The sequence below is a fragment of the Poecile atricapillus genome, chromosome 15 (assembly GCF_030490865.1).
Source record: "Poecile atricapillus isolate bPoeAtr1 chromosome 15, bPoeAtr1.hap1, whole genome shotgun sequence".
Classification (NCBI taxonomy): Eukaryota; Metazoa; Chordata; class Aves; order Passeriformes; family Paridae; genus Poecile; species Poecile atricapillus.
The window spans coordinates 1,502,320-1,573,785 of record NC_081263.1 but is presented as its reverse complement, the minus strand read 5'-3'; the positions used below and the strand labels follow the sequence as shown (position 1 = coordinate 1,573,785).

General features: G+C 46.0%; 1 protein-coding gene across 1 annotated transcript; it reads left to right on the top strand.

The window, feature by feature from the left end:
- The first annotated feature begins 15,691 nt into the window (after nucleotides 1–15,691).
- Nucleotides 15,692–24,570, top strand: ZFP64 (ZFP64 zinc finger protein). Its single transcript, XM_058850899.1, has 6 exons — nucleotides 15,692–15,851; nucleotides 17,268–17,507; nucleotides 19,313–19,483; nucleotides 19,801–19,863; nucleotides 20,346–20,597; nucleotides 22,622–24,570. Exons 1-6 carry the CDS (start codon nucleotides 15,800–15,802, stop codon nucleotides 23,902–23,904), a joined length of 2,061 nt encoding a protein of 686 aa, XP_058706882.1. The 5' UTR covers nucleotides 15,692–15,799; the 3' UTR covers nucleotides 23,905–24,570.
- Nucleotides 24,571–71,466: the final 46,896 nt, after the last annotated feature.

The following is a 71,466-nucleotide window of genomic DNA, read 5'->3' as shown; positions in this document are numbered from 1 at the left end:
ATAATTTGGGCTTTTCAAAATAGTGACACAATAACAAAGCAAAATTGAGACACGCATGTAATTTGAATACTGATTTGGTTTTATCTTTTCCTGGTGCTGGCACTTTTGATGCTGCTCTTTTCCACTCCATCTTCCCTCTGTTCTTATTCCCAATGAATGGAATTAGTTGGGAGGGCATCTGTGGCTTCTACCAACCCAAACCAAAGCCTGCTCTGTGACCTTGCTGAGAGTTTTGGAGAGTTTCTGCTAGCTCTGGGTTTCCTATCAGCTCCTTGGAGCTCCTGCTCCTCCTGTCAAACAGGGAAACCTCTGGCAGAAGCTTCTGGCCCTGTTTTGTGCAGTTCCAAACCACATTTCTGTTCATTTCTGCATTCTGAGGATGCTGCCAAGGACCTTTGCTGGTTGTTTGGGGTCCAGCACCCTCAGAGCTGCTGGTGTCCCCTGCAGGACAGGATTCCCAGCCAGGTGAGGAGCACAGGAGCCAGGGCTGTGGCTGCTCTGCTGCTGGGCCATCTCCCAAGCTCTGAGAACCACAAATGCTGCAGCTCTGACCTGTCTCCTCACCCTTTTTTGAGGTTTCTGAGGCAGACCCCCAGCCCTGTCACACCTGAAGAGCAGCACAGAGGCCCCTCAGACAGATCTGAGCAGTTCTGTGTCGTGGAGAGTCTGATCCTCAAAATTATTCATTAAAAATACCCGCTTAATAATTTCAAAGAGAAAGCTGAAAGATGCTCAGGGGCAATCTGTGAACAGAAAAAGGGGGTTAAATTCACCTAATAAATTATTTGCAGACTGAATAATTCATGGGAAATCCAGGGCACATTTAGAGGGGTTTGACTGGGGCTGTCAGCTCCTCTGGAATGGGAAGATACCCCAGAACTTGGCATTTTCTAAGGCAGAATTCCCACCTGGAACCAGATGTGTGGGTGAAGTTTCCTGAAGACTCCAGCCAGTGCCTGGTGTTAGAGGGAAAGCCATAAAAACCCCTTACAGCTGGTTTATCCTGTCCCTGTGTGACACTGGAGGCTCCCAGCAGAAATGGGGATGAAGGTTTTGGGATAACCAGGACAACCTGGCAGCCACAGCCACGGGTTTGAACCTTATGAGATTAAAGTGCAGCAGATGAGGGAGTGAGAGGGCAGGTGTGGATCATGCTCTGCTCACCTCAGGAACTGCTGTGTCACAGACAGCTTGAAATTATCAGATAGAAACAGAAATGAAGATCTAAGAGCTTTCTGGAGGCTGTAAACACTGGGCTTCATCTCGTGGCAAAGGGTTAAACTCAGCACTAGCTCTGGGTTTATTTTAACTTGGGATAAAGTTTCCAAGAGGTCCATGAAAATAAGCTGAGGTTTGTCCAAATGCAATGGAAAACCTGGAATTTTACTACATGAAGCAGGTAACGAAAGGAGCACACAAAACTTTGTAAACAGAGGTGTTAAAACAAATTTAATAATAGACTTTTTAAACTCCCAGATCACTGTCAGAGTATATATGTGTTAAAAGACCTATAAATATATTTTAAAACAATCTTATTTTCCTTTCACTTAGCTGCCAAGATCTCCATTAGGAGGTTTGTGTTTCCTTCCAACATTAAAGAATCTCTCTAACATCTGTAGCGATGAGCAGTGAAGAGTGTCAGTTCTGCTTCTGAAACAAGCAGTGCCACCATTTGAAGGAGGAAAAACGTGAAATAATGAATATGCTTCCGCAGATCAGGCTGCTGTGTGTAACAGGAGATGTGCAAAGCCTCGTGCCAGGTTTGATCTCCCGAGTTTTTCCTCTCCACCTCTAAGGAGTGCAGTTATTTGTGCAAAACTTGGAGAAAGTATTGCCCAAAGTGCCACAGAACGCTGCAAGGGCTGTGCTGAGTCCTTCCCTTCCTTCCTTCCTTCCTTCCTTCCTTCCTTCCTTCCTTCCTTCCTTCCTTCCTTCCTTCCTTCCTTCCTTCCTTCCTTCCTTCCTTCCTTCCTTCCTTCCTTCCTTCCTTCCTTCCTTCCTTCCTTCCTTCCTTCCTTCCTTCCTTCCTTCCTTCCTTCCTTCCTTCCTTCCTTCCTTCCTTCCTTCCTTCCTTCCTTCCTTCCTTCCTTCCTTCCTTCCTTCCTTCCTTCCTTCCTTCCTTCCTTCCTTCCTTCCTTCCTTCCTTCCTTCCTTCCTTCCTTCCTTCCTTCCTTCCTTCCTTCCTTCCTTCCTTCCTTCCTTCCTTCCTTCCTTCCTTCCTTCCTTCCTTCCTTCCTTCCCTCCCTCCCTCCCTCCCTCCCTCCCTCCCTCCTTCCCTCCCTCCCTCCTTCCTTCCCTCCTTCCTTCCTCTTTAAAAGTTATCAGCTTATTTTTTGTTTCCATGGAGGGTCCCAGACCCCAGGACAGCAGCGCTGGATGGGGATTCAGGAGGTTTGGGAATGTTTTTATTCCCACAGCTGCTCTGGGAATTCTATTCCAGGGTTTCCCCACCCTCACAGGGAACAATTTCTTCCTAATCTCTGAAATCAGCCTTTCCTCTGGCAGTTTGAAGCCATTCCCCCCTGTCTATCACTCTCTCCATGTTCTTTTAGGCTCCCTTCAGCTACTGGAAGGGACAATTTGGTGACCCCCAAACCTCTTGCAGCAGCTTTGGGCCCCCCTGCCCTTCACTCCCCGCTGAGGGAGGAAAGCAGCCCATTTTCCATGGTTTACTGAGAGAACAGCTGGATGTGGGGATGATGGCAAGGTGCTCAGCCACGATGCTCACAGCTGACACAACATCCACAGAGCTCTCCTGAACCTCAGCACGGAGAGCCACAGCTCTGCCCACCCCAGCACGGATTGATCATCACAGGAAACGGGAAAATGTCTGATCTGTAACCAAAAATGTAACAGGGCTTCAAGGCCAGGAGAACTCACAGACATTCCCAAGCAAAGAGATCTTGCTCCTGGTTTCCAGAAGAGGCTGCAGAGCAGCCACTGTGGGTTTAATCTGTGTAAATGGTGTGGAACACTCAGGAGACACAGCTGATAAATGCTCGTTCTGCCTAAATCTGCAGGACATTTACAGCATGAAGATCCGCACAAACATCGCAGATATTCCCAAATTTTATGTGGAAAATTGCCTGCAATTATGCTTGGAAATGTCTCTTACTTCATCTAGGCAGGGTGTCCTGCCACATCAGCGTGGGAGAGAGAACAGGGACTGCAGTGAGACTCAAAAAGAACCAATTTTTAACAATTTGCAGCAAAATCTTTGGGTGCACTTTAATCTCAGGGCTATCTTACCTGGCTGTACTCATCATTTCAGCTGCCCTGAATCGGAGAGTTTCCCAGCCAAATGCACAGCTAACGTGATGAGTGTGTGAGGATGTCATTTATAAAGACATTGGGGGATTCAAACCAGCACATTTGCAAATCTGGAGATTTTTAAAAGCTGATTCCCAGGACTGCTGTGTCAAAGCCAGAGGTTCAAAACCACAGTGGTTAAAAGGAAGATAATAAACTGCTCACTACTTGACCTTAACTACAATGAGGAGGGAAAATCAGTGTTAATCTTGCTACACAAACCTTAATCTATTTTATTTTCTGCTTAGCTTTCCTTTTTTCAGCATCTGTATAATTTTGTAGATAAGATATGCAAGGGTTTACGTTTATTATCTGTACATAGGAGCAGCCCAAATTGCTAATTCATCCTTAATTTTTTTGGTTCAAGTTACACATTGGGTGTTATTTTAACATAAGGCTTTTTTGTAATGTAATGATATTTAATTTGCATTAGCACAAGTGACATACAATAGATCATGCTATTATCATGATTGATATCAGATGAACTGGCATAAATTCAACGTTATAAATTGAGCCTATAAATGAAACTCTGATTTTACAGGAATTACTGGAGTAGAAAGGCTAAGGACCCTCAAGTCAACCTTCCTCAAACCCACTCTTTAGAGCTTTATATATTTTATGCCTGCAATAAATGCTTTTGTGAAAGCCCATAACCCGCAAAAAAATATAAAAAAAAGTCATTGGAAGTCTATTAATTATAATAATCCCATCCAAAAAGCTGTGAGGGCTTATTTTTGTGACATCACTCTTTGATTTCTTACTGCCTTAAATTATCCCTTTGTTGGCTGGGTGAGGGTAACAGTCATACTTTTGTCATTAAATATAAGGAGTTTTAAAGCCTGATCCACCCCAGCTCTAATTGATATTGCTTTCATTTGGCAGATAGTGACCTGATTTATAATTTAAATATGCATCATTATATGCACCTCTTCTGTATAATGAAAAAGTGAAGTTACTCTCATCTTCTCCTGCAATGTTAACATCAAGGAACAGTATCTTCCTTTTTTCCCCTTTTATACTTAGAGCCTAATTGAAAACTGTTCATTGAATTTCAACATGATAGAAAAGTCTTTTTATCTCTCAATTTGTCCATTAGCTATTATAATTGAAGTATCTGCTCCACGGCTGAATTGATATTGTTCTTGTTTAAATTCGGGATTTCTCTAAATCTTCTATGAGGCAGCAACTCCAAAAAAAAAAAAAATATAAAAAAATTTGGGTTAGGAGGAATTAGTGAGCAATGGTGCCTAAGTGGGACAGCAGCCCAGCACTCCACACGTGCAGAGCTCCACAAAGGAGGAACCACGGGATTTTCCTGGAGAACGTGTTGCATAATAATCTCACCAGCATGACCAGAAGGTTTGCTAATTGCCACATCTGTTTAACAGCTGTCAGATGTTTGCCATATGCTGCCATCAATATTACAGCAGAGTACATTACAGGGAGTTTTATTGTGTTCCACTGTTATTTATTTGCCACAGACATTACCACAGCCAGTGACGTCTGTTGATGTTAGATCACTAATTATATTTTAAAAGCTGCGTGCAAATTCCCGGGGTTTCAGCCTCCTCAGCCCCCATTTTCTGATGATGTCACTGAGAACATTTCCCCTGCACATCTCTGAGCTGCTTTATAAATTTCTATCTCTTCTCATGGTAAATAATTCTTCTGCAGAATAACTTATTTATGTTGTTTTTGAAGGATGTTTCTAAGCCCACGTTATGTTTTAATGGTGATGCCTGTAAAAACTCAAACTTCTTTTCCAAAACCCGCTTTGTTCCGTGGTTTATTTCATCAGGGCACGGGTCAGGGATGGAGGACAATTCAGCTTTGCAGCTCAGAAGGTCGATACCCCAATTCTGCCCCCAGCCCTGCCACTGACTCATCCCATGGCCTCGATTCTTGGTGTGACCCTGATCTTCCAATCTGTGAGAAATCCCTGCTGTGCCCTCAGAGCTGCGTTCTGGGCAAAGTGTGGGGTGAGCAGCACCTTCCAAACCATCAATCTGCCTGGCTCTTGCTGCTCTTTTAAACGTTCTTTGCAGGGATTTTTGACACAACTCTTTTCAAGTTACTTTTTTGTCACCAAGGCAGGGAAAGAGGAAGCAGAGATTGACAATGTGCAGACGAGGCAAAATCTGCATGATGTGATTTAATGTGAGTTGATAGGTGTCACTGATCTCTATTATAAATAGACTGTGTGAATTCCATATGATGTATTATTTATCTATTGTAGATGCCTTTTTGTTTCATTAATAAACCTGGAAATCAGACGTATACATTTCCAATGATGAGATTTTGGCAATACAAGGCATTGTGACATTTGTCTGCAATTGCTCAATTATTTTGATGATTTTCTTCTTCTTTCTCTATAAATGATTAATGCTTGAGATGTTTGTTCAAGAGTCTCCTGATTTTAGCTCATTTGTCCAGCTGAGTTCTTTTTTCCTCCTCTAATTAGGGAAGATTATTGCAGTGTAAGGACTTCCAGTGTGACCTGAATTCCAGTTCCTGGGAGATGCTGCACAGGAACACACAACAGGGTTCCCTGCCTGAGGTCTGGGGGTCTGGGACACCCAGAAAATCTCACATTCACAAAGAGGCTTCCATTTAAATCTGCCTCACAGCAGAAACTCCTCTGCCGTTACTCTACCTACACTTGAAAACATTTCCACGGTATTTCTGTGCCTGAGAAAGTTCAGGAAACGCTTTGCTGTTTACTCAGATAGGAAAGAACTTGAATTCTTCTCGTTTCTGCTGAGAACAATAAGCAGCAGCTGGTGCCTTCCACTCGTGCTCTCAGAAGAAGCACAAAGACACCTTTGGAGACACTACAGGGCAAAGAATTGGGAAGAAAAGGTAAAGCTGGGGCTGTTCCAGGAGCCCAAGTGTGAAAGCTGGGCTCCCTGGGATGGGTGAGGACGGGGGGTCCCTGGAGGAGGGAAGGGGGGCTGGCAGCTCAGCCTGCAGAGCAGGAGGTGCTCAACTCCCACCAGGAATCCAGTGCCTTGCCCGAACGCCTCCATCACTAATCTAAAATTTGTCTGCCTTCTGCATTTGATCTCCTCATTTTCCTCTTCTATGCCTTTTTAATGCTGTTTGTAGCCATTTCAATTATGTGATTTCCTTATCTGTGTACCATGGAGAATACTGTACAAGGCTTTATAAACAGCTCCTAAGTTTATCTGCCTGTCATTTGCTTTTCATTATGCGAGATAACAATCTTCCCCATATCTTATAAGAAGATAGAATGTGATTGTTTTGGAATGGGGAGGGGGGGAAAAAGTCTACTCTGCATTATCCTCAGCCCCGTAGCATTTGTAACGTCACAAGTGTCAGCACAATCGCCAACATTTTTCCTTGCTGTGGTCCAGGAAGAATTATCTCCGTAGTTTTTTTGTGCTTGCTGCTATCTCCTCTTTTTCTCCATTTTAGACACAGTGAGGTTCTTATCTGGAGCGTGGTTCTGCAGCTACAGATTTGCCTAAATTCAGTGTGATGGCTCCAAAGCCTTTGGTGGAGCTCGTGCACCGAGGGGAAGGGTGAGAGGCAATTGTCAGCAGCTCGCTGGATTAAATACGGACAGATATTATTCATGTCATTTGACAGTTCCTGACTTTCAGCTGTATAATGACAGAGCAACAGTAGGAATTCCAGCAGCCCAGCTTCTGTCTTACTTCAAGATAAGCTTATCAAGCGTAGCCTGAATCCATCCAGCTCCTCAGCAGATCAGAACTCGTGTCAGGCTGAACGGCCCTGCCGATTCCTGCCTCCTCCCCTGCTCTGATTTTTCCCATCTCACGCTGCCTTGCAGGGTTTTTAGCAGAGGCTGTGCCTTGCCTGTGCTCAGCTCCTTGTCCAGGAGCCTCCTGGTGCCCCTGAGTGCCCCAGGAACAGGAAGAGGGAAGGAAGGGACCGGGTGATGGTCAGCCCCGGTGGGGTATGCTCTCTTCATCCATTCCTTGGTCTACAAAGAGCAGCTGCTTTGTGTGGCTTCTTAAGGTGAAAAAGGCAGCCTGAGGTTTCTGCTGTGCTGTTTCTCCCAGGGATTCAGAGGGATCTCTGAACAATGCAGGAATCACAGCTGTCGCTGCACTCTCAGCAATGCTTTAGGGTCCAGAATTCACCAGGTGTCCGTGGAATTTCCACGTTCCCTTGTGTGCCCCCCACATCACAGCACTTTCCAAACTTGTGGGATCTGGTGTCAGGGGAGAACTGTGGGCTCAGAACTTTTGGCAGGTGAATGTTCAATTTAAGGGAAAAAAAAAGAAAAAAAAGCAAAGTTGTGAAAGGAAATTGAGCGGGTTTGATCATACAGGATTTGATCAGCCAGAGTTTGATTTACAGGAGCTGGAAACTCCTCCAGGCTGGGATTACCATTCTGGTTCTGCCTGTACAATGAAGAGCATAAAACATAAAAATGTACAGAATTAGGCACTGGCTGTGGCCACAGGCCCTGTCCTGTCCCCAGCCAGCCCTTGTCCCCTCCACCAGGGGACACCAAAGAAACTCAATCACTCCAGACTTCTCCAGAATATTTTCAAATCATTTGTGCTTATTAAATCATTCTTGACTTGGTTTTTCTACTCTGAATGTGGTCACTTTTTGAGGAGCAGCAAACAAAAGTGATCATTACCAGAAAAATGGAAGATATGGAGGTTTTGCCGTTTCTTATCAGTGAGAAACTCTTCGCTGCTTGACTTTTCCCTGGAATACATTGGTAGAAAAGGAGTTTGTGTTTCAGAATTAAATGCACGCCTCAACAGCTCGGTTTATGCACTCATAATTACAATTAGAAACAATGTAATTGGGAATAGAACTTTTTTTTTTTGTCTGAGTGCACAAAATGAGTTGTGAAGAAAATGTCGTTTTAAGCCGTGCTTTCTCCCCCACAATTTAGGAACATTTAAGCTTCATCTCCGACATGCATTGGGAAATTAGGGGCTAATTAAGTCCATATGGGGCAGTACTGGGGTGAGAGACCCCTGGGTCCCTCCCGAAATTCCCTTTTGCACAGCAAAGCCCCAAACGCTGGCACACGACAGGACACAAACCCACCCCGTGCGACGGCTCCCCGTAAATATTTTAATTCCTTTAGAACAGAAAAGCCAAGCTTTAAATGGAAATGCAGATGGGGAGAGTGGCACGGGGTAATTGAGAATGGGCTGCCCTGCCAGGCAGGGTTAATGGGCAGTGCCCTGCAGAAATCCAGCTCCTGCGAATCCCTGAAATGTCAGAGCAGTACAAAACAAGACGCTGATCCAGGTCCTTGTGGTGTTAAGTGGAGGCTGCAGGGCAGCTCTGAACCCAAACGCATAATTTGTAGACACAGGATGTCATTTACGATTGCTTACCTCTCATTAAAACTAATCAGAGCGGCTTTCTGGCAAAAATTGATTTTTAATTGGAAAAGTTACATCTGGGAACCTGTTTCCCCCTGAAAAGATGGGAGCTGATGGACAATGTCCTTGTTTGCTGAGAGCTTCAAGAGCTCTGAATGACCTTTTTTTCCTTCAGATATTGGCCAAAATTAGCATTTAAAATATTTGTTTGTATGCTTTGCGGGATGATTTTAGTCAGAAAAGTTATTTTCCATTAAGAAACAAACCAAACTCGGGGGGTGTTTTCTCTTGGCAGCTTGGGAAGCACACGGATGCTGGGATGAAACAGGAGGCCAGGACCTTTCACTGGCTTCCACATTTCTCAGGTGCTTTTCACCGGCACTGTCACTGGCAGCACAAGGTGCAGCAATGTCACTTTTAATTAAAACCTTCTGTTTTACCTGCACACAGAACAGCTGCAGCATCCACAGCACAGGCCAGGCCAGGGCTGAGGGATGGAAAAGGAGACATGGGCAATGGGGAGCCCACACAAAGCTGGTTTGTGCCATAAATCCCAGAAAATGCTGCTCACTTCTCCCTGGATGTGCTCTGGGCTGGTGGCCAGGTGGGGATCGGGCACAGGATGGGCTGGGAGGGCTTTTCCAGCCCGGATGATTCTGGCAGACAGCTGTGGGCTCCGGTTCTTCTGGCATTTCCGTGTGATGGAGCAGAGGAACACAAGCCCATCCACAAAGAGCTGAAATTCCCATGAACCGCCCGGGTATCCCGAGCCCTCAGTGTGATCCTGCAGGAGAACAGGGATCACCTTCCCCCAGGGCTGGAATGGGACCTGGTGAGGGCCCTTCCCTCCCCGAGGAGCCCTTTTGGGGTGATTATCCCAGGATATCGGGGCTGATGGGTTTAATTGGCCCCGTTTCATCCATCCCGGCTGAGCTGAGTGAGAATTCCCTTGGAAGCTGGAGGGTTCTGTCACAGCCCAGCCAGCCCTGGCTGTTCCCAGCCCTTCCACCCAAACTCAGCGGGAACCTCGCAAAATTCCAGGGAGCAGGGAGCGTTTCCAGGGCTGTGCTGGAGGTGGGAATGTCCCCATGGGGACGAGGACCTGGAATGGGACCTGGAATCTCCAGGTTTGCTCCAGCCTGGCACTGCCAGCTCCCCTCTCCTCCCTTCCCAAAACGCAGGTAAACCCTCACCTCCAAGGAGGGAGAGGTTGTTAATTAGATAACAACACCCAGGTTCTTTTAAACTGCTGAGCCTGGTGTGCAACGAGGGTTTATTTCTTTGTTTTGCTGAGATATTTTTTCCCAGAAATATCCTTGCAGGACGCGCCTCTGATTTTCCCGAGGATTTTCTGAAGACCCCAGGGAACAGAACTATTACCTGGAGTCACCTTTTTAAGATGCAGGCAGGAGACACACAGCACCTCTGGAGTTTCAGCTCCTTTGGTGCTCTGCTCAACACAGCTGAGCAAGAATTTATGCTGGCACCAAAGCTCTCAGAGCTCGGCTGCGCTATTTAAAACAGAATTTCATCCTAATGAGCCTAAAATAAAACAATGTGTGGAAGGAGATTTCTCAGTATCCTCAGTTGGATCAGGGGCTCGGGAGGAGGAGGAAGAAGCTCCAAATCCAACCTCAGAGCACCCTCTCCTGGAGCTCTCCCGGCAGGAGCGCTCCTGCTGCGAGCCCGGCTCCGCAGGGACAAGGTAAAGCTGCTCTGGAGAATCCTTCCCCTTCCATTTCCCACGGAAAACACAGATTATATTCACCCGCTTCTGGTTTTCTCTAGGTTTTCTATTAATTCGTGAAAAATTACCAGAAGCGGGGGCTCAATTTGCTGTAAAAGGAGGTGTTAGATATGAAAGGTTCATTTTCAGCACGGTTTTGTGGTTACTGGAAGATCTTTCAGGTGGGTCACTCAGCAAATTGGGGTTAAATATTTTCTGTGTCCAACAGACGCTTCATTTTGATCTATTTCCAAGATTATCATAAAAAGATACATTTTTTCCCTACAGAAAAATAGCTTGTGGAGATACATTTTCTTTTTTTACTGCTGTATGAGAAAATCTCTTTTATGGTTTTGATATTTTGCCTTCTTCAGGAAGATGCTCAGATTTGGTGGTGAAGTTTTCAATGCACATTTAAAATCGGCTCTCCATGAATACTCTGCCACGTTCTCTGGAATTCACAGATGAATGAATTTTCACAGGATTCCTGGAAAGCAAACACATCTGACCACGGGCAATATTAGCCTGATAAAGATTTAATTGTAAAATGACAACGAGCAGCAGTTGAAGCTCAGACAGTATTTCCCTGGCTGTCATTTCTGTGTGCAGACATTATTCTAATAGCAAATCCTCTCATCTTTGTTACCCTTTTCATGATCTTTTCAGTGCCTGAAAAAATCAAATACCAATATCTTGTGACACGAACACAAAGCAGAAGCCTTTTTTTCAGAAGGATTATATTTTCATATGTATATACATATATATATATATACATACACACACTTTTTTTTTAGTGGGTGACAGAGTTCATGAATAGCAGCATTGAGTTGTGATACCAAACCAAAACCCATTATTACTATTATTATTATTATTATTATTATTGTTGTTGTTGTTGTTGTTGTTATTATTGTTATTATTATTACTATTTCACACCAGGACTGGCCAAGCTAAATACCTGCTAACTAAGGACCAATAAATTGGATTTTTTTAGCTGGAATATCCCAGGATGCTCTCTACAAAAGCAGTGTGTTCACAAAGCTGAAACTGATTTCTGATGAAGAACATGTGCAGTCACACTATTTCTCTGTGCCATATCTGAGTAAATTAAAATCTGCACACAATGAAAGTGTCTCCTACACTTTGTCCATCATTCTAACAATATCAAATGCCATCTACAGTAGCATAAATAGAGATTTAACTCCTGCTCACCTGAATAATCCCACTAAGACCAGTACTTTCCCTCCTGTAGCTCCAGTGCTGTGGGATGTGGTATTTAATAACTGATGGATAATTATGGAGTACAAAAGGAATTCTCTTTCCATCTCCCAGCAGTTCATTTAGCTGAGGGAATCCTGTCAGAAGCTGGAGAGGGTTGCTGTACCAGCCAAGCAATGAGAAATGCTCCTGTCACTGGCCAGTGAAGCCCCCCTGTCTCTGAGCCCAGAAAGGTTTTTGTGGCACTGACAGGCACAGCTTGTCCTGCAGCCTTCCAGAAGCTTCTTCCAGAAGCACAGACCTCCTGAAGGACAGCAAGATTTACAGAGCAAAACTGCAGGCAGATTATTTTTTTGTAAACTTGGGAGTGCATGGATTAATAAATCCTGGATGTCCCAGCTCTCAGGAATTCCATTCTGTCTAAATTTCAGTTTTGTTTTCTCTTTCCCCTCCCCAGTAGAGCTGAACCTGGGAGCAGCATCACTCAATGGCTCGTTAGTTTGATGAAGTGGCATAAGTGACTCCAGCTCCCGAGGGTACTCCCAGCTCTGGAACATTTACACATCCCAAGGGAATTCTGAAAAACACCACCAAGTCTTTAGGTACTGAATCACAGGCAACTATTTTGAATCTTTAATATTTTTTTTTTCTATATTCTTTTCTATGAGGATGTCAGAACTAAAATATGGAATATGCTTTTCCCACTTGGTTCTTATTACTTGTAAAGCATTCAAAAGCTTCCAGAATAAAATTACCTCTATGCCCTGCCAGGGAGCAGGCAGAGCTCCACGGAGTATCAAGGGAGTCCCTCTGCTGGTGTTGCTTTCCATTTTTAACCCAAATATAATCATAAAAATGACTAAATGTGAGGCTGGAGCTGTACAGCCTTAGATTCAGCGTTTATTTGTTATCATGTTCATCCCAGTGGAGTTTTACTGTATTTTTATATTTATACCAAAAAAAGTGCTGAAATATATTCCATAAATTAAGGAGTTCATTTTCAGGTGTGACATATTCATCATCACCATCATCATCATCATCATCATCATGTGAGTTTGTTTTAAAACTTTGCTCACATGAGAGCACCCAATTTGCATTTAGGGGAAAAAAAAATATTTGAGAGAGAAATGCAAAGAGAGAAGAGGTGCAGAAAGCTGAATTCAACCCTGAACTAACAGCCCTTCCTCTTTTATCCCAACTGCACATTTTCCATGGGGGGAAAGGCACCGAGGCACATTTAACCCCATAAACGCCTGACATTTCCCCTGGGTGGATTCGGGTCTGAGTCCTGACAGTGAAGAATTCAACAACTCAACAAAAATACATTTCTGTTTTGTTCCAGTATTCGTTTGAGGCTTAATCACAGTTGTCAATGTGCTATTGCAGTGAATAACATTTTCATATTGAGTTATTTTACAGCTCCTACAGCAGTAAGGAATATCTTAGGGTACCAACTGATTGTTTTGGCTTTATTTATTGTACAGGAAAGCAATGACATTGAAAATATTGTATAAACAGAAAATAAACTGAACAGCAAAATCCCTACCCTGCTTTATGAATTGAAATGACATTATTTTAAAACATTAAAAAAAAATCATAATTATATGTTCTCAACACAGAGACAAATTACCTATTATTTTAACATAATTAATTTGAGCTCAGAGCATTTATGTTGCTGTGTGTGTCATTATCCATCAAAATGCTAAAAATTGGAGGTTGAATCTTTAAGTTTTTCCTCCAAATCTGTAATTTGTTTGTCTCCACCTTCAATACCTTAAAGTTTTAATTACAGTTGACATTTCAGTTCGTTGTCTGTCCCCTAGGCCACATTTCCAACCTCGCTTGTGATCATCTTGTACCAGGGCCTTCAAGAGAGAGCTCTCCCTCTTCAGTGACCTCAGGCTTGTAACCAAATTTCTGTTCTTTCCCTCTGATAGGGATGTGTTTTGAGGCTTTTTTTTGCATTGGTATATCCTGATCATTTATTTGTTTATACTGCTGATAAATGTATTTTTCTCTCGTAAACACACCCTCCTCCATCTGCTGTGAAAGGCAAGGGGAACAATGAATGGTGTATTTCAAGGGTCAGGGCTCGTTCTCCTGGCTGGCTGAACAGGTACCTCTCTTCCCAGAACCTGGATCAGCTTGGGCTGGGTTTTCTCTGTGCTCAGGGTGGGATCTGCTGCTCCTGTGTGGTCTGGGGCAACAGGAGATGGATGGAAGCTCAAGTCCATCCATTTTTTGTTGTCCTGTCTCCAGGAGAGCACTGAGGCCACAGCTGTCCAAACCGTGCCAGGGAACGCCTGTCTCCGAGGCTCTGATGAGCTCTGACTTTTTTATGCCTCTGATTTCTTTTTTCCCTTGTCTCTCATGATTGACATTTGTCTGTTCTGGGCCTTGTTTGCTTGCACTGCACTTGTGGGGAGCCCGGAGCAGTGCAGTGTTTTCATGTCAGCCGGGTTAAGGGTGAGGAACATTACACATGCACACTGATTTATGCCTCAGAGGCTGCAAATCGTGTCAAGTGTGATCTCAGCACAGCTCTGCTCCATGACTCAAGCACTCAGTGCAGTGTTACACTCTCAGACATCAATCCTCAGCCAGGCAAGGGAGAACTCCTCCAGAGCATCCATAAAGTCCTGGGCTGGGAGAGTTGTTAGTTATTCATGAGATAATAATGGTGTTTGCAATGTTCATGCCAAAGCCAGAATCCCATAATCACTGAGGCTGGAAAAGACCTCCAAGCTGTGCCCATCCCCACCCTGTCCCCAGAACCCTGAGTGCCACCTCCAGCCCTTCCTGGCACACCTCCAGGGATGGGCACTGCAACCCTCCCTGAGCAGCCCCTGCCAAGGCCTGACCGCCCTTTCCAGCAACAAATTCCTCCTGATGTACAACCTCAGCCTCCCCTGGCACGATTTTTATCCCAGTCCTTCCATAATTCTGCTCTGCAGGGCCATATGTCAGGAGCTCCTGTGGACAGCTGTGGGTCTGAAAGCTGCTGTTCTCCCAAAGGCACAGCAATTCCTTCAATATTTCAAGCTCTGCATTGTGCTGAAGTTGGTGCCAGAACTGGCTTTTCTTCTTCTGACCATCCCTGAAAAACAAAGCTCAGAGAGAGGGATCTGACAGTCAGAATTCCCTTGGGGTATCAAAGTCCTTGACCCTCAGGCGCCTGCCCAGCCTCTTCTGCCACAGGTGCCTCTCTGCCTCTGCTTTTAACCACGTCTGGCTGCCAGGACCTGAGAAACCTTCCCCAGCACAGCCATTACCAAAATTCAGGAATCCCTACGAGAAGCATTAATTTGACCCTACCTCACCTTCCCCCTGAAGGAAAGGAGGCTGAGAATTCCCAGCAGAGCCACATTAGCAGCGAGCTGGGAAATCCCAGAGGTGGAAAACACAGCACAGAGCAGCCCAGGACAGAGCCCTTCCCTCCCCGAGGCCTCCAGCCTTTGCCAGCCCAGGGCAGTTTGTGAGCACTTTCTGCAGGAAGGATGGAAGTGGTGCAGGGAATTCCTCTTTGCGATGCCACAGCGGCTCAGCCCACCTGAATCTTCTGGATGTTCATTTAACACATCCCGTTAGCACTGTTCGATTAATAACGCAGCAAGGAACGCACCGGGCACACCGGGGGTGAAGGCTGGAGGTGCGGGCAGGGCTCTGGGGCCGGGCAGGGCTCTGGGGCTCAGGCTGGAGGTGCGGGCAGAGCTCTGGGGCCGGGCAGGGCTCTGGGGCTCAGGCCGGGGGCCGGGCACGGCTCTGGGGTTCAGGCTGGGGCCGGGCAGGGTACGGGGTTCAGGCTGGGGCCGGGCAGGGCTCTGGGACACGGCTCTGGGGCCGGGCAGGGCTCTGGGGCTCAGACCGGGGGCCGGGCACGGCTCTGGGGTTCAGGCTGGGGCCGGGCACGGTTCGGGGTTCAGGCTGGGGCCGGGCAGGGCTCTGGGGCTCAGGCCGGGGGCCGGGCAGGGCTCTGGGGTTCAGGCTGGGGCCGGGCAGGGTTCGGGGTTCAGCCGCGCCGCTCCGCTGCCTCAGGGCGCTGCCTGCCCGGGGCCGCTGACGGCCGGCACCGCCGCAGCCTCACGGCCACCACTGAGCATGCTCGGCTCCCGCACATCCGCCGGCGCCCGGCGGCCGAGCAGCGGCAGCGGAGCCGGAGCCGGTGCCGGCGGGCTCGGCCCGCGCAGGAAGCGGCGGCGGGGCCGCCATGAACCGCGGCGGGGCGGGGGCGGCGCCCGCCTTCCCCGGCCCCGTGCAGTGTAAGTGCTGCGCCATGCGCGCTCCGGGGCCCGCGCCGCGCCAGCGCCGGGGAGCCGGGGCCTGCCCGGGCCCCGAAACCTGAGTAGCGCATGAAACGGGCGGGAGCGGAGCCCGGGAACCTGGCTGGGGGGCGGGGGGGAACCCGGGAACCTGCGTGAGCGCCGCGGGCGCCGGGCGGCGGGGCCGGACAGCGGCCAGAGGGTGCCGGACACTGGTCAGTGCCCCAGGACACTGGTTAATGCCGCCGGACAGCGGCCAGAGGGTGCCGGACACTGGTCAGTGCCCCAGGACACTGGTTAATGCCGCCGGACAGCGGCCAGAGGGTACCGGACACTGGTCAGTGCCCCAGGACACTGGTTAATGCCGCCGGACAGCGGCCAGAGGGTGCCGGACACTGGTCAGTGCCCCAGGACACTGGTTAATGCCGCCGGACAGCGGCCAGAGGGTGCCCGACACTGGTCAGTGCCGCCGGACACTGGTTAATGCCGCCGGACAGCGGCCAGAGGGTGCCGGACACTGGTCAGTGTCCCAGGATACTGGTTAATGCCGCCGGACAGCGGCCAGAGGGTGCCGGACACTGGTCAGTGCCCCAGGACACTGGTCAGTGCCCCAGGACACTGGTTAATGCCGCCGGACAGCGGTCAGAGGGTGCCGGACACTGGTCAGTGCCGCCGGACACTGGTTAATGCCGCCGGACAGCGGCCAGAGGGTGCCGGACACTGGTCAGTGCCCCAGGACACTGGCTAATGCCGCCGGACAGCGGCCAGAGGGTGCCGGACACTGGTCAGTGCCCCAGGACACTGGCTAATGCCGCCGGACAGCGGCCAGAGGGTACCGGGCACTGGTCAGTGCCCCAGGACACTGGTTAATGCCGCCGGACAGCGGCCAGAGGGTGCCGGACACTGGTCAGTGCCCCAGGACACTGGCTAATGCCGCCGGACAGCGGCCAGAGGGTGCCGGACACTGGTCAGTGCCCCAGGACACTGGTTAATGCCGCCGGACAGCGGCCAGAGGGTACCGGACACTGGTCAGTGCCCCAGGACAGCGATCAGGGGGGCACTGGGCGGTGCTCCGTGGGTCCTGGGTGATGGTCCGTGCGTGCCCGGTAGTGGTCCATGGGTCCCGGGTGGTGGATCTGGGGTGATGGATGCTCCATGAGCAGAGCTCCGGTGATCCTGGGGCATTGCCCGCGCTCCATGGGCGCTGGATGGGTCCGTGTGTCCCCCGAGACTCCGTGAGGCGATGCCGCAGCCACTGGGCGAGTTACCCCGCGGGACCCCGAGCCCTCTGGGGATGCATGCCCGTGTCCCGCAGTGCCCCCGCAGCTCTGGGCAGCAGGATGTCCCTGTGCCACCCGGAGCAGTGTCACCCATCACTGTCCCCCGGGCCGAGCTGACCGTGCCGTGTCCCTGCAGTCCCCGGCAGCACCACGGTGCTGGTGGAGCTGACACCCGACATCCACATCTGCGGCATCTGCAAGCAGCAGTTCAACAACCTGGACGCCTTCGTGGGGCACAAGCAGAGCGGCTGCCAGCTCACCAGTGCCACGGCCGGCGCCACCAGCACCGTCCAGTTCGTGTCCGAGGAGACCGTGCCAAGCACACAGGCTCAGAGCACGAGCAGGACCATCGCCTCCGAGACACAAACCATCACAGGTACCCAAACCTTCACAGGTATCGAAACCTTCCTTCACAGGTACCCAAACCTTCCTTCACAGGTACCCAAACCATCACAGGTATTGAAACCATCACAGGTACCCAAACCTCCCTTCACAGGTACCCAAACCATCACAGGTATTGAAACCATCACAGGTACCCAAACCATCACCGGTACCCAAACCATCACAGGTATTGAAACCATCACAGGTACCCAAACCTTCCTTCACAGGTACCCAAACCATCACAGGTACCCAAACCATCACAGGTATCCAAACCATCACAGGTACCCAAACCTTCCTTCACAGGTACCCAAACCATCACCGGTACCCAAACCATCACAGGTACCCAAACCTTCCTTCACAGGTACCCAAACCATCACACGTATTGAAACCATCACAGGTATTGAAACCATCACAGGTACCCAAACCTTCCTTCACAGGTACCCAAACTATCACAGGTACCCAAACCATCACAGGTACCCAAACCTTCCTTCACAGGTACCCAAACCATCACAGGTACCCAAACCTTCCTTCACAGGTACCCAAACCATCACAGGTATCCAAACCATCACAGGTATCCAAACCATCACAGGTACCCAAACCTCCTCAGGTACCCAACCATCACAGGCACTGCCATGTCACCTGCCAGGTGCCAGCCCTCTGTCCCTGTGTCCCCATCACCCAGCTGAAATAGCAGTTTTCAAACCAGCTGTCATGGAACCAAGGAAATTAAATAGTGCTGCGCTGCCTTCTTGGGTTTGTTATAACAATAGTTGCTTAATTTGCTAATTGAGATACAAGTTCTCTCAGAGAATTGCTCAATCTATTGTGTTGTGGAACCAGCTTGTGCAAATTAATTAAAACTGTCGATACTTATAAAAAATACTGAAATTACTATGCATTTTAATTTTTTTTTGAGAGTGCTCTAGATGGAAAACAGACCCAGAATTGCTGTCAGGCACCCATCCAGACCTTTTTATGTGAGAACACTGCATTCCCTAACATTGCTCCCACAACTAATTGGCAGGAAAAATATTACTCAAAATTTCTGCCTATGTGAAGACTCGAGTGAGGTCCCGATCCTGGAGACATTTAAATAAAATTAGGATTTTGTTCCGTGTGTGAAGGTTTGCCCTTCTATATTTAGTGTTGTTTTATTTTGGTGTGGGACTTGACTAAACCCCGAGTTATTTGACTCTAATTTGGATAGACAGGTTAAGGCAGGGAATCTGGAAGAGCAGTGAAACAAACTGAATTCAGGGCCCACTTCCAGGAATTTTTGTATTATAATCCCTCAACTCACTGTGGGTTTTGGGTGAGTCATTTTTCTGCTTCATATTTACTCGTCTTTAAAATGAGGACAGTTCTATCCATTTGCCCTTTCAGGCTATAGTGTTGTTTAATTGATTTAAAAGCTGCTACTTTGGCTGAGATATTTTCACCTGTTATTCTTGTGAGTAACAGCTAAAAACAGTGGAGTTGAAAGAGGCTGAACTTTTTTAACAATTACAAAAATAATTTGTGGACAACATTTGCCATATAAATCATGATATTTTTTTCTCATTTGGGCTATAACACAAACAGAGTTGAAAAACAAATATACCTTTATTTGGTATTTGGAAGGGAAAAACATTTTTCCTTTCCTCCTCCCCCAGGTAAATAGGAACCCAGGAACAGGAATGTTGCTGGGAAAACAAAACAAAAACAGACTAGAGAATTCATTAAATTAGACAATAATTAGATTTTCCTTTTTATCTGATTAGAGAAGATAATGCTCTCACATGAAGTTTTTTGTGTGTTTAGTTTCTGCCCCAGAGTTTGTTTTTGAGCATGGCTACCAAACCTACCTGCCCAGCGAGAGCACAGAGCCTCCAGCTGCTGCTGTGGTCTCTACACCAAAAGCAAGGTCCAAGAAATCCTCCTCCTCCTCCTCCTCCTCACTGCCACTGAAGAAACTCAGCTGCCTCTACCCAGGTGAGATGAGCATTGTCCCTTCTGCCTTTTCATTTTAACGTGGAGAGCTTTCCTGTGGTGACACACAGGAGATCTGATACCTGCAGCAGTGCTGGAGTGAGTTGCCTCTAAGGGGAAGCATTAGAAAACTCAAGTTCACAGGTGACCTGGTCACTGTTTGAAGTAGATGTGAGTGAACAAGATGAGGAATTAATTTTCTGTTTACAATGTATTTTAAAGAAAACACTGTTGAAAATAAACATGTACAGATTATGGTATTTTTATTATTTTTTCTAGATTTTCCTTGAATTTAATGATGTTTATCTTATTGTTTTCAGGTTGCCAGTTCAAGACTTCCTATGGTATGAAGGATTTGGAACGTCATCGGCGAACGCACACAGGTTTATGTTCCTATATTTTCTTCTGGCTCGGTGTCCTCCTTTCAGCTTTTTCACAGAAGCCATTTTCCTATGAAATAGTGGCTCTGTGAACAGGATGTAGACGTGTCTGTACCTTGTGGTGTTGTCCTGCCTGTTGGGGACATGCCCTGCTCCGGGCACAGCTGTGACACTGGAGCAGGGGAGGTTGATTTGAGGCACGGTTCAACTCCTGAGTGCACACCCTGTGTTCATCAGGGTGCTGGGAGTGCACACACCTGCTTTACTCTTTATATTAAAGCAATTCCATGATTTTAGCTCCCAGTTTTGGAGCTGCACAGGGAGAAGGCTCCAAAGGCTCTGCTGTTTGTTGCAGCTACGCCTGCAGCCTCGTGCCCAGCTCCTACAAACACATCCCTTTCCTGCTCAGCGTTCAGTCCGTGCTCTCTGCTGTAGCACCGCTTCCTCCCCGTGCCAGCCCCTGAGTGTGAGTGCTGCTGTTGCAGGAGACAAGCCCCACAAGTGCGAGGTGTGCAGCAAGTGCTTCAGCCGCAAGGACAAGCTGAAGATGCACATGCGCTCGCACACGGGCGTGAAGCCCTACAAGTGCAAGCACTGCGAGTACGCGGCGGCCGACAGCAGCAGCCTCAACAAGCACCAGCGCATCCACTCCAACGAGCGCCCCTTCAAGTGCCAGATCTGCCCCTACGCCAGCCGCAACTCCAGCCAGCTCACCGTGCACCTGCGCTCGCACACAGGTGGGGTCGTGCTCACATCCATGGCTGTAGGGGTTGGAGGGTCACAGAGGTGGGTTTAGGTCATGGACAGGTGTCCAGATCCCCAAAAGGGATGATTTGAGTTCCCAGGGAGCACCCCTTCAAGCGCCAAATCTGCCCCTACGCCAGCTCAGCTCCAGCCTGAGCTCACACAGGTGGCATTTTACTCATATCCACACCTGTAGGGGTTGGAGGGTCACAGAGGTGGGTTTAGGTCATGGACAGGTGTCCAGATTCCCAAAAGGGATGATTTGAGTTCCCAGAAAGTCCCCCTTCAAGCGCCAAATCTGCCCCTATGCCAGCTCACCGTGCACCTGCACTCACACACAGGTGGGGTCATGCTCACATCCACACCTGTAGGGGTTGGTGGGTCACAGAGATGGTTTTAGATCATGGACAGGTATCCAGACACCTAAAAGGGATGATCTGAGTTCCCAGCAAGTCCCCCTTCAAGCAGATCTGCCCCTACACCAGCTCAGCTCCAGCCAGCACACCGTGCACCTGCGCCCACACACAGGTGGGGCTGTGCCCTCCTCACCTGAGCAGGTGAGCCCTGAGTGAGCACGCTGGTATTTCCAGCAGAATTCAATTTCTATCCCATTCAACATTCCAGTGGCTGGGAAGGGATTTTAGGCTGACCTTTCTTTTTGGCATTTCTCATGTTAAGCAATTGAATTATGCTAAAACTCAAGCTTTAGTTTTGTTGTTTCTTCTATTTCTCCAAAATTAATATTTTTCTTTTCTTGTAAAAGGACTTTCATTTGCTGAAAAGAGGCACAAGAATTTTGAAAGTAGTCATTTCATCCTTGTTAGGTTAGAAAGTGTCATGCACACACCCAATTTTAGAAGAGAAGTAAGACTGGTATGTAGAATGTATTGCTTACTGGAATTAAATTAATAATCCTCTCGAAGGTGAGCATAATCCCCATTGCTCAGAGCGAGGTCATCTTCACAGAATTACTTGTTGAACTAGTCACTAAACATCAGCTTCCTGTTAATTTGAATGAAACTACTCCTAGAATTAATAATCCTATGGTCAGACACAAGTTTTTATCTAAATCCTGGCAGTGTCAGTTAGGGATGGGCAGAAATGGAAAGAAATACAGAGTAGGCCACTCTTTAAACAAACAAAACCAGCATTTGCTATATTATTTTTCATATATTGTGCTACCCTGTATATGAAAATTAAGTCATTGAAATATGAGCTGTGCCTTCATCAGCAAAGCAGATAAAAATTCAGTAGCTGAGTGTGCAGCTGAGGCAGTAAAATAAACTAGATGAACAAACAGTGTATCTTCATTAATAAAGTCTGTTTAATACAGACAGTACACCATGTATCTCAATTATTAAACAGATACAGGGATTAGCACAGTAGGCCACAACTTGATTTGAAAAATATGTAGCTAAACCTATGACATATGTAGCTGGATAAGCAAATTATGCAAAATTATACAGCTCTCACAAACTCTATAAAATATTAACTTCTAAAATAAATCAGCCATTTGCAGTTTGATTATTAAAGAGGATAAATGTGTGTTGAACTAAATACACTTTCTTTTTCCTCCTCTCACCAAGAGTGTCGTAGAACCTAATAACACAACTCTTGCACTTGTTCAAAACAATGCCTACCTACAGACTTCAGGCTCAGGTATTTTAGAGAGCTGTAATTTTAGATTAAAGAAAGAAAAGGGACTAGTTATTTAGTTAGCTTGCTAAGTGTGCTTTGGATTTTTTTTAATGGCTTTAGAACAGACAGCCTGGAATTGATTAGGGATTAGCACAGCTCCAGCTTAACGTGGTTGTGGATATTGTGACACCAATTGTGCCCACAAATGCAGAAAATGCCAGATAATGGTTTTAGATCCAAGCGTGTCAGACCAGGTGATAATCCCGTGTCACCAAATTTCTCTTGGCTCTGAGAGCGCCTTGTGGGTTCAGGACGAGGCAGCTGAGCGGGATCCATCCCAGCAGTGTGTGCTGGTGTCACCTGTGCCTTCTGTTGGCAGGAGATGCCCCTTTCCAGTGCCAGATGTGCCCCGCCAAGTTCAAGATCAACTCGGACCTGAAGCGGCACCTGCGGGTGCACTCGGGGGAGAAGCCCTACAAGTGCGAGTTCTGCGAGGTGCGCTGCGCCATGAAGGGCAACCTGAAATCCCACGTGCGCATCAAGCACAGCATGGAGAACACCCTCAAGTGCCCCGAGTGCGACTTCCAGTGCGGCAACAAGACCAGCCTGCGGCACCACATCCGCAGCCACCAGCCCGAGCAGCCCGTGAAGTGCTCCGAGTGCAGCTACTCGTGCTCCAGCAAGGCGGCCCTGAAGGTGCACGAGCGCATCCACGGCAAGGAGCGGCCCTTCAAGTGCGAGTTCTGCAGCTTCGACACCAAGCAGCGCAGCAACCTCACCACCCACGTCCGCAAGGCCCACGGCGACAAGGCCAAAGGCAAGAGGCACTCGCTGGACAAGAAGGAAGGGGAGAGGCCGAAGCAGGGCGGCTCCAGGCAAGTAGCCAAGCTGGACGCCAAGAAGGCCTTTAAGTGCGACCTGTGCGACGCGTCCTTCGTGCGGGAGGATTCTCTGCGCAGCCACAAGAAGCAGCACAGCCTGTACGGCGCCAAGAACGGCGAGCTGGCTGTGCTGCAGCTCCAGATGGATCCCGGCCGCCCGCCCGGCGCCCCCATCGCCGTCAGTCACCTCCAGGTGCCTCTTCAGGCCGCTCAGGTGTCCCCGTACAACGAGGGGAGAGTCAAGATCATCGTGGGCCACCAGGTGCCTCAGGCCAACAGCGTGGTGCAGGCGGCCTCGGTGAACGTGGTGCCCCCGGCGCTGCTGGGCGCGGGGCAGGAGGAGGTGCTGGGCAGCGGCCGCCTGCAGCTGCTGGGCCAGGTCAGCGTGCTGGCCCCGGCCACGGGCGCCGCGGGGGCCGCGGGGCCGGGGGCAGAGCCGGCCGTGCTGCTGGGTGGCCACGAGCAGGGCGAGGGCAGCGCTCTGCACCAGGCCCTGCTGCCCGCCGCCGCCCCCGAGCCACCCCCCGGGCAGGCCTTCATCGCCAGCTCCGCCATCAGCTGCTCCGACCTGGAGGGGCTCAACGCCCTCATCCAGGAGGGAGCCACCGAGGTGACCGTGGTCAGTGACGGGGGACAGAGCATCACCGTGTCCACGGCTGCTCCTCCTCCTCCCATCTTCTCGTCCTCCTCCCACGGCGAGGGCCCCAAGCAGACCTATTCCATCATCCAGAGCGGGGCCCACACGGCCCTGCTGTGTCCCGCGGACTCCATCCCCGATTAGGCACGGCATGCTCTGGACACCGTTCTCTTCTGGGGCACTGCTGAGCCTGGGGAATGCACAGGACACGACTGAGTGCAGGATTTGTGCTCCAGAGCCAAATACCTTCCACTTCCATGCCGTGTTTGTCTGTACACTGAAGCATCTTGTGTGTGTGAGGAGGGTGTGTTTGTATTTCTGTGCCTCCGTTGCAGTCGGTCTCTGCTCCTGGGAAAATCCAAGCAGCTGTCACCAGTGTCCCCAGGCAGTGGCATCCCCGAGCACGGCTCTTGTGCTGTGCTGCCTGAAAGCAGAAATCCCCACCTTGTGCTGAATTGTTTGGTGCACACACAGGAGAATCTCTGAGCCATTGTGGAGGTTGGATAGCTGAGGTGTCAGTCCTGTGCTCTGTGTCTGGCTGAGCCCTAAGGGAGCGCTGCTGGCTCTGCTGCAGCCCAGGTGAGCTCCGAGGGGCTCTGCTCAGTGCCTGGAGAAATCGGTAGCACCTGGCACTCGAGATGTTTATGCAGAGACCAGATGGTTGTTTTTAGAAAGCAAAAGAATCTTGTCCCTCTCTCAGTAGTAACTAACTTTGTTTAGCAACAACACAAATCATCTCTGGCATGGTGATGGCTGTCAGAGGTGCCTGTGAATTTAAAACAACTGGAAATATATTTTTTACAAACACTACTTACCTTCTGTTTTTATTTTCATGCTGCCTGTTGGGAGTTGCATGGGTGGTAAAAGTGCACTACAGTTTGGGTCTTCTTTTCACATTAAAGATTGAATTTAATTTAAAATTTAAAAAAGTCTTCTAATCTAAGATCTGTCACTCCAGCAGAAATTCAGGTTGGATCACAAGGAGATGGTAATTAATTATATTTATAATAATATTATAAATATTTATATAGTTATAATAAATATTTAATTTTATACTTTAAATATATAAATATATTAAAATAATTAAATGGTAAATATTATAATATATTCATTTTATTTATTTTATATTTATTTTATTAATGGTTAATATTATAATATATTAAATTTTATATAAAATATTTAAAATATTATATATATATATATAATTTATAATTTTTTATGGACATTTCTCTGATGAAATAATTCCAGGCTGTATTTTGAACTGTGGAATTGCCCATGCAAAGGTACCACAAGCTAAAAGCAATTAATTTCCCCATCCTCGGCTCCCATTGTCATCCATAGGTGGTGCCAGAGGCCCAGGGAAGCTTTGGAGTGTGCTCTGCCTCCTGGATGATGCTTCCTGTTTAACACTTCCCTGTAAAAACATTTCAAAATCCAGTTTTTTAAGATGATAACAAAAGCTGGGCTGTAAAAATCTCACTGTCACCTTCAAGAAAAAGCTGCATATATAAAGAAATGCCCAAAGTTTTCTACAAGAGGCAGATCTGTGGCCAAAACATCACCTCACAATTTATGTTAAATTGATAATATTTTGCTCCCTGTTAATTAATTTTACCCTGTTGGTGGTTCCCAGCTGTAGAACTGTCGGGCACCACCAGAATGATAAAACCCGAGGGATTTTGGCAGAGCTGCTGGTTTGAATAATTGAGTTTAATAACAGAATTTATCTGTGCTGGCCCTGGCCAGGAGTCACCTGCAGTCCAGTGCCACAGCTCCGTTATCTGCAGCTGCTCAGAAAGCCTCGAGAACCTTCTCGAGTAGGAAACCAGCAGATCTGTCACACTGCCAAGCCTCACCTTGGTGCTGGGCCTCTGAGATAAACAGGAAAGATAACAGGATGGTGTGAATGAACACACAGGGCTTGCTGCTGCTGCAGCTTCCACCTTGTTGGGCTGATTGCACCATGCCAGCCATCTAGAGCCTTCTTCCTCCCCTGAGAAAAGCAGCAGCTGATAACCAAGGCTCACACCAGGGCAATTTCTTTTCTGTTTGCCCTTCTGATATTCTGGTTTGGTTTCTGGGTATGGCAGTGATGGTCTGTGTGTTTTGGAGCTGGCAGGAGCAGGTTGTTTTAATCTCTTCATACATTCTTCATGTTATCAGCAGAGCCATCCCAGGAGGAGCCTGCTAATGCAGAACAAGTGTCTCTTGCAGGGCTCTCCTGCTCTTGAGCACATGGTAAATAAATGTTCTGCCATGGCCTCAGAGCTCTGCAGCAAGCTGGCTCTTTTCAGCACAAAATATTGGGATGGATTTCTGTTCCTGCTGCCTGGACATCCCCAAGCTCCCCTGGTAAGTTCTGGGCCCAGGAGCAGAGCTCAGTGGTTCCAGTGCTGCTCACCCAGCACATCCCTGGATCCCAGAGGGAAAATCTGGATATCCCACCCAGCACATCCCTGGATCCCAGAGGGAATATCTGGATATCCCACCCAGCACATCCCTGGATCCCAGAGGGAAAACCTGGATATCCCACCCAGCACATCCCGAACTTCCAGAGGGAAAACCTGGATATCCCACCCAGCACATCCCAAACTCCCAGAGGGAAAACCTGGATATCCCACCCAGCACATCCCAAACTCCCAGAGGGAATATCTGGATATCCCACCCAGCACATCCCGAACTCCCAGAGGGAATATCTGGATATCCCACCCAGCACATCCCCACCTCCCAGAGGGAATATCTGGATATCCCACCCAGCACATCCCAAACTCCCAGAGGGAAAATCTGGATATCCCACCCAGCACATCCCTGGATCCCAGAGGGAATATCTGGATATCCCACCCAGCACATCCCAAACTCCCAGAGGGAAAATCTGGATATCCCACCCAGCACATCCCAAACTCCCAGAGGGAAAACCTGGATATCCCACCCAGCACATCCCAAACTCCCAGAGGGAATATCTGGATATCCCACCCAGCACATCCCTGGATCCCAGAGGGAAGGGGAAATGTGGATATCCCACCCAGCACATCCCAAACTCCCAGGGGAAGGGGAAATGTGACTATCCCACCCAGCACATCCCAAACTCCCAGAGGGAATATCTGGATATCCCACCCAGCACATCCCAAACTCCCAGAGGGAATATCTGGATATCCCACCCAGCACATCCCAAACTCCCAGGGGAAGGGGAAATGTGACTATCCCACCCAGCACAGCCCAGGCAGGCTCTGCTCTGGGCACAGGCTCTTTCCCAGTTTCCCCTTTGTGTCCCAGGTTTATGGTGTGTCACAGCCTCCCTCCTCTGGGGATGGACTGGTGCCTGCCCAGAGATCTGGGGTTAAACTGGGCAGGCAGAGTGCAGAACCTGTGTCCATTTCCAATAAACCAGCCCCAGCCCTTGGGCCTTCCCAGCCCTTTGGGGTTTGTTGCTGTCCCTGACGCTGCTTTTTAAAGCCAGACCCAGTTCCACATGAGCTGATCCTCCACCAGGCCTGCTAAAATGTGCTTTTCTCCTGTGCTTTTGTGAGGCAGGAGTACACAACAGGGAAAAAAGCTGAAGAAAAATGTGTTTGGACACCTTTGACTGTGTTTTGGGGAGGCTGGTTCTGACTGACCCCAGTGGGGTTTGAACAGCACTGGATTAAACTTTATCACTGGTGCTGTATCTCTTACGTGGTTTTGATAAAAACTTTAGCTGCTATTTGCATTAAAATGGGAGATTCCTGCTCCAAACCAGCCTCAGGTTGTCCCATGCACAGGGATTCCTGGATATGCCCCAGGAAGCGCTCCTGGATGAGTGGATGGGATCAAGTCCTCACCTCACATGAGGCCTAAAAGCAGCAGGACTTGGCCCAAAGCTGGCTCCTTTGGGAACTGGGGGAAAACCAAACTTTTATTGAATACATGTGGGGCTTGCAATTGAAAAATTGTAATCAAAATATTTCCCAATCATTTTGTTAATGAGCTATTTATTACTGCTGTCATCTGACTGCACTGCAAAGTACCTTCTGTTGCAGGGTTTGAAATGTCAGAGACATGCCAAGACATTTTTTCTCTACAATACAAAGAACTGGGGAAAGGCTTAGTTTTTTTAAAACTTTAGATACCTTTATTCTGTATTTCTGATTCTTTATTTATTTGTGTTTGAAGTCAAAATATAGTCAGTCATCCTTTTTGCACTGCGCTGCTCTGGTGACTGCAAAAATATTTTCTGTGTCCTCAATGGCAAGAGCTCTATCCTATAATTTCAGGAATATTGACTGGCCACTCTAATGGCTTTTTACATCTCCAGCTGGAAAATCTTTAGCCTTGTTATTTAAATTTTAAGAAGGGAAACCAATATTGTTATGAGAAACTGATGTCTGCTGTCACTTACCCAATGACCTTTCATGAGGTGATAAAGGTTTCTATAGTGACCTGAGGAAATGATGGCTCAGGTATCAGCGTGAATTAAAAGTCTGTGGCAGGAAAAGCTTTCTTTTCTCTGTCTCTCAGGTATCCAGTTCTGCCTTTGTCTTTATTCCAGTTGCTGGACATGGAGAAGGACTCATAAAACATCCAGTGTTTGGTTACATGGCTGTCGTTAGAGGCTTCACAATGTTGTAGGGAAGGAAAAACATCCATGGCAAAGCAGAGGTGGGTTTTTTACAAGCTGTGTCCAACAGCCTCGTGTTCAGGGTCTGCTGCTGGAGTGCCACTGGATTCTGTAACCTGTGGGATCAGCCAATTTATTCCACAAGCCTCAGGAGCTGTGTTTGCCTCTCTAAAACCAGGAATTATCATTTACTGCAGGCAGCTTTGACAGAGGTGTCCAAGTTCCTCGAATCAGACCTTGTGTAAACTTTAATTCTGAAAGTGAAAGCTCTTGGTTAATGAGAGTGGCTGCATTTTGTAGGTAAAAGTTGAGCATGATCTGGGAAATAATTAACTGAGGGCCCAGAGAGTGTTTTAAGATATTTTAATTTGGTTGGTGTGTTTTGGTTTGGTTTTGTTTTAAAGACACACTGATGCTTTTCTGCTTCTTGTGCTGCTGAGTGAAGCAAGCTGTTACCAATGTCTTCCAGTTTATGAATCCTGATGTGAGACACCTAAAAAAGCCGTGGAGAAACCTCCAAGGTTTTCAGCTTGAGTTTCCCATTGATGTCTCCCAAAGTGAAGGACAGCTGATAAATCTTTGTGCTGTCTGTGCTGGCAGCGTTTGAAATAAAGGCTGGCCCTGGATCCTGCTGCCCTGAGCTGTCAGACAATTTTCCATCCTCTTGCTGGCCAAGCCCTGGGCCAGCAGAGGCAGAGCAAGGCCAGCCCTGAGCCCTCACCTCCCTCTGCCTGGTGCTTGTATTTGTGCTTTCTAAATGTCAGACTGAAAGAGAAAATCCAGCCCACCCCTTCTCCTAGCACAGAGCACAGCTTCCTCCTCCCCAAGTGTGTCTGCACTCCCTGCCTTTGGCCATCATCGATGATTCTATCAGTAATATCAGTACAGGCTAGATCAATTCTGTCAGTATTTTAAACTGGAGCTGTGCTGCTGGATTCCCCACCTGGAGAAGGTGCCCTGGAAGGATAATGTGAGCATGGGAATAACTTGGATACCTCAGTGATGAGCGAGATGCAAATTCCCAGCTAGATCCTGCAGATAGTCACATCTCCTGATGGCCCAGAGGAAAATTTGAAAGAACAGGAATGCATAAAGCTCAGCTGCATAATGCATAGCAGTCATAATTAATAGATTAAAGTCCTTTGTGAAACATGCTTTTTTATTCTAATAAAGGGGACTACAAATGGTGACACAGTTTTAACAAAACAGCAATGTGAGATGCCATGTTAGAGTTGTAAAGCTAAAGAGGTGATAAAAATGTACCTAGGGTTTAAATTTTTACAAGACTGATGTAAGACTTATTACCTTAAATAGCAGCACTCTTCCTTGTCTCTGGGCACCTTGGATCATTCTGGTTCTCAAAGTACATAAAATTGCTGGGGCATTATTAAAAACTGACCAATCCTTGCTGCTTAGTCCCTCCTAAAAAGTTCAGGATTCATCCTGTGAATCACTTTGCCTTTAACAATGTTAAATTTTGCTGTTGTTGTAAAATCATGGAGATCAGCCATTGATAGAACTTTAATTGGCTGGGGATGTTCATGATTTTTTCCTTTAAAAAAAAAAAAAAGCCTGCCAGCAAAATTGCTTTTTGGTGATGACTTGGCTTGAAAAGTGCTCTGCAGGGGCCCATTCCCAATTGATTATCTTTCACAGCTAATAGCTTCAAAGGCTATTTGCTGGACAGTCCAGTTTTACATTTAAATGTAAATCTCGATAGCCTTGACAGACTGATGATCAGAGAAAAGAAAGGTAAAACCAGTAAAATGGGTGTACAGCTGGTATAACTTTCCCCAGCTCCTCCAGGCAGGGGCAGTTGGAGGGAAATGAAAATGGTTTCAGTCTGACAGAGCTCTCTGGAGGGGATGGAGTGGAAACTTCTGGAAGGTGCAGCAGGGATGAGCTGGGAGCTCAGGTGACTGACACCATTCTTATTCCACCCTCCCTGGCAGAAAAGGTGCAGAAGGAATTCCTCAGCTCCCAAACATCTCAGCAGCTGTGAGGAGGTGCCTTTTTCCTCATTTTTAATCTTTGTTGCCGTGGAAACAGAGCACTCACCGCTCCTTTTCACTGCCTGATCCTCAGGGCCAAACAAGTCCAGAATTTTCCAGACTTCCAAAGGAAGGGAAGGGAGAATGTTCAGTGCAGAACCCATGGAGAAACTGGAGATCAAGGAAAGAGTGTCTGAGGAAGAGAGGGAGGTGGTTCCAGGGGTACCTGGGGATGAGAGTACAGAAGTGTTTGGGGGACTGGGAAATCACCCCTTGTCCTCTGCTCTGATTTTCCCATGGATTTCTGGAATCATCTACATAAGGTGGAGAGGAGAAGAGAATGTTTTTGATTAAATTCAATTTAAATTCCACTCCAGTGGCACAATATTCCTGTGCAATGGAGTAGAGGGCATCTAAACCTTTTTCTTTTTTCTTCTTCATCTTTTATTTTTCTTCTTTTTTTGTTGTTGGGGTTTTTTATTGGGTTTTTGTTTGTTTGTTTTGTTGTTGTTTGGGAGTTTTGTTTGTTTGAGTTTTGTTGTTGTTGTTTGGTTTGGGTTTTTTTTTGTTTTTAACTTCTACAGCTCCATAAATCCTCTGCACCAAATCCCAAACTCCCTTAGGAGTGCTGTCCAGCACATTGATAATGGCAAAATGGGATCAAAGCCAGGCAAAACCCACCTGCCTTTTATTTGTCCTTCAGGGCAGCACTGTAAATTACCAATGATGCCCCCAGTGAAATCATATCCTCCTTCCAATACCAAATTCAAAAAAGTGCACAGAACACATTTAACAAAAATTTTCACTTCTTCCTCCTTCCCCTGCCAAACTCACTCCCCCATTTCCTGACTTGCTCAGGATGCACAAAGCCAAGGAATCAGCAGATCCAGAGACCCCATCAGCAGGTGGGGAAGGTTTGTGCCATGGCAGAGCTCAGGTTTTGGGATGGTTCTGAGCCCCGTGGGATGGGCAGGACTGGCACCTGGTGCAGGATTTTGAGGAAAACCCCTCCAGGTGGACCCAGGGATGAAATCCCAGCTGGATCCTGGCAGTGCCTGAGCCTCAGCTGCTGCAGAGCAAAGTGTTCAAATTGGAATTCATCCTCTTTTCCTCCCCGTGTAGGTAAGTCTTTAATAATAAATCCAGTTATCAATCCAGTGGCTATGAAAAGAGAGGATCCATAAATCCATGGATAAAATCCATGGGCAGAAATACAAGTTTCTGTCTGTGTTAAGCTCTGAATAAATTATCCATGTGGCCACTGAACTTTGCAGTGATCTTTCCATTGACTTCAGGTCAGATCCCTCCTTAAAATCTGCTTTGTGAAATGACTGGTGCAGAAACCAGAAACAAGCAAAAAAAAAAGAAAACTTTACTTGTTCTTTCACCTTTTGGCAGTTTCCTGCTCTGGGTTCAGCTTTTACAGATTTATTCCTTTGGCCCATTCGTGCAGAACTGGTCAATTTGCATGTGCAAATTTCTGTTCTTTGCCCTGTCTCTGTTCCATTGTGTGAGGTCAGTTTTTGCATTTGGTAAATAGAAATACTTTGTATTTGGAGAAAAAAAACTGGGCCACGCACACAATTCTTCTGTTTACTACAACCAACAGCAAGTAGTACAAAAAGAAATAAATAAACAAACCTGTTCCCCATTAAATCAATATTAATTCATGCAGAAAATCCACCTTCATCAAAGGTTTTCCATTTTGTGCCTCTCCATGTTATAAAGATGTTCATTTCTTTAAATCCCAAGGACAATCATTATTTTAGCTCATGTTTAGACACAGAGACTCTACCATAAAATGAAGAACATTCCTCCCTTCTGCATTGTTATTAATGGGAAAACATCTACAAAACAGATTTTCCTCGAAGGGGACTTCCCAAAAACTTCTACATTTGTAACCATGTAAGTGTCATATAGAATTTAAACATTGAGTATAATTTACTGTATTCACACTGGGTAAGAATCTGGGTGTTGATTACTTTCCTGTGAGCTGTTTTTTCTGCAGGAGCACGGTATCACTGTGGCAATCAAAGCAGTTTGGGGCATGGGGCTGTTTAGCATCCTGCTGATGAGTTATGCCATCAATACCAAACTGATTTCCAAGATAAACCCAACTGAGGCATAACAAAGCCCAAGTGATGGCCAACTGTGCTTATGTGATCATCTTACAGTGGTTACACAGCTCTGAGCTGCTTTTATCACCGGCCTGGTGATGCATTTATTGTGGGCTTTGCAGAGAAAAGGATTCAATTAAAAAGGCATCGTGGTGTTATCAGCCAAATTCTTCAGCTCAGCTCCTGGTGGTTAAACGAGTTACTCAGTTTACACTGAATGAATGGAAGAAAAATGGGGGCAGGAGCGATTTGTTAGAAAAGCAAATGAATTTGGGTACAGTGGCAGGAGGAGGACGTGAGGCCCCTGGGTGAGCACATCATCTCCTATGTACAAACAGCTGCTAATCTTATCAATGCAAAGATGCCTCCGTGCTGCATTTAAAAGCAAGCTGCCTTTATTCCAGCTCCCAGTCCATTGAAATCTGCTATAAATACCGACTTTATAACACTGCCCCAATGTATAAATTGCTCAGTTCAAAAGAAAAGCTTTTTTGGAGGAAGGGGGGAACGGAGTAAACTCGGTGCTGTAAAAGCTAAGTGGTTTTATTGGCACTTTAAAATACCCTTTTCTGCTGGATTCTATCAGCTCTGATTATATATAACAACACTGGTTATGTATTAAAAATGTGTGTCAATAGTTCTGGTAGCACTGTGATTTGTCACTTGTGTGCCAGAGGTCCCAACAGGCTTCGTTCACAGAACCTGGCCATGGCTCAGAGGGATGGCACAGGGGGATGTGTTTGGCTGGTAAATTGATAACTGATAATTAGTAAGTGTCCATCTCAGTGATTTAAATAAGAAACTTCACCTAAATGCCAGTGCAGGCTGCACTTGCACACCTCTCACAGCCCTTTCCTGATGCCAGCAGAGAAGCTCAGGCTGCCACAGTGCAGGAGTTTGTCAATCAAATGATGAATTAAACCTGGAGTGAAGAATAAGGACAATTCCTGTTTACACAGGCCGGCTGCTCCGTGGTTTAATTCGTGCCCATGAACTGCTGCTCCCCAAACACCTCTGCCGTGGCAGGTAAAGCTGTATCTCACTAAAAGGTGTTAAACCCTGTGTTTTCCACTGCTGACCTACTCAGAAGCAGCAGATCTGGTTTTTTGTGTGTGAGTACAGCCAGGATGGAGCCACTCAGACATCTCATCTCGCCTAAACTCCCTAAATAAGCAGCACTGAAAGCAAGCTGTATCCAAATCGCTTTCCCAGAGCAGTCAGGCTTTTCAAAGACCGCTTTCAAGCCAGGAGTGGATATAAAACAGGGAATAAAGCTCCCCTGCGCTGGACACGAGCAAAGCTGTCCTCAGGCAGCAGGTGTGGAGCCTGTTCTGTGCAGGGAGGGCAACCTCTGCTTTTCAGCAGCTTGTTCTGCCTGTGTGTGAACTCACAGGCTGGGAAATGAAACATCCCCCAGGACAGCTCCCTCTTTGAATCCTCTCAGCTGTGTCCTACATAAATTACGGTGTGCTGAGACTGGAGGAAGTAATTTAATGCTGGAATTCTCCAAAGGCTCCGACTGCTGGTTTTGCTGAGGTGTAGCTGTGTTCTGCATTATAGATAAACAGGGACTTTTGAAGACCCCCACCCCCTTCCTCGTGGTCTCCCACAGGAGTGAGATCAGTGAGGTTTTGTTGATAATTGCTGAGTACTCGGTGCTTTGGTTTCTTTTCAGACCGTCCTCAGCTGAAGGCCAAGCCCAGAGGATCACCCAGCTGCTCGTCCTGGGTGAGCTGCTTTGGCCACAGGTGGAGAACATTCCCTTTCCTCCTTCTCTCTGGCTATTCCAGCTCCACCACTCCCCAAAGCATCTCAGCTGTATCCCCCATCCTGACACTGCAGGCACGGAGCAGATCCTGTGTGAGGAGCTGCTGCTCCCTGCTTTGGTCCCCTCCTGGGGCAGGGCACCGTGTGCTGCCTGCAGCTGTTTCTGCAGGGCTTGGCTGCTCTGATCCATCTTCCTAAAGAAAATGCTGTTATTCTGAGTGCCCAAAGCTCTTGTGCTGTGCTGTGAGCCAAACTTTCAGAGCATCCAGGGGACAGCAGGAGCTGCAATGTTTGGAACTAGCTGGGTGAGCTCCCAGCTCTGGGACAGAACCTCCTGCCAAATATCAGCCCTGGCTGATACCACTGAGTCCTCCTGTGGATGGGAAACTTGCAGGATTATCACTCTAGGGTGATAAAAGTGGCCCTGTTCTATTTATAAAGCACCTACTGCTCTTTCAGTGGCGTACAAATAGAAGGTAAAAGAAATAATCTTTTGAAAACATTTTTGTTTGAAAACTCCTTTTATAACCTTGCAGTCCAGAGTGATGGGGACAGTCACAAAGCGTTTTAAGGCTGCTCACATCCTGCCTGCTCTCTCTGGGAAGCAGTTTTCTCTGGGGCTGAGTCACAGCAGTGTCAGCTTTGAATCGCCCTTTAGAAGTTTCTCTCTCTGCATTGATACACAGCAAAGTTCAGCTGAGCCTGGAGCTGGGCTTTGCAAACCCTCCCTGTAAGACAAGAGATGTCTCATTCGCCCTTCTTTCACTCACTGCTCGCTTTAGAGACACTGCTTTTTAGTTAAAAAAAACCTAAAAAAATTAGTTAAAACTGTTAATAACTGTAGGGAGAACTTCTATTTATTATTGTTATTCTGAAACAGGTTTGGTTATTTTAACAAAAGTTCTCTGAACTTTGCAAGCTGCCTGTTTTGCCTGGGTACCCAGGAGGATGCCGAGCTGCCCGGGTCTCTGGGTACCCAGGAGGATGCCGAGCTGCCCGGGTCTCTGGGTACCCAGCAGGATGCCGAGCTGCCCGGGTCTCTGGGTACCCAGCAGGATGCCGAGCTGCCCAGGTGTTTGTGGCTGGGCTCTGGTGAGGAGCAGCAGGGCTGTGCCGCTCCCGATGTGTCACATCCATCCCCTGGAGTCCCCAGCCACTTCTGGGAGCAGCCTTAAGATGTCACTGCCTGCCTTGGCCGCGGCCGGCAGCAGCAGGAAATGGGCTGTTATTTTTAACACATCTCCCCCTCCTCCGGGGAGTGACAGACAAGGTGCTGATGGCAATTGGCTGCTCTTACAGGCATTAATTAACTCGGCTAAAAGTCCCTTTAGTTTCCATTTCCTCCTGCGGAGCTGCAGCGCTGGGCAGCGCCCGGAGAGCAGCGAGAGCTGTCCGGATGGGGATGGGGATGGGGATGGGGATGGGGATGGGGATGGGGATGGGGATGGGGATGGGGATGGGGATGGGGATGGGACTGGGCTCGGCTCTGCCCGATCCTGCTGCTCCCAGACACCTTCCCTGGCAGGGGATCCGACTATCCCAGCTCCTTCCTGGCAGGGATCCGAGTATCCCAGCTCCTTCCACCCCTCTCTTCTCCAGCCCTGCTGTTTTTCCAGGTTTCACCGCTCTGCGCTCTCCCTGCTCCTCCTGCTGAGCTGCTGAACCTCCCTGGGCTCACCTTGTTCCCAGAGTTTCCTTGTTCTCTCCTGCTTTCCCAGAGCCCAATCCTTTTGTTCTCTCCTGCTTTCCCAGAGCCCAATCCTTGCTGGAACGCATTTCTTTGGGGCTGTGATGGTTTTTTGTGTCTGTACTGAGAGGGGATGGCTGCAGCTGCACCCCTGAAATGTTCTGAGCGAGGGTTGGGTTTTCCTGCTCCAGGCCAGGTCAGGTCCCTGCAGCTCCTGCTGCCCTGGGTGCTGCAGGGAGATTTCTGGGGAAATAAACTAATAAATAAACCCTGAGAGTCAGTAACAGCCTGGGACAACCTTATTTCCCATCCAGCAGGCTGCTGGGACTGGCTGCAGGGCTGGGCAGTGCCAGGTCTGCGGTAAAACCCACAATGTAAACAGCGTTAATTCACATTTCATTTTCCATCTGCAGTGGGGTGAGAGTGCAAAGCCAGGGATGGTTGGTGACCTGTGCACAGCCCACAGCTCCAACCCTCTCACTCCTGCCAGATCCTGTCCGTGCCACCCTGGCCAGAATAAGAACAACCACTGACAACCTCCAGTGATGGTTAAACGGAATCTGCAGCGTCCATCGTGCTGACACCCACAGAGCTGGGAGTGCTGCCAGAGCTCTCTGTGCTTGGGAAGTCCTTGGGCACTCCAAGGAGTTGAACTGAACATGGAATTTCCACTCCAGTGCATTCAGAGATGCTGCATGTCCCCTGAGCATCTGGCACTGAATCAAGGTGAAACTGGGAAAGAGGTTTGACTTTTCATCTCCCTTTGCCCATATTTACAATTGTTAGATATAGAAACACAAATCTGTATTTGAATATTTAAAATCTATAAATATATATATAAATATAAAATATTTCTAGAAAGAAAATTATGATTTTTAAAATATTTTGTCAGATGTTGCAGTTGGAGTTTTCCCTGCCCTGTTTCCTGCCCAGCCAGTACAACGCAGTAGGAACAACTATCTCTAATTTACCCATAGGAATAAAATCAGTGTATAAATTCACATTAAAGCATACTTCCCTGTACAAATCTGTGACAAAACCCATCACATCTGCTGCTCCAGGATATTATTTTTGCTATTCTACCAACTCCTCCATCCTCTCTCACAGAAACTTTTTTTTCTTTATCATTCCACCACTGCCTAATTTGGTCCTGGTCTGCATTTTACTTCCTTACCATTAAAGTTAAAATTACCATTAAAATTAAAATGATTTAATTTTAACTGGTGGCTCCTGCAAGAGCTCTCTGTTCCTGCAGAGCTCAATCCCAGCAGGACAGGCAGCAGTCCCCAGCCAGCAGCTGAGGTGACACAAGTGCCATGGGCAGAGCCATCAGCCCACAGCTCAGGTTTGTCCCTCCCCACCTGCTGAGGATTCCCAGCACATTTATCTCGGCAGGAAACGCTGCTGTCTGCCAGATTCCCAGTTCCCTTTACTGGGAGACCAGTGAGGGGGAACTGGGCACCCCTTTAACAGCGCTCATTAATTAGGAATATAAGTGAGGATGAAAAGAATCGCTTTCGTGTCGTGGAGTGAAACGTTAAAGGGTTGGTGTTAAACGTTTAGATCTTCAAGAAAACAATGTTTCCACATCTTATAAAATTTATGGCTTTAAAATAAAACCAGTAATGGCTGGTAAACAGCAGAGTGTGGAAGAGCACAGCGAGGGAGGGGGTGCTGGCTCTGGGCTGGAGGAGAGCTCTCTGATTCAAGGTTTGCTACTCGACCATGGTTTCATGAACCTTTTTGTGACCTCGAGCAAGTTACTCCCATCTCACTATTCTTCCATTTCCTTTTTCTGTAAAATGATATTAATAGCACTTCAGCTGCAGAGCAGGTTTATTGTACAAGGCTTAATGAATGTTTGTCTCCCTGTGACTGAGATTCTTTCCTGCTGGAGGCAAGAATTTTAAGCAGGTTGATTAAGTAGAAAAGGTCTCTAACTGAAGCTATTATTAAAAGCAGAAGGAATTATTTCTTAGGGAATTTTTAATCTTATGTCTATTACAATTGTCAAAATACAGGAGCTTTAGTTCCTCTGTCATTTAGCAACTTTGGTTGTGTTTCTGCCAGAAATTCTGCTAGGGGATGCTCTGAGTTTTGAAATTATCCAAGGCAGACCCAGCTAAACTTCTTGCTCTGAGGAGCAACAGTTGCAGAGTGAGAAAATGCATCACTCTATCTGTGTGTATCACTACACCCAGAGTTCTGGAACAGCAGGAAAAAGGAATTTTGGGGTGTTCAGACAGATCCAGTCCTCCTCCCTAAGGCTGTTACTGTGATGCTCTGAGACCTGAAGCTCTGAGATGTGCACAGCTTGGTGTTTGCAAGGAGCAAACTCAAAAAGGCTGTGCTGGCCTTAGAACACCAAATCAATCCAGGAGGAAGCACCAAAGGCAGCTCAAGAACACCCTGAATGCCCCGAGGAGGCAGCAGCACCCAGCTGTGCTCACCTGTGCTGGAAACCCCAGCAGCATCCCAAACACCTTGGGCTGGAAAAGAAGGAGGATTCCCACCCTCACAGGGTGCCCAGAGCTGTGGCTGTGCCAGGCCACCCCTGAGACCCCCATCCACCAGCCCTGCCAGCTCCAGAGCTGTGTTAGAAATGAACCTCCTGCCCCACCAGGGAGGGCTCATGACCAGGAGCAGCTCTATGAGTTTAATCTCTGCTCTGTGGGTGCCATGAAAAGCTTGGCAAGAATTCCAGCAGTGGCCACAGCGAGTTGCAGAGCACCATGGTGGGGCAGGGATTATAAAGCTGCTGCTGGTGGCCAGAGACAAAAGATGGGATGTTTCAGGAGTTAGGCCCAGTAGCATCCACACTGTTGCCATTATTACACAAACACAGCTTAAAGTCCTTGTCTTTCTCCCTGATGCGTTAAAAGCAATAAAAATCGGGGACAAGTCTTGGGTTTTCTCAGAAAATGGAGTGGCTGGAGCCTCTTTAGAAGCTGTGGGATGTAATTTTGTTAATAACTGCAACTTAGAGCCGAGAAAACGAGTTCACTTGTTAGAACTGAAATGGCCAACAGAGGCTTTGTAAAACTCACAGAGAGAGAAAACACAGGGGACTCTATAAAGGAATATTTTGCTGTGGGAGCAATGGGTTTAACACACAGCACTCACTTGGCCAGCAAATCTTCCTTTTTGTCCCTCTTGGCTTTGATTCAGTGACCTGATGCTTCCTCCTAAAGCTGATGTGCCTCTTGCTCCTGCTGCCAGCTGTGGAATGAGCAGCTGTGCTGTGGGAGCAGTGCTGGAAGGGGTTTAGAGGTGCTCATGGAGGCAGATCCAGGACTCCCAAGAGGATTTTAAACCATCTGGGAGCTCCAAGGCACCTTCACACCCCCAGAACGGAGGAAGGGCCCTGTCTGCTCGCCCTCCTGGGATGCAGAAGCAGCTGCAGTGAGATGTGCTGCTGCTGTCAGCCACCCCTGGCACATCTGGAAGGAGGCTGGGCAAGGGGGAGCTGTAAAACCCAACCAGTGCCCCTTCTGCTGGCTGTTGGACCCAGATAATGAATTAGGCTCAGCTCAGTGAGAAAACTTCTGAGGGTTTCAATGAATTCATCATTTGCTTATGTTTCTGTGTTAGGAGTAATGTGTTCTTTCTGTTTGGCAGAGCAGTTAAATGTTTAGTGTCAGCCTAATCCTTCTGATGTTTGGGAGGCTTTCATTTATTAAATCCTCAGGTTATTCATATCCTGCTCATGTAGAAGCGAATACAAAATTAGCATGAAATCTCCCAGCAGAAATCAGAGGTTTCATGGAGCTTTTGCAATGAAAGAACAATTACAACAATCATTTCTTGAAACCTCTTCACAATGTCATACTACATTTAGGACATGTTTAAAATATCAAATAGATCTTTCCTGTCACTGAGTTATTTCCAAATTGTGGAAGTCTAATTCAGAGGGTTTTTGCATCCATTACATTTTGGCAATCTGAGGCTATGAACACAATAATCTTCCCCATGTAAAAATATGTTTAATAAGCTATAAAACTGCATTCTGTCCTCTCTTCCTGTTATGGCGATCCATCAGCATCAGTAAAGAATTGCACATATAAACATGTACTCAGATGGAACCTGCAGGGAAAATCAGATTTACCATCTTCTTTCACAAAGAATCATGTTTTCCTCAGGCTGTTTGCAGAGTTCTTAGAACCCATTAAAAAGCAGAGCTCCTCTTTTACCATTCTTACTCCTTAATTTCTCAGCCATGGGTAGTGTTTGTGTTTTCCTAACAATAATTGTAGGAGTGGTTTGGTGGGAAACTGCACATTTATATAGACACTTTAATGCAGCTTTTCATTCCAAGTTCATTAAAGACATTTTGGAAGGGGCAGTTCTGAAAAAGAGAATCCCTGCTTGTAGCTTTTCATGTTAAGTTTATTTCCTGATTTATTTCAGCTGCTGATCTCTCCCTAACTATTGCATCCCAAATCACTTTTCTGCCATCAGAGGAAACAATCAGAAAAAGCTGCCATTGCCCCTCCAGGTCTCTGGTTGGCTAATTGGAGTTTTTGACTCTTTATCCTGTTGATTAAAAGAACAGCTGAGTGGAAGCCAGAATGCATTTACACATGCCACACCCAGCCCTGCTCTTTGCTTTCCTCTGATTAATTTAGCAGATGAAAAACCCCTGTAAACTCACATATTTTTGCCCATAGTTGCTCTATAGTTTGGAGTAAGCCTTGGGTAAACTGGCCTGGAGATAACTAAATCAGTACAACAAAGGCTTCCAAAAAGCTTTTTGTTGAAAAGTGGGGTTCTGTAAAGTAACATTCTGGGGCACATAGATGGTATGAAATGGAACAGCCCTTTGGGAGAAGCTGCCTTTAATTCGGTGTATGAGAAAAACAACTGTCACTGTTTACACTCCTCACTCAAGGTAAGCGTGTTTATCTAAAGTATTACCCCAGCCTGCCTTGCAAACACTCCAAGCTTGCTTACCATTTTTCTATATATAGACTGCTCTGTGGAACTGTCTTTATCAAAACTTTGGGGGAAATCTTTAACAGAAGCTGAGAGACTTGCCTAATTTATGCAGCAGTCTATTCTCCTCCTATTGATTCCCCCCATGATATATGTTTATCCTCTCTGCCGGTGCAAACCTGGAATTAAAACCGAAGCATTTTTGTTTTATGCCTGTAATTGCCGGTAGAGAAGAGATGGGGGTTATGCATAAAAGCTGTAATCTCTTTAGTGAGCTTTAAACAAATCATCTTGTAAATCCCAACACAAAACTACCCCAAGTTTGCAAGACAGAAACTTTCAAACAGCAAACCCTTATTTCACCAGAGTTTTTTGAAGCTGTTTTAGAGGCCGATTCCCATACCTTTTGTGATGAAATAACCTAAAACGAAGCAGCTCCCTGATTTGAGAGGGGAGAGAGAGAGACTTGGGGGACGTGGTCCTCACATCAAAACCATCCTGGAGAGATCAACAATTGATGATTTAACTCTTCGCTACTTTATCTCTTTGTTTGCTGCTTGGAATGCTATTGATAGCTTCTTTGTCTTTGTAATTGTTTTAATTAGCCGCCCAGCATGGGCCCCTGGCCGTGCCTGCGCTCCAGCATTGTGGCCCCGCAGCGGGACCGGGAGCCCGTGGCCACCGAGCTCGGCCATCGTGGCGAGCTCCCTTCTTCATTCCTCTCATCTTCCTCCCTTTGTTTGCTGCCGAGGAGGAAAAAAAAAACCCTCCCCGAGTGCTTTTCCTTTCCAAGGGGGAGAGGAGCATGGCAAAGCCTGTCCCGACATTTGCCGGGATGTTCCATTCAAGCTGATCCTGCCGCGGACACAGAGAGGAGCTCTGTGAGTGTCCGGGCTCATCGCTCTTTGCACGAGTCGTGTCTTCAGCAATTAGGCCGATATTTATGGCAGTCACTGCACTCTCAGCTCGGCAAATTTCTTCTGAGTTATTATTTTTTTGGCTCTCTAATGTTATTTGTTCTTGTTGACCGCATCCTTCTTTTGTAAGCGAAAATCTGGATGTTCAATTATGATGCAGATCTGCAACTCATTAGCAGCAAGCTTTGGTGCTGTGGCCATCTAAAGACAATTCTGTCATTTAACTTGTGGGAACTTTTGGCAATGTGTATATTCTGGGGGGGGAAAAAACCCAAAAGTTTGTTTTTAGAGATAAACAATAACATCAAAACCTCAAATCCTTTCACAGTAGAGTTTTTTCCCCTGTGCCTGGGGTAGAGGAATGTGAATAGAGAGAGGTGCTCCATGAAAGCACAAGTTTCCTTTGGAGTTGGTTTGTTCAAATTAGCCCAAGGTCAGTCCTTGCCAATTATTGCCCCACTTCAGCTGCTCTCTGGACATTAATAAAAGCATCTGTATTAAGCAGGACTCCAGTCTGGGGCTCTCCAAGTGAGGAGCTGGGGTGTTTCCCCCTCTGGGATGAGTTTTAGCTCATTAGTCTGTGTGCTCCATCTCATTGCTCTCCTTGAAATGTGCCCACCATAAAGGATTACTTTGGGATTTGATGGGCTGGATTGAAATAATTTTCCACTTGGAGTTGAATGTGAATCCTAAATGCCTGGGAATTCCCGTGTTGTGTTAATCTAAAAGCACTGCTGATTTACTGTGCCAATCCTTGCACTTTTCCTCTGGCTGGAGGGATGTGAAAAAGCTGTGTGGTGGGGGAAGGCCTGGAAGTTCTTTATTAGAACAAACAGACAAATAATGTCACCTTATGAAGAGTGGGAGTGATGTAGTGCTGGTGGGATGGGAAATGGCAGAAATTAATATTTACCGATTTTTATTTACATTTATAAGCGACAAAGCAAAAATATTGGATGCAGGCTTCTTGTTTGACCTTGGGCAGCTCGTTCAGCCCATGGTGAGCCTCAGCCTCCTCCCCCAAGCAGAAGCTGTGGCTCCTTTTGCTTTTCCAGAATGTGGCTAAAAGCCACTAAAGATTGCAAAGAGCTCAGAGGCTGCTGTAAGTAAAGCTTTTGGGGTTGAAAGGAAGAAATCCGAGAGTATCTCTGATGCCAGTGCTTAGCCAGCCTTTACAGAAAAACAAGTAATCTTATTTATATCTGTTTATATCTATTTGTTTCTCTTCTCCAAACAGAAACAGAACTCTTGAGTGGCACTCAGGCTCAGCTGTGCCAAACTGATACTTGTAGGTGATATCTGAGTATTTTAATCAAAACTGAATCAGTTAAACACTGCAAATGTCTTTGCACTGTGAAATCATGCACTTGCACACTGTGAATTTAAATTCCTGGCGTCTCCATGTGGATTACTTTGAATTTGGATGTGCATTTACTGCAGGCAGCAGTGCTGCCACTGCTGGTTGGGTGATCAGGTTTGGATGAACTTATTTCCTGCTGTATTCATGAACAATGCCTGTACAAATTAAAGGCACCATTTGGTGTTTGATGCTTTTTTTACGTGCCAGATGCTGTGGCCACTGATGAACCTGAGTGTAAAGCAGTTTCTGTGGTGCCATTATGGTGCTGTTGTTGGGCAGTTTTTTCCCTCCAGCCTGGACCAGTCCTGATAATGCTCACAGCGTGGTTTAACGGGAGGGAAACTGGTTGAGCACTTGGATTCCATGCCTACCTTGTAAAGGCACAAAACCAGAACCAGCTGAACCCAGAAAGAATCCCTTGCATGCAAAAAGCTTGTGTAAAAAGGATGAATTACTCCAAAGGAAGCTTGACATGTTATTAAGAGATTAATGTACTCTTTGTGATTAGGATGGAGCCATTGGTCTGGAGTCGATTTTCTTTTCAGATCAACAAACCTTGTTCACTGGTTATTTACTAGATGAAGGCTCCTATAAAGCACCAGTGCAGAGCTTTTTGTGTCCCTCTTTCTGAGTCACAATTTATAAATAATAGCTGTGTTTACAAACCAGCCATGAGCAAAACTCTCCCGGGTGAGGCAGTGTCTAAGCTGAGACACTTTAATTAGTTCTTACTCAATAGCTGCTACTCAACAAAGGCCCATCCCAGTGCCAGCAGAAGCTGGTGGTGTCTTTGTGGCGTGCTGGGTTAGTGATCTGATTGCCCACTTTGGACACATGGTGGTATTTTTATGTTGGAAAGCTCTGTGAGTTATCTGTGAGCTCTGGGCACTGGCAGGGAGGAGCAGAGCTGGGCTCTGGGTCTCTCCTCTCCCCAGGCAAAGGAGGGTAGAGAGCTGTCCCCTGGCAGAGAGCACCAGAACACAGCCAGTGCACATTTCTGGGTCTCACTGGTGGGACTGGGGGGCTGCTGAGCTGGAGATACCCATGGAGGGGTCACCTGCAGGGGAGCACACCCAGCCTGACACCAGCACCAAAACCATCCTGCTGGAGAAGCTGTGCTGGGGAGGGGAGCTCCTGTCCCTGGGCTGGGGAGGGTCACTGTAACCCTGCTGGGGGGCTGCACTGGGGCCTGGAATGGGAGAAATCCGTGCCAGAGCTAAAAGTGCTCGTTTCTTACACAAGAGCTCTTGGAGTAATGCATTGACCCAAAGGCAGCTTGAGTGTAAACAGCTAATTGTAAAGGTCGAGTGATTATTTTCTAGTTTTCATTTTGAGCTAGATGGTGAAATGTTTACATCTCCTATAGATATGATTGATGTGGAGAGCAAACAAGAAAAAATCCTTTGCTGGGTCAACAGGTTACTTAGAAATGTGGAGAAAGGTTAATCCCAAAGCTTCTGTCCTTCTTAAGTGACCATTGTTATTTATGTATTCATAACCCTGGAAAAATCATAAAGACCTTTCCCCCCACTCCAGGAAGTTATACTCCTGCATTTACCTGTTACAAATGACTAACTAAAGTAATCCACAATTTTTATGACCTCTCACTGCACTTTCAAATGAGGGTTTTTTTTGCTTTGTGAGAGCTTACTGAGGTATTGCTTTCTGCTCAGGTGTAACTGAAATCCTGGGTCATCCATTCAAGAATGTTGTTGCCTGTGAGATATTAATTGCTTCTCAAACCTCAGAGCTGCTCCAGCTTCCAAAGGTTAATGGAGCAGATAGATTTAGGACATGTTCCTAACCACACAGGTTATCCTCCCTTCCAGAAATATGACACTGCCTGAGATGGGTCATTCATTTTTATTGTTGAAAACGTAATGAAGCATGGCATTTATAATCCACTGGCTGGGAACATCTTACTTGGAGAACAGGAGCCCACAATATGAGTGTTTTGGTGGGTGTTGGCACTTGCAGCTTTGTTCCTGCTCTCTGGAAGCAAACCCACCTGGCTGTCCCTGTGTCACCTTGTGCTCTGGGTTCTGGCACAAGCGTGCTTTGCCCCGCTGTGAGACACACCCAGCTGAAATTTGCTGTGAAATGTTGGTTTCTTTCAATATCACCAGGCCAGGACCCTTGAACTCCGTGCTCCTGAGCAGCACCAACAGATTCCTCATGTGAGCTTCATCCGCCCCTCCTCATTTTCAGAAGTTCTCTGAATTCTGTCTATCGTAAAGCCTTGGCAAAGCAGCTGTGAAGTTTTGATGAATATTCTATAAGCCCCAGGATTTACTGGGAAGATTCATGAGGGTCCCCTCATCCCTCCCACACACTCTGTGGGCTCTGGAATTTTAAAAATCTTTGTGCAGGTTGTGTGTGAGCAGGATGTTGGACACGTGGCTACCCCTGGTGTGGATAACCTCCAGCTTCTCCTTTTTTGTCTTACAAATGGAAGCAGCAGCTTGGCTTGCCAGGTTCTGCACCCCTCTGTGTCCTGAAAACACAACCAAGGAGGTCTAAACCTGGTTTGTATCAGTTAAGAGCCATATCTTTTTTAGCCAGTTAATGTTTTGACTGATAAATATTATCGATGTTCCATGTAAAAAGAACAGAGATTCTTTCTCTGGCTTTCTGGTGTTTGTCAGTGAAGTCAGATACTTTAAAAGGTTGAAATTGTGATATAAAAGTGTCATCCCTGTTGCTCTTATAACAGGTGATATTAAAAATAATGATGGAAGATCTTTTCAGAATGATAAGGAAAACAAAAGAGAACTTTGAGCATGGTTTGGGAGAGATCCATGGCAGCTTTAATCTTCAGGTGCCATCCCAGGGAAATCAGTCACGTTCTGTGCAAAGGCAGGTGTCACCCAGATTCTTCTCTCTCATTTAAAGCTGAAGGCCCAAAGAAATACTGCCCTCACATCTGGGAGGGATTTTTACCTTGGGAGCAAGAGGCAAAGCTCATGCTGCAAGTTTTGATCTTGTGGAAGGGTCTGTCCAGCATTCCTGACTGCAGAGTTTCTGCACTCCAGGCTGCTTTACATCAGGACCTGTTCTCCCTGTCCTGAGAGAGTGGCAAGAGTTTCCTGAGAAAATCCCAAAAATATTCAGTGGAGTCTTGTTTTGGAGCCTTGGCAGGGGCTGCCCAGGGAGGGTTGGAGTGCCCATCCCTGGAGGTGTCCCAGGAAGGGCTGCAGGTGGCACTTGGGACAAGGTGGGATTGGTTGGACTCGATGGACTGGGAGATTTTTCCAACCCCAATGATTCCATGATTCTCTACAGACCTACTGGAAGAGCCTGTAGACTTTTTTCTGGGGAATTTCTCCTCCTTCCTTCCAAAGACACGACCAGTGGAAAGTCCACAGTAATGTCAGCTGCCCACAGAGAGAGGTGGAATATTCTGATGCTCCTCAGGGTCTTCTCTTGTGGAAACTCATCTTGAGAGACTCCTGAGCTTCGTGCCACTCTGTAGAGTAGGAAGGAGAGAACTTTACACCTCAATCCCCGAGTGATACTGGGCAGGAAAAGATTTCATTCCTTAGGGCACAGTAAATGGAAGATCAATAGATAGAGACTGAGAGCACCCAAAACAGGCATGTGGTGCTGTGGGGCCAGGGAGGAGGTTGGTGAAGGGACTGGGCATGGGTGGAATGAGATGTTTGCTGCTCCTGATGCAGTTTGGGCTCCTCTCTGCTGTTCAGCTCGAGGGTTATACACACCACAGGAGGAGAACAGTTGTTTAACAGAATTTCTTCACTCCTGCATTTGGATTAATTGAATCCTGTGCAGGCCTTATCAGGAAGAGCTGTCAGCAAAGAATTCCAATAATCCAATCAGGAGGTCAGGAGTGCAAGAATAAGTATCTACAAATCGGATTGAGAGAGCCAAATCTGAAGCCAAGCAATATTCCAGAGATGGCAGAAGAGATGATTTCACCACATTGCTGATATCATTAATGGAGATTGATAAATTCAGCACAACACCCGTGTTTTGTTTATTGTGCTGGAAAGGTGATAATCTAAAATCCTGATTCAAAAGGCAACAGAACAAACTGAGAAATGTAAATTGGGTGGTAGCACCTAAACAGTCCCAGTTCTCAGGTTACAGTCTGTGCAATTTTATGAATATCAAGGACTTTCAAGGAGGTGTCCAATGTTAACCACCAGGTGAAATACAAAGCCATTGATAACTGAGCAACAGATGAGTTAAGAGTTTGTTATAAAAAATAAAATCATTGGTCATAGGACTGCTCATGTCAAACACGACCTAACATGTCACCTAAAAATAACAGCTGCTCCTCAGTGCAGCTATTCAGGAATATTGTTTGTATCAAACTGTTCTTAGGAGGAAATATTTCCAGTGGGTGACTCAAACCTTACTTCTTGTTGTGTGTTTCCTGTTGCAGTTATCAGTCTTAACCTGAGCTGTCATGTAAAAATGAGGCTCTCCAGAGGTGACTGAAATACTCTAAGTCCACCTTGCAGCCTGGTTTCACTGTCAGTCTGTTGATCTAAGTTTTGGGATGGGGTTTTGTTTGAGTTTTTTCCTTGTAGGAAATGACAGCCTCCAAAGAGAGCTGCAGTGTGTGCTCGGGGCAGGCTGTGAGTGGGAAAGCATTGCCTGGGTGGAGTTCCCAGCACAGACCCAGGGGCTGTGGCTCTGCAAAGGGACAGTCTGAGCTCAGCCAGGGCAGCTCTGCATCTGGGTGAATCCCCTGATGTGTCCTGGCACCAGAGCTCTTCTCTCACTCCTGCTGAACAATTTCAGTTTCCCGGCTGCAGACAGTGTTTATCCACATATCCATTTGGTGTTTTATTCCTGTGCCTGTGTTACAGGAGAGTATCAAACCTGCACATGGCAATTCAACAGAAGGAACTGAGGGTGGGAACAAGTGGAAAGTGCTCAGTTCAACTTCCCTCACACAGGAATGGCTGGGAGTAGCTCTGTGATTTAAACCAGTGTGACTGAGAGTTGATTTGGTCTCTTGCTGACTGCAGAGAGGCTTTCCCGAGCCAAGAGGCGCCTCTTTATTGTAAAACCTTGTATTTCTAACCTTTAACATCTTACCAGGAGTACTGTCCATTGCTTTCACATCATTGTCTGAGTTTAAATACCTCTCCTCTGAGCTTAATCTTTAAACCTTGCTTAGTGCCACCTTCATACTTAATCATTCTCCTGCTTTGCAAAGCATTTGGGCATCATTCCGATGATAAATTTCAGCTTCATCAGCTACTGACCCACATATGCTCTGCAACTGCTTGTCCCCACAGGTCCTGGGGTAATGTTATAATTAAAGAGCAGCTGCTGGCACATACAGGCTCCATGGACTCTGTCATCAAAGGGCAACTGATGTCCCACATTAACTGAATGGATCTCTAAGGAATTTCAGTGACAGAAACCAACTTTCATCCTCAGGAGAAATTGCAGCACATCTGCCTTGTCCTGGAGCTTGTGCCTCAGCCAGGCGTGGCTGGAGGTTTGGCCATGAGGTCTTGGAGAACTCAGGGACCACCACCCATCCCCATGAGTCTGATGATTAAAGCTAAATAGCTGAGGAATCTAAAGAGTCCTTTTATAAATCAGCAAAAATGGATATAGGCAAATAATCTTGTGTTTGGTGTATGATTAACCCGTGGAATTTACTGCAGTGGGATATTACTGAGGCAAATAGTTTAGTAGGATTTAGGGATTAGAGAGATGAATAAGAAGAGCATTTACTGGTTACCTTCTCTAGGTTTAGGAAAGGTAATTTCTTCCTGGTGCAACTCCATACACGAGTTCAGCAAACACCCACCAGCAGGAGAACAGGCAATGTCTTCTCCAGCCTCTGGCTCCCAGCAGGTCTCCAGGACAAGGTTTTCCTTTCCAGGACAAGGTTTTCCTTTCCAGGACAAGGTTTTCCTTTCCAGGACAAGGTTTTCCTTTCCAGGACAAGGTTTTCCTTTCCTGGAGCAGGATGAGGCATCAGCGTGCTTGTCAATCAAACCCTGTTCTGAGAGCCCAACTTCTCTCTGCTGTGGGAGGATTATTTTGGCCATGTGCTTCAGGCCAGGACTATTCCACACCCTCAGCAGTCTGGGGCTTTGCCCTCCCACCTTTTTTTTTACTCCTTTCTTAATTTCCAAAAGCCAGTGCCCTCTGCAGTGATCATTATGAGTAATGGACAAGCTTATTTATTATAAATCTGTTTGGGGTAGTTAACGAGGCCAGGTTTCTGTTTAACTGTCCCACTGTAACCTGCTTGGGAGCAGAGCTGCACTCTAAACATAATGACCTCTTAATGCTCCTTATTTATTTATTTAGAGGCAGTATAAACACCCTAGGCCAGAACCTCTGTGGATACATCAGCCTGCCCCCAGCAGCCAGGATCTGCTGAAATCAATGGGGCTTTACTGATTTACGTCCCCTGAGAATCTCCATGTAAAATAAATTCCAGCCAGGAGGTGGAAGATATATGGATATGCAGAAGTCAGATAAATTGGTGTGTTTGTATGACACACAGGCGTTTCAGGGTCAGCAGTAGGTACAGAAATAGGAGTTCCTCTAAAAGAAAACTTAACAACTAATCCGACTTATTAAAGCTGATTTATGTTTGTTAAAAAACAGTCAGGTGACAACTGACCGATGCATATCTTTATTTGCCTTGGTGTAATCCTGCATTTCTGTTTTGCACTGGCAGCTCTGATGTCTCGCTGTTTTCAGGTCAGAGTCTGATTTCAGCTGTCCCAAGGAGGGAGCAGCACAGCCCTGCTTTGTGTGCACGCACACAAAAAACAGCTTTTGCAACACTGAGCCCCTCCGCACTCCCAGGAGCTCCAAACTGCCCCGTCCACCTCACAAACAACAAAATACCTTTCAATCAAGAACTCACAAAATGCTTTTCAAACTGCCAGCCCAGCCAGGCAAGTTTTAATAAGTTTAATAGTCCTGATTTCCCCCTGTCCCTGCCCTGGCTGAGGTTATCCTCAGAAAACGCCGTGCAGGTTTTGCTCCAAGGGAAATGAATATGCATCCAGTTCTCTGAGGCCACAGTCCATGGCCTGTGCACCACTGAAATAGGTGGAATTCTACTAAGGAATGTTAGAATTGCATATTTTAAGTACATAGTCCTAACTGATTCATTTCTCTGCTGCTTTTCCCCCTCCTTCAGGATGAAAGAACAACCCAAAATTTCCAAAACAATGATTTCTGTGGGTTTTAGTGATGTAGCCTTGTCCCTTAAGCCATGACTACTGTACTATGACTTATTATAATGCTGTGCCATGAAACACCTCATTAAAATGTTATTTCCTCTGCTTTCTTCTGAACCTTTAGAAGAAAATTGCTTTCAGTCTGCTCAAATCCTGTTACTTTTCATAACAACCTCTTCTAAATAGAAGCAGTGTAATTAACTTAGGTTGATAAGAACAAACCAGAAAAATAAGGGAGATGTTTAACTTTCTATCCCCCCCATTTTGTTTATTGCTTTGTCACTTACCAAAGGTTGGAAGGAAAAAAAAAGAAAAAGTAATTGGATGGTTTATAATTTGTGACCATTTAAAAGAATAAATGACCTGAATCAAAGGTCAAAGCCTTTGTGCTTTCTGCAGTAGAGAGGTTTTTGTTTTGTTTTGCCCTGAATCTTTTTATACTGGAAAAAAAGAAAAGAAAAAAAAAATTAAAGCAGAGTGAAATAAAAATCCTCCCTGCGCGTGTTCGCGCACGCCGCGGTTCCGAAAGGCCCTTTACAGCTTCTGATTTAAATGCCTTTTTTCCTTAAAGCTTGCAAATATCAACAACATTCCTGCACACTGTAATCAAATACTTTCCCAAAAAGCCATGGAATGTGCCATAATTTGTCAAAGATCCTCACTGACAAGTTTTTAGTAAAGTCCACTACAGCAAACCCTCCTCGGCCCCCTTGACCCACGTAGCAAGAGACCTTTGACCCTATTTGGGCCTCTTTTATGAGCTTCTTTCACTCTGACCAGATGGCTAAACTATCAAAGGTTTTTATGAGTAAAAACTGCTTTTCAAACTCGCAAGTTGTATATTTCTCTCCATGTTAATGTGAACTATCAACCCAAAGGCTTTAAATTGAAAACACAAAAGGTGCAGCGCAGCTGCCGCATTGTGCCGGCTGGGTGGGGATGTTTGCAGAGTAAACAGCTGATGGCCACATGAAGACAGTTTAAGGCCAAATAGTTTAAAAAAACACCCATCCAAAACCCAATAAATTATTTTTCCCCCGGATATTGTTTGGAGCCTCCGAAGGGGGTGTTTGAATATTCATTCCCAGCTCAGCCCAGCCTCCCTCCCTGCCCGGAGAGCACTGCCCCAGTGGCAAATTAGGACTAATTAGACCAAATTGTGTCAGAAACAAAAATAGAGCGATTACAGACTTCTAAATCAGTTTGAATTTCAATGCAAACATCTCTGAGCACCTGGACATCACTTTCTTCGAGCTGTCTTGGCCCTTGCTCCCTGTGTGCTACCAGAATTGCACAGGGGAGGATTTTTAATCTGAGATTTGTTGTTACTGTACTGTTCAGGTACCTTTTTGTTCCTTTTTTAATGTAATATACTCCTATATGTTTTTCATATAAATTATTAATATACTGTAGGTGTTTCACAGCATTTGCTCTTCCTGTTTTTAATAGGTATTTACAAATTTAAAATCAAGATCCTATAAATCACAGAGATTAATAAAGAAAAATCATACCCTCCTAGGCTTTCCCAAGAGAGCTGGGGAATATAATCTGCTCTTCCTCTTTCTCACAGGTCCCCAAGAGCTCTTTTTTAACCCTTCCCATTCTGTCATGCCATTCTCTCTGTGGAGTATTTGTTTCATTAACAGAAAATAATGGGTTGTCCAAGTGGGAGAACTGCACATTTGGGAACAGCTCTGTTTAACATTCTCAATGAAATTACTTTTATGCAAGGTGTTCCTTTAATTCACTTGGAAATGAGGGACTTAACTGGCTATGTGTCTTTTTGAGTCAGATATCCTCTCCCCTCACTTAAAATCACAAAAGGGTTTTGTTTGAAGGAAAACAGCGGTGTCCAAGTAGGATGAAAGATAAATATTGGGAAGAAGTCTGTGCTTTAGTGAAACCACGGTGTCTGGTAACACCAGGCTGGTTGATCATGTGGTCATGGTGCATCCTGAAATCCCAAATCCCATAGGCCAGGGCTGTGTCTTCTCATCAGCAGCTGCTCAGCCCTACTGTACTTGGAGCTGTCAGTCATGTCAGCACATGTGGCAGGAGAGCTTCATGTACAGAGAAAGAGATGTAAAAACCTGTCAATTTTTCTCATACCTGAGAGAAAAAAAAGAAATCAGCTTATCCTTCCCTCCTGTCTAAAGCTTTTCACTTTCTCAGATTTCTTTACATGTGACTTGTTAATCCATCAGTCTTGTTTACCCAACTGGGTTTATTAATGACAAATGTTGCTGGCCTTGCTGAGTTATGACTGTAAACTGAAAGAATATGAGGGCCAAGGTGAAAAGGTGATTTCTTTATAACAGCTGTAATTTATCCTGGGCTTTGGCCAGGCCTTTGATTTTGGACTGGCCCTGGATATAGTATTCCTACTGATTGCATTAGAATAGCCCTCAGGGGTCATGCTGAATTCCAGGGCCCTGGAACCAGTTAGAAGAATGGAAGATGACCATATGTGCAGGGTTAGGGAATGATAATAAGGTGCAGCACAATACCAGCCTGGGTGTTGTGGAAATCCTCTGCTCTGCCTTCTGCAGGCTGTCATTCATATCAGCATTGCATGAGAAATGCACCCCAGCCTGGGCAGGGGGAGGAGAAAAGAAAGCAGGAAAAAATAAATTAAGTCTCTTAGTTAGTCCCTGGGTTCATTAAATTCCTCCTGCACTGAGAGGGTTTCAGTGTCTTGTGTTTCCTCTGTGGAGGTTTTTGAAAGGACAGGAGAGGCCAGTGCCATCTAAAGCAGCTTCAGCACTTGTTGTCCCCAAGAATCGCTTCTTGTGCAAAAGCCACCCTGTCCTTGTCCCACAAAGAGGGAGGAGATGAGAACATGAGGGTCTCATCCCTGGCTGAGTGTTCCTGAATTCAGGCTCAGGTCACATCCCCTGGGGCTGTCAGCACTGCTGGCAGGGCTGGGCTGGCCAGGGGTGACCTCCCCTCCCAGGGACTCTGAGCCCTTCCCCAGCTCCAGGGGAGCTCTCACCTCTTCCAGCCTGCCTGAAACCCTCTCTTAACCAGCAGCACATCCTCAGTCTTTCCTCTGGAAGCTGTTTCACTTCCCATGGAATAACGAGAGCTGAAAATGGAGTTGTAATGAGAGCACAAGGATGTGTGTAATTCTCCTAACTCGGGGTTAGGGCACTGTGTTGGGGAGGTGAATAAGGCTCTGCTCTAGCAAACATTTACATTATTTTTATTAAGCAGAGAACTTACCACGGCAACCAACTTTATTTTCTAATGTCCTATTCTGAGCTGCAAAGAACAAGAAACAGCAGGAAGCAGGAGGTGTGTGCCTCTAGGTGCTCTAGAGGCAGTTGCATCTCCACTCTGTAGGCACCAACAGCTGATCCCACTGCAGTGCCACTTGCACAGCGCAGTGACACACACTGCTAGGGACAAGCTTCTGCAGGTGCAAGATTGCCTTTGAAAAGAGATCAATCCACCTCTTAAAGCAATTTTATTAACTGTTGACAATTGCCATTATTTTTCAGGCCTGGCTGGTTGCAGTGTCGCTTTTGGCCGATGCTGGGATAGCTGGTGCTGGCCTCACAGGCTCTGGGCAGGGCAATGCTGCCCCTGAGCTCTGCAGAGCACAGCTGCTGTCTCAGGCAGGACAAACCTTTCACTGTGGGGATGCTGGCCTGGCTCTGGGGCTGCACGTGAGGCTGGATGTGCTGATCCTGCTGCCAGGCTGTGGCTGCAGCTGGGATTTGCAGCCAAGCTCTGCAGCGAGGCGCTGCTTTCACAGCAGTCAGTCCCTGCTAACACAGCCTGGCCTCAGCTCTTCCCTGCATCTGCATCTTTGGCCTCTGCAGGGTCTCAATACCACACATTAATTTATTTGGGTGGCTTCAGGGCTGGCTAAAATCACCAGTGTGCCTACTAGAATTATTTACTCACTTCCTGCTGTGAGATATGAATTAGGAGTAGGGCAAAGCAGGCTCAGAACTTAAAAGGTATAAAGTTATGAACAGAACTAAAAGAATAATAAGTATCAGAATAAAACCTTCAGAGCACTTCCCACTCAGGCCCCAGTTTTGTGTTCTTCATAGCCAATATTCCAGAAAACTCAGCCTTAAATTCCTTTATGTTCTAATTGACAGCCAGGCATCAATCTGCATTAGCAGAATGCAAGTCATTTGAAGCTTCATTACTAAGTATGGAGAGGCTATGGGGTTTTATCTCAAAATCCACTTTCCATTTCTAATGAAGGAAAACAATAATGTTTATTTACATGTCCTTGTTTCTGAGCTGTGTTTCATATCTTTATCTGTAGTACCCAGAGCCTAAAGGCACAGGGATGAGGTGTACCTGAATACTTGGGGAGTGGGCAGTCGGTGGTCCTGCTAGAAATGCTCCACATTTCATGTAAAGCTTATCCATATCTCATTACTTAAGAAGCACTAAAACAGTCGCTTTTACACCAATTTTTAGCCCAGCTGGAGTTAGTGGTGCCGTGGTGGGTGCTGCTGTATTCCCAAACCACTGCACCACTGTGGCAGAAATAAAAATTCCCTGAGCAAGAGCAGGGCAGGCCGGGGCTGTGAGAGCTGCAGTTTGTCAGGACAGGGAGTGCTGACTGACAGATCCTTGCAGCTCTGGCTGCTGCAGCTCCCTGCCTGCCCATGTGTCAGTCTGACTCTGCCTTGGTGATAACCGGCTGAGAGGTGGGAGCAAACAAATAAGGAACTTTTTCAGTTGTTGCAGGTAGATCCATTTGTCAGCCTGCTGTGTGCTCAGTCTGGCACTGCTGCTTGTTTGCCCCAAATTTTAGCACTACTCATTTAAACAGGCACATTAAAAAGAGTAATGTTTAAATTGTGTCCCTCAGTCTGGTCCTAGAGGGCTGGGCAGAGCCCTGGAATGAGCAGGAGGAAGGGAAATGAAACCCTGTCCCAGGTAACTGCACCTTGGGCTCACATAATGCAGAGCCCTGGTTTTATCTGCACATCTGACATGCCACTGGCCTGACTTGCAGAAAGCTGACCTTGTGTCAAACAAGATGATCTGACTGACATTTTCTATTTCTGGAAATGATTAATCTGTTTAGAAAAAGTTCAGTTAAGACAAGACTTGAAGTTTCCTTCTACGTTTTCATTGATTTCTTAAAGATTGAGTTACATCTCCCATTTGTTAGAGACTGAGGAGTTGCTATTCAGAGAAATTCTGATCCCAGTGCTCTGGCTCCTGTTTTTGAGGTATTGGCAGGGGCTGCCCAGGGAGGTTTGGAGTACCCATCCCTGGAGGTGTCCAAGGAAGGGCTGGACGTGGCACTCAGTGCAAAGCAACAAACAACTGTTGTTTCTTTTTACCTTCACCTCCACTCTGGACAACAATTACATCTCAAAAACCACACAGTTCCTTCTTTACCCCACAGAATGGCAGTCTGGGCTCTCTTCAGATCTATTTGCATTTCATTTTTTTTCCAGCCTGTTCTGAGCTATAAATACTCTCAGGAGCCATTAGGCTCCTATCAGATACATTCATATTTGCCCTTCTTTTGGCATTCCAGTCTCCAGCTGAATCTGATAAGCAGATCAGTCACTGCCATGTCAGCTAAGAGCAATGTTGTACCTTAATATTTGTCATCATTACCCAACACACCCATGCACAACAAGCTGTGAGGAATGCAGGTTTTCATGCTTTATCAGCTGTAACTAAACATCTGGTTACAAAAAAAAAAATGAATCACTCAAAGTTAATGAAGGTTATGATTTCATATAGTCCTTTTCAAGCAAAATGAATTCCACTGGAAGAATATAATAGATGAACTGTGGAACTGAATCAATTGAGGTTTTGCCATCAGTTATTTATAACCCCTCCAATTTCTATTCTCAGCTCAAACTTTGTTTTGTCATTGCCAGCAGGACTTTTGCATTTCTTTTTAAATGTGCTCTCCAATGCATTCATTTGAATGTTTCCTAGAAACACAAGCATTGGTTTAGTTAGGAGTTCGAGCAGATTAGTTTAGTTTGTGTTACTGAAACGCTGCTTTTAACAAGTGAAAATAAAATGCAGGTATTCCTTAAATTCAGGTCTTGCATGCAATACCCGGGTCCAGCTGCAGGGGTGGAGGAACGTGGCTTTCTGTAGCTCTCCACCAGCAGATCTGAGCTATTTCACACCCAGCAGGAAGATCTTGGCAGTGCCCTGCCAGGATGAGGAAGGAAATCTCCATTTCCCTTCTGAGAAGGGAGGGGCTGAGGCACTCCGGTGTTCAGAGCTGCTGCCCAAGGTGGGGAGAGCTGGAGTGGGCAGTGCTGTGCTGGGCAGGAGGACAAAGAGCTCCAGGGAAGCCAGAGGGACACAGTTCCTGCTGGTGCTCTTGGAGAGAAGGTTGGAGATGGCTGGGAAGAGCAGGCAGGCAGTCTGACAGCTCTGGGCAGGGCAAACCAGCAAAGCAAAGCAGGGCAAAATGACAGACCAGAAGTCTTCCAGATTGAAAAGGGATGCATGAGTGCTTTAAAATCTCTGGACGATTTCCTGGCACATGGGTGACAGAATTTTAGGAAGTATGACAGAGGGAAAATGCTTTAATGAAGCCTCTGAATTTTATTCCCTATCAGATTATGAATTTTCTTCATGTAATTTAGATTATTAATTTAATTTCATGTTAGAACTCAATAAGACTGCTTGCTTTTTAAGAATGCTGCTCCCTGCACCCCTGAGTCTGGGATTTAGCAGACTAATGGGATCAGTCATCCCCTACTTAAACACATCCTGGACAGCATTCAAAGGAATGTCGTTGTTTGTGTCCAAGCTGGGCTGTCCTCCTCTTTTTAGCATCTCTGAAAACAAGATCCTGGAAGTGCTGATGGTGCCAGGGCAGGGCAGGCTGTGCCTGCAGGAGTGTTTCTCCCATCCCCCTGGCCCATGGCCTGTTCTCCTTGGCTTCTCCTTCTGGCTCTGGGATTCAGTGACCCATGTTCAGTGTGCCCCAGCTCTGCCCTGTGCCAGTCTGTGGCATCAGCCCCGCTCTGTGCCAGTCCCAGCACCCATCACAAGCAGGGTTGTGCCAGCCCCGGTGCCACTCCTGTGTTGGAGGGGGTCAGGGACAATCGTGGCCAGCTGGGCTGGGGAACGGGCAACAGGAAAAGCCTGGGAGCAGTGGGAGCAGTGCTCTGGCATCCAGCCTGCTGCTGAGTGCCTAAAAACTCCGGCAAAACGAGAGATAATTCACATTACATAAAAGGCATTAGTGCTGGATACACAGCAATTCAGATCTGACCCCCAGAGCGAACTAAAACTTCCTGTGGGAGAAGTCCCAGCTCTGTCCCCTCCTGCTGCCATGTAAACCCAGAATAGTTTGCTTTGGTAAATCTGAGAACAGGACAAAGGCACTACAATTAATCATTTAGTGATGAAGTACAAAAGCAAATGGATTCAGGATCTTTCTGGAAGGTGAATATGAGCACAGAAATAGAGTTGCTTTGCCAGCCCCCTTTTTGCTGGATAAAGTTTCACATCCTTCCAAATGACACCCAGTTGTCTCCTCTGTGTAGCAAAGATGTCCCACATCTTTCACAAAGCTTCCATGATTTATCTATTTTTGTTTTTCCCAGCTGTTGTTGTAAAATCTGTTATCTTTAATGTATTACCCTGAAAAACAACACACCTTTGAGAAGGCCAGTGGACTGTGACATAATTAGATGCAAAATGCACATCTAAAAGCTGTTTACTTCCTGTAACACCAGGATAACTACTAATGAATCACCGACTCTGGGGATTCTCAGTTTGTAACTGGATACTCCACAAACTTCTTATCAGATCAACAATGATTTCTGTCAAAAAAGGGGGGGGGAAAAAAGAAAAGTGGGGGTGGGCAGGTTTTTTTCCCCTGAAACCAGAGTTTAGCCTATATGCACCAATTCTAAAGCATTTTTAGCATGTCAGGCAGAGTAGTCATGGTGAGTTTGAAGGGATAAGGGAAGATAAAGTGTATCAAAGCAGGATCTGACACTCGTGATGCTATGCAGACCTTTCTTTCTGAGAGCATCTCGCAGGCTGGACTGACAGCAGGGATTAATCCATGCAATGGCAATAAACAATAGTTGAAGTGGGGTTGAGGCCTAACACCTGGATGTTGTGTTAGCAGCAGCAGAGGAGCCTGCCTCATGGGTGAATATCTATGATTCTGACACCGTTGCTTTGCCAGCAACAGGTAAAACTGCTCAGCCCTCCTTTGTGGAAGGAATTTTTGCTGTTGTTTCCTGTTTTGTGTCCGTGGCTGTGTGATCCAGAGGAAATGTTTCATCATGCTCGCATAGGGCCCTCATTGCCAGGTTCGAGCGGCTGAAGCGGGCGGGTTGAGGCTGTGTGGTGATCTCCAGATCCGTGATTATCCATCTTTAGCCAGGATCAGCCTTTCCCTGGCTGGGCACCCTGAGGTGGCCGAGATTGCCAGGCAGGACAGCGGGGTCCCTCCCCACAGGGCCATGGCGAGCATTGTCCTCAGCAGAACCGAGTTTGTCACGTCCGCTCGAGCGTGTCGGCCCTGCCGAGGGTGCAGGAGGGAGAGCACGGGGAAATCTCTCCTTATCTTCCCTGGGGTGACCCTTTCTGGCTATAAAACTTGCCAAAAAGTTTGCCTAAAGAAGCTGAAAGGCCACGGAGAGGCTGGAGCTTCACCGGGGATTGGCGGGAAGCCTCGGTGGGAAGTTCACCGTGTGGGGGCTTTTCTCCATTTTTGACCTCATTTACTCTCGTGTATTATCTCTGACTCCTCAGGGTCAGCCTATGTAGGTCAGGGATTCATTGACATAGATGTTCATCTCCCTTCTTTACAAGGGGAAAAAAAGGCAGGGGGGAGAAAAGGGAAAGTGGGTTGGACAGACTGACAGAAGGCCCCAAGAGCCACGTCCAGAAAGTGATCCAGAGAGAGGATGTGAGGGCAGGCCTGAGAGGGGGAATGGAGCAGCAGGAAAAGCACTTCCAGCCGTGCTTTGGGCCAACAATTTTCAGAATACACTTGTGGGAGCCATGCCAGTGATTTGGGAGCTCTGCAGCCTGGTGTTTTCCTGGGACACGCCAGGCTGGGCACTGCAGTCATGGCACACACAGCTCCTGGCCTAGAGCTCTTCCAGCTTGATGGCTTCTCTAAAATTACTTGGAGAAATTAATTATCCTAGCCATGTACTAGGAGATCCCCTGAGAACACAAAGGGAAATGGGATGGATTTGCTGTTTCATGCTCTGTTACAAGCTTTCTTTGCATCCAGCAGCACCAAATGATATGAATTGAAAATCCAACAGCTGAAATACTTGGCCAAGATCAAGAGAGATTTTGCTTAGGAAAACAAGGAATTAAATCTAGATTTCCCAAATCCATATGCAAATTCCATCCTGCCAGTCTGGGTTCATCCACAGTGAATTAAATCAACCTTTGTCAAGGGGCAAGATCAGTTTGGCTGTAGTAATCTGGAGGTAGAAGTGGCTATTCCACTTTCACCTGTCTCATCTGGCTCTTTATAACCACCCAGTCTTTCCTCAAAAATAGCACAGGGAAGTATCAAATACATTTTTGTGAACTAAGCATTCTGTCAGTTCCTGCAGACACATTAATTTGAAAAAGTAGCTATGATATTTTTTGCTTTCTCTATCTGGACAAATAGCACAATTTCATCCCCTTCCTCTGCTCCTTGGGCAGTGTATTTAGATGTTACAGAAGAGATTTTGAACACACACTGAACACTTGCCAGGCCCAGGGTGTGAGGCTGGTAGGCAGTGAGAAATCTGGAATACAGAAGTCTGGCTAATTCAGTCCCACTCATGTGTTACTGGAAGCCTTTCTGCTAAATTCAGGCTTACGATCAGCCTGTTAATGTTTACAATGTGGCTCTTTTGGAATAGATGGGAAGGATTTGCAAAGTGAATGTGCCTATAAAATCTCTTATTTACATGCATCATTTGAGTGATTGTGTGTGCAGAAGGACAATGACGTGAGTTGTTTCCTATGCAGTGTATTCAGCAGTCTTTTTCATGCAGCAGCGTGGGCACAGTGGGTTTTTAGGGGCATTATCTGTAACCTGCCTCACAGAGTTTACAGCAGCTTGATTTCAGAGAGGGTTAGATTTCCAGAAGGGGAAAAAAAAAAAGAAAAAAAAAAAATGCATCAAGCAAGGCTTGGAAATCTGGGCAGGCAGGGGAAAGTTGCACATCTGGGCAGCTGCTCAGCCTGGCAGAGTCTTTGGAGCACATCCATTTCCACTGCCTGATGACTGCACCTCTTTGGCCTTGGGTTCTTCTTGCCCAGTTCTTTCAGGCATTTAAAAACCTGTTTCTAGCCATGAGGGCCATGCTTGGGAAGGGAATGTCCTTGCTGAGTTGTGAGTAGGGCAATGTCTGATGGGTGAGTCAGATCCCGCTGCAATTAAGTGGGAACAACTTTGTGAAACATCTGATGGTGGAGCAGGAGGAGCCTGTGCGGTTTAGGCCTGGTTTTACCAAGACTCATCACAGCTTAGGCACCAACCTGTGCCTTCCTCCTCTCTCAGTTCTCCCTGTCTTGTCCTTCCATGAGGACATGAGCGTGTGGCTTTTTCCTCAGGGCCCAGCACACAGAGGCTGCCCTGAAAATTCTGCAAGCTACTAAAATACAGATAATACATTCACAATATTGGCTGGATGCATCAGATAATTGAGCCTTTAGGCTGAGGAGCACCTTGCAGCAGAAACAAATCTTGCTCACAAAATTTCACCTGTGATTTATTTCTTGATCCAGCAAATATTGCTTCACAGGTCTTGGACATCTTTTGACCTAAGTGTTCCAAACTGCCTTCAAAACAGGAACTCCCAAGGTCTGGCAGCAGCACTGGGTGCTGGATACCCACCTCATTCATTTACATCCATTGAACTACAATATTAATTAAAAATAGCAAATGAAGTCTGCATCCAGCTCTGTTTGGTGATGAAACTTGTCACTGCAACAGAAATTAACCTTTTGTCAACAGCTCTTAACAGGAGGGTTGCAAAGACCCCACTTCCTAAAGAAGCAGCAGAACTCTGACATCTGAATTTTAATACACCAGCCCCTTAGGAAGCTGATCAGGAGGAGTGGGGGGGAAGTATTTGTGCAAAATGCTTTTATTTGACTGTTTTCTCTCCATTCAGGAAGAGAAGTTGCCCTAACAATGGCACGAATGTAGTGTATCGGTGAGTTGTATCCCTTGAACTCCAACTTACAGAACAAAAGACTTCTAAGAAGCATCCATGCAGCAGATGTTTAGTTATCTGAAGTGTCAGAATGCCAATTAGATATTGAACATGGCAGGAGGAGGGTGGAGTTTCCAAAACAAATGAATGATGAATAGGAACAGTTCCCGAGTTTGGTCTAAAGTCCTGCTGTTCTTTTGTAAAATGATTTGTGGCAAATTTGTTTTGTCACTGAGGCATAGTTCCCCTTCAGGATTTAAGTGATTTTTATAATCACTCCAAGGAAACTTTAAAAAAAAAGAAAAAAGAAAAGGATAAAAAGAAAAAAAAAGGAGAAGAATATGAGGATAAAATGCCCTATTTGTTATGAAGAGCAGGGTCTAAAAATGAACATGTTTTAAAGTGTAACCAAGTAATCCTGTCTTCCATGTGGTTCATGCATAGGGGCTACTCCCCCACAGTGAAATCCTAGCCTTGCATTGCAATAGAAAGGGGATTCTTTCTCAGGAGGGAGTGGAGGGGGGGCAAAACATGAATGAATTCAGTGAAAATCGTTTGTTTCAGAGATTAAATTTTAGATTTTATTGCTAGTCAGTGCCAGGGTATTCTCGTACATGGTGGCATGAAGGGGGTTAAAAAAATCGAGGTTACAAAATGCCTCTGTAGCTGACTTGCATTTTTATTGTCATTGACCTCAGTAAATCATTGCTAGAAATTAATATAACATGGACATTTTCAGCTCAGTGCTTTGCGTGGCGTGGTGTTTAAAATACTCATCTTTGACTCACAAAATGCTCTGGATTATTCTTCTAAACAGTCACTTGTAAATGTACTCAGGACAACTGATCCTGTGTCCCTGGAAAATAGGAATAATACTGGACAGTATAAAATACCAGGCAAGGCAGCAGAGAGGAAATTGGACTTGCATTGACTTAAATAAGCAAGTGCTGTGACAAAATTGTTTAGTTCTCTTTTGACCTTTGGAGGTCACGTTTGACTATTTATGCTATCTCCTAATGCTTTACTTCTCCCTGCCTGGTAACAATTATGTGTTTATGCTGTGCTTTGCCTTCCCAGTTGGTATATTAAACAATCACTAATTACTGCATAAAAACATACATTCCTGTTTTGGAGCTTCCTGTAGGCACCCAAATGCTCTCTTTAAACAGCCAAATGAAAACCTCCGTGGTTTAGTCCTGTTGGCTGAGTTGTTTAAAACAAAGGCATAGAAAACAAAATATTAAAAAATTAACTTCTTCTTTCTTTTCCTTTTTTTCTTTTATTCCCCATCCAGCTATAGGAACAAATAGCAAGATTTATTTTGGGGAGGAGGGAGCTGAATGATGTGGGTAGATGTGGCATTTGTTTGCAGCAGTGTCATCAAAGGAAAAACTCAGCTGAACACAATTTTGATGGACATTTTCTGATCATCTTTACTGTAGTATTTGGCCCTTTTGTCTTTGGAGGGATATTGTTAAGAAAGCTGAGAAAAAGGCCTTTTTTACTGTCCTACATATGACAATTGCTGTCAAATTCAGCAGGAAGGACAATGAGACTTCAGGGTCTCAGAGTGATTACTGAGTTCTGCTTTGAGAGCTCTCCCTGTTCCCACCGAGCTCCACAGATGTTGCTTAATTCCAAAGGCTGCCAAGCCAAAGTGAAGCTAATTTAAGGTTGGATCCTGATGCTCATATTTAAGTACTTGAGTGAAAGAGATTTGATGTTTAAGATACCCAGAGATTCCATTTTCTACTAAACAGCAGCCACCAAACACTTTCAGAAAATACTAATAATAAGTTTTCATGGAAATTATCCAGCTACTGTAAAACCTCTTTGTTTTCTTTCTTTATTACTATTTTTTCTGCCTTTTAAAATATTGTATATCCTTTAGTTCAGTGCTGCAACTTGAAAATAATGCAGGCAATTTATTGTTGCTACCATGGAGAGACAGATTGAGCAATTCCCCCCACCAGGGTATTTCAATGCATTTCAATAAGGCTGTTAAGCACCACACAGGTCATGCACTTTGCCCACCTGGTTCTTTGGTGTGTTGTGCTTAAAAATGTAGAAGTCTAATAAAAAAATCAATTACAAAACACAATTTTCTTCTTGCACTTTCAGTTTACAAACTTTTCTTCCACACTGAACGTTCCTCAGAGAAATCAGTCCATGACAATGACAGTGCTGGGTGACTTCTCTGCCTCCTGGCTAGACTTGGTGGTTCTGCTTTTACTTTTAGAAGAGCTGGGCAGCTGCTTCCCAGCGAGTGTGAATTGTGTCTCCATGGCTCAAACCTGGCCAGTGAACCACAGGAGTCACCACTGAAATCTGAATGTTGTCTTGTACTGAAATATAAACCACAGCCTTTGATTTCTGCATGTGCTGCTCCAGGAGAGGGGACAGGGTGCAGTGACACCCCAGAGCGAGGAGCCAGCACAGAGTGACAGAACCTCGCTGTCCATGACGTTACAGTACGTAAAGCAGTGAAACGGGGCAGGAAAGCCATTTCCCAGGCTATTTCCTGATTTCCTGCTCTCTGCATTCCTGCACATAAACCTTTAATTCATTTCAGAATGCAGAGGTCATGACAAAAAGTCAGAGGATAAATATACCCTTTTGACAAACAGAAGGCTGACAGCAGTTTTTAGGCGGCAGTTTCGGGGCCAGGTGTTTCCCATACACTGTATGGAAATGTGGCCGTGTTGTGGCAGTGTTTCAACTGTAAACACTCTGCAGCGTCGTGCCCCACAAGAATTTCTCGAAGGCAGGGCAGAAATGTTCACAAGTGTATTTGTACATGAGCACAGCTCTGTCTATCCAAGGAAGCTTGGGGTTCCATGACCTGGGGACTGCAGGGTGTGAAAGGAGTCAGGATCAGGATTGGTTTGTCACATGTCCTGCAGTGAATTGCTGCTGATGCAGGAATTGCACATTTCATATTCTCTTACGATGGAGCAATGCAAACATTTGCTTTTTAGTAACAAAATAACCAAAGACTTAACTGGCAAAGAAGCCATTGTGTGATCTCTGAATATTATATTGCAGTCTTTTCTTGTTTATTGTGAGAACAGACTGCGAGTGAAGGAGAGTTTTGTCACTATTATACAAGAGGAAATAGGTTGGACATCAGCAGGAATTTCTCCATGGAAAGGGTGGCCAGGCCTTGGCAGGGGCTGCCCAGGGAGGTTTGGAGCACCCATCCCTGGAGGTGTCCCAGGAAGGGCTGGAAGTGGCACTCAGGGCTGGGGACAGGGAGGGGATGGGGCACAGCTGGGATCTGATCTGATTTCCAACCCCAATGGTCCCAGGATTCTGTGAAACAGAGGGATAAGGTACAAAGTGCTGCTGGTGGCAGTTCTTTGCCCAGGCCAAACACTGCATTGTTCCTTGCAGATATTTTTCAAATAAATATTTGGGCTGTTGGAATGATGAAACAGAAGCATGGGCCTGCACTGTGCTGAGCTCAGAGTCGTGCAGAGAATCTCCCAACAGAGAGAGACAGTGAAAATTGTGCAGTGAAATACAGAATCCATAGGATTTGGTACCTGTCAGGAGGGCTGCACCCCCCAGGGGCACGGTGGCTGCCCAGGAGCCCCAGCTCAGCCTCTGGGGATGTGCCACAGTCCAAGTCAATAAAGTGCAGGAGTTTTGTTTAGCTAAAAAATCTTTTGGATTAGATGGCTCAACTTCAAATGATCCTCTGATAAGCAGAGAGAAAATACACACCCTCAGTTTGCTGTTATTTGGAAAAGAAGAGCCTAAAGAGGAAAGGGATAACTGTGAGTGCCTGGGAACAATGAGTTCAGGGGGATTGCAGATGGTCCTTAAACCATAAGAGCCTCTGGGTCTTCCCTGCTGAGACATAAAAGATATCTGTGCCTTTACCTCTTGTGGCTTTTGGTTGGTTTGTTTTGTTTGTTTTTTCCCTGAGCAAGATTTGATCATTCAAATAAAACTAGAATAGGACCTGCCTTAAAAGAAGTCAGGAAAATATGAGGACAGGGGGTTGATCTCCCTACTGCAAGCCCAAGACTTTGTGTTGTGCTTCCACTTGCAGGAGGTGTGGGACTTGGCAATGATCTGGTGGACCAAAAATATTCTGGGCTGCTAAGTGAGGATAAGGAACAGCAGAATAGATGGGAGAGAAAATGGATGGGAAAAGAAAAAATCAGTTTATCTTTTTCTGCTCTCTTTAGCTCCCTTCTCAGCCCCAAGGCTCAGTGTTTGTGAAGCTCTCCCTGTGCCAGGGATTTCCAGTCACACACAGCACAAGTGAGAAGCACAGAAAGGGAGGGGTGGATGGCACCGAGGAGCTGTTATCACCCAGATCAATGTTTCCTGCAATCCAAACCACTGTAGTTGGCTGGAAATGAATTGATTGCAGCTGTCCAGATGTCACTGGCTCCCAGCAGCTTCCAAAGTGATTTCTCCCCTTGGAAAACCCAAGACTCTCGTGTACTCACCCTCATCCATTAGTTCTCCCAAGGGACATCCATCTGTTATTATCCCTTATTTTCCAAAGGTGCTGGCAGTGGGTGACTGACACAAACCCCCTCTGCAGCTCTCCCAAAAGCTGTTTGATAAAACCTGGAAAACGCTCCTGAGAAATAAAACAATCTCCTCCGCACATCACTATTATTATTTGCTTTAGAAGGCAACTTGGTTTCATTAGATACCAAAAGTTTGAAAGCAGCCTTCAAACAACCCCCATCCTCCAAATAAAATGTGGAGGAGATAAATAGATTAGGGTCCTGTTTGCATATTGATAAGAAAAAGTACATTACATCAATGTAACCAAATATCTTATCACAGCCATTGCAGCCTTCAAGGTCCCTATTAATATGAGAGCAGGGGAAAACCTGAGTGTTGAAATCAGCTCATTAAAGGGTTTGGTTCCCCTCAGGTTTTCTGAAGTGATGTGAATTACTGTTCATCAGAGATTGAAGGAAGTGTGGCATCCTCTGAGATGATTCAGCTGACCTAAGGCTCCTTAAACCCCTCATGTGCTTTGAAGTGACTCATGTACAGCAAAGTTTTCCTCAAATTGTGGCACTAGGGAAGCACAGTTATCCTTCAAAAATGTCTTTTTTGTTTGTTTTTCTTGAAAGTTGAAGGGAAAGAGGTGATTTTGGGAAAGGAATTTCTAAACCCAGGATGGATGTCAGTGTTGCAAGGATGGATGTGGGTTTTTTTGTTCATCTTCACCTGACTCTGTTTCCCTGCTCAGCCACCTCAAAGGCCTGTGGATTTGCTCTTTTCCCCAGACAGCAGCAGATTTTGGTGTCCTTTTTGTGTTAGCTCAGCTCCAGAGCTGCTATTTGTAATGCCAGTGGTGATTTCCTTTAGTGGGGGTTGTTCTGCCTGGCCCAGCCCCTGGGATGGGAGCAAGCAGCAGGTTCTGTGCTGGGATATTCCCCACAGCCTGGGAGGGAGCTGCTGCCTCACAACTGCTCAGCCACAAAGGCTGTGACCTTTCTTCTTCCTCTTCCCAAACTGGGTGACACCATGGGACTCAACTTGGGCTTGCACTTCATCCATTTGTGACGGGTTTTCTGTTTCCAAATTTCCCCTGAAGAATAACAGAGAGGGGAGGAGTGTTATGGGATCTGACACAGAGAAAATCTGCAAACCTGCACTCAGGCAAAGGACAAATAATAGAGAAAAATAGAAAAAAAAATAGAGAAAAGCAAAATATGTCTATATTTAACAAGGTGAAAGCATGAAAAACTAAAAAATCCCCGTGTACCAACTGTGAGGCACTTCCAGCACTTCCTTCCCAAAATCCATGAGTGAGGAGCTGGCCTAGGGAACAGTAAGGAAACGTTTTCAAAGTTTCTTTTTTTTTTTTTTTTTTTTTCTTTCTCCTCTCAGAAAATCCGGGACTCCAACCTGAATGATTGTTGCATACTAAATAATATTAGCATTTAAATAGCCCAGCATTGTAGTTAACAACTGGGTGAGAGTAATGGGAGGGTGGCAGTGCTGGGTTCACACCTCTGGCCCCAGCCCTTTCCTACCCTCAGCTGTGCAGGGAGGAGGCAGAGCCTCTCCCCCTTTGTTTAAGATCTTTACAGGGATAATGAAGATCCAGCAGCAGCTAGAAAAAGCTAAAATCCTAGGCCTGTCTTTTAGCTTTCCCTCCAACTGCCTGTAAACCCTGCTCAAAATATGACCCTGATCGAGAAACTCTCCACAAGCTGCTTGAAACACCTTTAAAAATTCTCTTTTTATTTCGTTTAATAAGGCTGCCAGGCTCTTGCCCGTAAGGAGGCTGCACAGATTATGTGTATACTCAGGTGTCCTCATTGTCACAGCTGAGATGTTGATATGTTGCCATGGAGGAAGGCTATTAATGAGAGGAAATTAAATTAGATCACCTCTGTGTATTTATCTGCACACAGCACAGCTTCAGTCTCGAGGAGAGGGAGTTCTTGTGGGAAAGCAATTAATAGATGCAGGTGCACAGGAAAAAAAAATGCATTTCTTAGAGATCTCTGAAGGATGCAGATGATATTTAGGCTCTTTGACATGCTAATCACCAAATTTCACAGATACCGGCTGATTTATTTCACACAAATTTCATAATTAGCAAAATGTCTTGTTTTTCCAGAGCTCCTTTCCAAAGGTAACAGATGCAGATGTCTAAAGCAGGGGATGTAAATGGTGAGCAGCTCGTGTAGAGACACCCAGTCCTGCCTGCTGCTGTGTCCCACAGCAGAATGTGGGATCAGAAGTGCCCAAAAATCCTGGAGCTGTGTTGCAGGCAGGAGAGAGGAGACAGAGGGAATGTGGGTGGTTAGCTGGGACACAAAGAGCTGCAGTTAAAATAAAAACTGAAAACAGGACAGGGGGCAGTGGGAAGAAGGGCCTTAGTGCCATTCTGCCCCAAATGCACGGAGGTGAAGACAATGAGTAGAGCCTAAACCAGATTCTCAGTGCTGACAGGTTGTTGGGTTCTTTGCTTTGGGTTTTTCCTCCTTTTCCATGTTTAGAGGAGTCTCTTGTGCCAGCTTGAAGGAGCTAAATTTGCCCCAGGAGGGCTCCAGAGGCAGGGAAGGTGGGCAGGAGCCTCCAGCCCAGCATCACAACCATGGATCTCCCTCCTGTGCCTCCCCTAATGAGGAAAGGACAGTAATTATCAGCCACGGGGATCTCTGACCAATCAATTCCGACTCCGTGACAATTCTTATTTTGCCAGATGGGGTGACAAATGAAACATTTTATAGCTGTAGGTAATTGTCCTCAGTTTAAAAACAAGGGAATTGAGTCCCAAGGTCACCAGAATTAGTCAGGTACAACACAAGGTGTTATCCACGGGGGGTGAAAATCCACCTTCTGAACAATGAGCTCAGTTGGGAATGGCACAAACTCTTCATTCTGGAAGGAAACTCAGTAGATTATGAAAATACTGTAATTAATATAAAATACATGTATTATACATTAACAGTGTCATAAACAAATATACTAGGTTTTAATAATTAAGTCACCCAAGATTTTTCAATAGATTTTGACTTCTAAGTTTCTTGAGAAGTGCACTTCAATTAATTTGGATTAAGAAAATGTACAGTATACTTGCTGAGGTTTTGTCCCCGAGGAGAATGAATTAAGGACAACTTTTCTCTTTCTTCTCTGCTCAGCCACAATCCAGCCGAAATCTGAACAATAAATGCTGCCCCTGGGCTGAAATCCTGTATGACAAGTCACAGCCCAGAGCGAAATTTCAGAGATGAGCCACGTAAGCCCTGCAAATAGGAGCTGATAATGATAACAATCACTGCCAACCCTTTAACCATGCCTGTGCTAGTGTGTGGCACTATAATACAATTTCGTATGTTAAACAACAGATGTCAAACAGAAGAAAGGAAAGAGGCCTTTGCTTTTCTTCTGTTGTGGACCTTGTTCTTCCAAAGCAGCCATTTTTTCAGTTGCCATGACAGTGTTAATAGGAGTTTATCATTTTCCCATGCCTGCTGCATACTAATGAGGGATCAATTCATGACTGTTATCTGTAAGGCTGGGAAGGGTCCAGCACCAGGTCCCTGCAGCATTCAGCACCTCCATCCCCACTTTTACTTTGTGCTGTTCACCTTTCATCCAGGCCAGGCTGAGGATATGCAGCAGCCAGGGCTAACGACCCAGTGCAGCCCCCAAAAAAGTTTGATTTGCTATTTCCTGATCTGTGCCGGGGGGAAAAGCAGCTGTGAAATATTCCCAGAGATAAGGAATCCCTTCAGCTGCACGGGGAAAGCTGAGATTTCTGTGAATTTGGCTGAACTTGGGGCCCTGGAAACTTTTTCTTTGGAGCACTTTAGGCTGTGAGGGAAAAGGCAGATGCCACCTTGTGCAGGATTCCAGAGGTGTTTTGGCAGAGAATTGTGTGAGCTGGGGGATCCTCAAATCCAGCCGTGAAAATAGATGAAGAAACTGAGATTGGGAACTGGCTGCAGGACTGCTGGGGCTGTGATTAAAGTGATGCTGAACAGTTTTATCCTACAAGTTCAGGAATGCCGTGACACAAAATCCAGCCCGGCATCGCACTCTGGGAGAAGGCAGCCCCAGATGCAGACGCTGTTCCTCCTCATCAGCTGCACTGGGAAATTGGGGGTTGAATTAGGATTATTCACACTTCTGGCCTGATTTATTCTAGGTAGCAAAGTGAGTTCAAAACAAGACCTCTTTGAGCTGTGTAAGACTTTGAAATGCCTTCTATATCATCACACTGATAATGCCGTGGATTTCTAAATGGAAATTTTTCCTTTTGCCTGCCTGTGTTTGTTTTGCTATTGTAAAAGCCCAAAGAAATGAGGACAGACTATTTTCCCTTTTTCTCCACGCAGATTTTTTTTTTTAAAAAAAGAAATCTGAAAGCATTTTGGTCTTTTTTTTTTTCATTCTTTTTGTGTGTGTGTTATTTGCAGTTGTTCTTTTATCACTATCTTCAGGAAGCAGCATTACCATGCTGCAGATAAGAGGCACATCCAGATGTGCATATCAAAGGATGAACAACTACTTATTAAGAAAAACTTCTTTTACTCGGAGCAGGGTTCAAAGGATGAGTAAAGTCTGAGGCATAAGCGACAAAACTGTCTGGCAATTCTGTGCATTGTCAACATAATGCACAGAATGGGGGAGAGAAAGGATTCATCCCAAAGAAATGGTTGCAAAATGCATGGGGAAAGAAAAAAAGACTCAAAGGGCAAACACCCTTCTCTGCAGTGACAGTATCACCCTTCCTTTAATTTTTGTTCATTAAAAAAAATTAACTTGTTGAAATTTTTTTTCTTTTTTTTTTTTCTGTCTGTAATGTAAAACAAAAAGTTCTCAGGGAAAGGCAGATGAAGCCAGATTTGGGATCCCATTTGGATAAGGCTGGGAAATGATTGAGCTTGCACTGTGTGGAAAAAATTCACATGTTACCAACCATCTTCATAAAATATTCTGCTTTCTCTTGAAAACTATAGGAAAAAGGATTTTTTTTTTTTTGAGCAAAAATCCCAGCTTCCTCTCCATTGCAGGTTTGGTGGGACAGCCCTGGGTCAGATCTGCTGAAATGTATGAAAGTCAGATTTTCCCCTCTCTGTTTCCCTGTCCTCTCCCACCAAAGGTTGGGAAGACACCTCCAAGGAGGGTTTGAATTCTTTTGGGTGGAATCACTGCTTTCTGAGAGCTCTCCAGTGCCCTTGAAACAGCTGGACTCCAAATATCTGCAATTACAGTTCATTGCAGGAGTCAAAATGGAAAAATGCTGCTGAGGCTCAGGACTGCAAGGTGGGAATCTGATGGAAATGCTGGGGAGAGCAGGATGCACTCAGGACTCATCCTGCAAGTGATCAGGGAAATTCAGCTGCAAGCAGCAAGATTTTCCCTCCTTTGAAAGGCCTTTTGACAGATTGATTATTTCTAATCAATCTTTCACTGTGAGTAAATTGAAATAAAATGATATTCAGGTTCCCATCCTGGCAACAACACAACATAGGATAGTTTGGCAGCTG

Excerpts from the sequence above, each read along its gene's own strand:
- ZFP64 (XM_058850899.1), top strand. The coding sequence starts at position 15,800 with ATGAACCGCGGCGGGGCGGGGGCGGCGCCCGCCTTCCCCGGCCCCGTG. Across the intron at positions 15,852-17,267 it reads CTTCCCCGGCCCCGTGCAGT|TCCCCGGCAGCACCACGGTG; the intron begins GTAAGTGCTGCG and ends GTGTCCCTGCAG. Across the intron at positions 19,484-19,800 it reads ACTCAGCTGCCTCTACCCAG|GTTGCCAGTTCAAGACTTCC; the intron begins GTGAGATGAGCA and ends TATTGTTTTCAG.